Below are 72,089 nucleotides of genomic sequence, written 5' to 3' on the forward strand. Positions count from 1 at the left end.
TTGAAAACCTTAAAAGTTATCTAATTTAGCTTTCTAATTTTTTTATTTTAAATTATTTTCTAGGTTGGAATCTGACATCCTAGAATTCAAATTATTTACAGCCTTCAGGTTTCCAGTACTCAGTTAGTTGACTTTGACATTACCCATTACGCTGTAGCTGTTTGATATTCAAAAAAGTCTTTAAAGAGCCTCAGCAAAGAAATAAGAAAGTTAGAAGGATATTATATACAGGAAACACTTTTAAAATTTTTAAATTATAAAGATCCTGTATTTTGAAATATATTTATAGTGGAAAAGAAATATGTCATCCCTAAAATCATCAAGTTAATACAAAAACTTGCAGAAAAATTTTGCATTTCCAATTTCATATGGATTTGCTTTTAGGTATGCAGTTTTTATTTTTAACATAGTTGTTTACAGACATTTGTGAAATAATTCCTTTTAAACTAGATTTTACTATTGTATTCTTATAATGAGAAATATTAATATTTATAAATTTCAGTAATCTGAACTTTAATAATACCCGAGAACCTACTCTAATAATACCCGAGAACCTACTTAACACTTCCTCTATTATCAGGATTTTAATTTGCTGTTATGCATAAAGCTAAGACAAATACTTTTATGCATATATGTTTTCACAAATTTTGGAATATTTTCCCTCTACTTATTATGAACTGTAGGAATGCTGATAGAAAGCTGTGAATTGTTGATCTATACTATTATTTCCAAAGTACTTTCCAATATGTTACACCAATTGCTGTAAATAAATCTAGGGGTTTACTTATCAAGGAAGACCATTTCATTCATTTTATTTTCAAATGGAAAGTTCTTCAATAATAGGAATGGTGGGGCTGTTACATGATAGAAATGCATAAACTCTAACAATGCTGAGAAAATGAGAACTAAATACCTAAAATTCTGATACTTACAGACCAGAGCCATTATAGACATATTTAGTCTCGATTTTTTGTTTGTTTTGTAGAGACAGGGTCTCTCTATGTTGGCCTGACTGGTCTCAAACTCCTGGCCTCAAGCAATCCTCCTGCCTCAGACTCCCAAAGCACTGGGATTACAGGTGTGAACCACAACACCTGGCCTTACAGATGTATTTAGTATTTATGACTGCTACTTGTTCTCTAGTCTATCTTTTTCTTTTCTGTTTGGCCATTGCTTGAATTTTTAAGTAGTAAATTGTAAGTAACATTTTCTCATCTCAGAATAATAATTAGCGTTTTAATTTATCATTAACTACCCCTATAGATATGAATTAAACAAAACTGAAGAAAAATTTTCTTCCCACATTGAGTCTTTTGGTACTTTTATTTCATCGTAGCAGAAATTATAGAATACTTGTGCTGAGACAACTGTTTCAATATCTGATAATTTGATTAGCACTTTCTGAAGCACCATACCTATGGAAGCATATTAACAAGATTCTGTAGACTTTGAAATCAACTTGGGCTGCTGAATTCCTGGCAAATGAGGATGATGTCAATCATCATTCAAGAAAAAACCTAAATTGTCTCCCATCTTTATGCTTATGTCTCAGTCTCATAAATTATTATTGGGCTTGATCTACCAAGGCCCTCCTTCCTTTGTTTTAAGCAGATTGTTCTGTGCATTTGTACTTAATATAACAAGCTCATGTCATTGATTCTTCTTTTAATTTTATTTTTAAAAGAAAAGTGGTATTTTATTATAACCATAATTGAACTCCCATATGACTTCATTATTTGCAACCAAGGACAATACTAGCCTCTAGGGAATGCTTGGAAACATTAGGGGTGAGACGAGGAGTTAGAGGAAGACAATTTTGCTTGTCCCAGTATATAGCGGTACCATTGCCATTTTGCAGGAGGCATCCTGGTGTGCTAAATGTTTTTCAGTTAATGGGAGAGTCTAGCAGACAAAAAACTCTCCTGCCAAAATGTCGATAATGCCACAGCTGAGAAACTCTGCAGGTTAAGCATTTTTCTTATGCAAACATTCATTTCGTAGCCTCATAAACTTCCTAAGTGGACCAATGATACAATATTAATAGACATTCTATTTTTATTTATGTCATGGCCATTACAAATATTACTAGCTAAATTTAGGTATTCTATCCTATGCAAATTAGTAAAAATCTTAGACTTCTTTGCATTCAAATGTGTTTTGATCTTAATTTTGTTAGTCAGTTAATTTGTTTTTCTAGGGTAAGGATAGTTGTTTGTTTGAAATTTCAGAGAATTTCCTAACTTTCTCAATTCACTTTGCTGGTATACAAAATAATGTAAGAAAGAAAGTCTACATGCATGAGAGTAAGAATCATTTGAATATGTGGTTGAAAGTTTAAAACTAAAGCATGAATGCACTGTAAAGAATTAATGTACTATTAATCCACTGTATTCAGTGAAGTTATTGAATTCAGTGGATAAAATATAGTTCTGAAGTGAGGGCTTAAAACAAGCAATCAGTAGGAAATTTCCAAATTTTAACTTGGATGAAGATAATTATCAGTTGAATAATTTAATGAGGAGAGACAAACTAATTTATGCCAGTAACACAAAAGGTATGAAATTCAGAAATAAATCTTATATTGCTTGTGCAAGAAGAGAATAAAGTTTTAAATCCTGCTGAGGGACACAATTGAAGACTTGAACAAAAGGAAACACATAAGGCTCTCAGACAGTAAGTCTCAATATTAAAGTAGTCAGTTTTCCCTAAATGTATATATAAATTTAGCATGCTCTCAATTTGAAATACCAACAGACTATTTTTGTAGCTGTGCAAGATGATTATAAATATTGCAAAATTTATAAAGAACAGGAAAAAATTTTAAAACAAACGAGTAATAGGAATATATAAATAATTAAAATATACCAAATCTTAAAAAGATTATAAAGTCACAATAATTCAAATCATGTAGATCTTGAACGTGAATCCATGGCCAAATCAATGGGATGGTAGAAAAAGTCCAAAAATAGATTCAAAATATGTACCAGAATTTGGTTCACAATGAAGGGGGTATTTAAAAACAGTGGCACAACGTTATTTGGCAAATAATGTGGAATAACTTGTAATTACCTAAACAAGAGTCAATTATCTCCCTACTTTTAAGCATGCAACTAACTTAATTTCAGATGGTTGAAAGTTTACAACTAAAGCACGAATGCACTCTAAAGAAGCATCAGAGAAATTATTTCAAAAATTATTTAAAAAATTATTTATCATGCAATGTGAAGGCCTGTTAAAAATGACCAAAAAACACTTCATGAGTTACTTATCCATACATTAAACTATATAACTTAATTTTTTGCTTTAAGATAAACAAATTAAAAGACAATTAGCATACTCTGGATGGGAAGAGTACATTAACAACTTGGGTAGTAAAAGATTAATTTTTATAAAGATCAATTGTCAATGTTTGTTAAATTTGAAAATGCCTTTGTTACCCTTTAAGCCAATATTCCTACATCTGGCAATCTAGTCTTACAGAAATGCATTGATAGAATGACGTTGTTTATAATAGTAAACTATCAGAAAACATCTAAATGCCCATAAGGAGCGGATTAGTTAAATAAATTATTATAATTGATACAATGAGTTTCCCTGCTGCTATCAAACAGAGTAAGGAATCTCTATATGAACAATATAGGGCCATCTCCAGAATAACCACATCTCAGAATGAGTAAGGAGTTTTTTATTTATTTATTTATTTGTTTGAGACGGAGTCTCGCTCTGTCGCCCAGGCTGGAGTGCAGTGGCGCAATCTCGGCTCACTGCAAGCTCCGCCTCCCGGGTTCACGCCATTCTCCTACCTCAGCCTCTCCGAGTAGCTGGGACTACAGGCGCCCGCCACCACGCCCAGCTAATTTTTTGTATTTTTAGTAGAAACGGGGTTTCACCGTGGTCTCGATCTCCTGACCTCGTGATCCGCCCGCCTCGGCCTCCCAAAGTGCTGGGATTACAAGCGTGAGCCACCGCGCCCGGCCAGAATGAGTAAGGAGTTATGTAAGAAAAGTATGAGGAAGAGTCTGCATATTCTTCCACAATAAATTGGAACAAATATGTATAAAACCTAATAAATAGTTTTGTTCAATCTTACTTGCTATATATTTATATTTTCATGAAATAACTAATCTTAAAATAAATTGTGCATTAGATTAGCAATTATATAATTCATGGTCGGGTGCGGTGGCTCATGCCTGTAATCCTAGCAGTTTAGAAGGTCGAGGGGGCAAATTGCCTGAGCTCAGGAGTTCCAGACCATCTTGGGCAACATGGTGAAACCCCGTCTCTACTAAAATACAAAAGAAATTAGCCAAGCATGGTAGTGGGTGCCTGTAGCCTCAGCTACTCAGGAGGCTGAGACTCGACAATTGCTTGAACCCAACCCGGGAGGTGGAGGTTGCAGTGAGCCGAGATCGCGCCACTGCACTCCAGCCTGAGTGACAAAGCTAGACTCTGTCTCAAAAAAAAAAAAAAGAAAAAAAGGATAGCAATTATATAATTCAACCTGAAAGAAGATTTATTTTTAATATAGCCAAATAAAAGACCACCCAAAACAATATCACATGAAAGGTATAATTATTTCTTTTATTATTTTGGATCAGTTACAACATGATAAAATGATATATACTTGATATTTGTCACATCATGTTTATTCAACCAATCAGGCAGTATGAAAAGAAATAGCCTAATATTTAAAAACTATATATCAGGATAAAATGTATTTCTTTGTCACTAGAAAAATATGTTTTAAATAGAACATTACGTCTACTTGGAAAATAATTATAAAAGGCAGCCACAGAAATATATTTTGTCATGTACAGTAGATATTTAAATAAATATAAAAATAAAATTTCAATGGATTAGAATAGCTTCTGCACACTAATGAGGTGTTGTTATTTTACTTAAGAAGAAAAATGAAATAGATTTTTGTTTAGGATATTTTAAAGTTACTTTCTGTGTCTACCATTTAAAACCCAACTCTAAAATATGTTTTTTTCTCATAAGCACACAATGAAATAAAAAATTCTATAATATAACCATTAAATCAGCTAAAAGAGACAACATTTGGGCTTTATTAAGTCAGTAATACTATTAATTAAAAATAAAAATCGATGCCACGTTTAAAAAAATCATAGTAGCATGAAGATTTAATTTTTCTTTCCCAAAATTTATGAGGTCAATTACTGTTAATGTTTTAAGTCTGCTAAAATACGTATTCATTCATATGCAAAATGTACAAGCATCATTTACCATCTATAAAACACACACACACACACACACACACACACACACACACACACACAAAAGCTACAAACCTCTAAAATTTAGCCACTCAATTCAAAAAGGGAGCAGGGGGCAAAGAAGTTAATAGGAAAGAGAAAGGCTAACAAGACAGATGATAAAGTAATATAATAAGAATTCATTGGCTGGGCAAGGTGGCTCACGCCTGTAATCCCAGCACTTTGGGAGGCTGAGACGGGTGTATCACAAGGTCAGGAGATCGAGACCATCCTGGCTAACACAGTGAAAGCCCGTCTCTACTAAAAATAAAAATAAAAATAAAAAATAACTGGGCGTGGTGGTGGGCGCCTGTAGTCCCAGCTACTCGGGAAGTACCTCTAAAACATTTCTGGGTTCAGAGATGAGATTCCAACTAATCGAATGGAACAAACATATATCATAGAAGAGCTAGCACATTAAAAAGACTGTGGAAAGGATAAGATTTCAGAGCATTGCAGAAGAAGAAAAAGGAGAATTCCAAGTGAAAGGATGAACAAGGATGAATCTAGGTCCTGTTACAGAAATTAAGAATAGTCAGCTTTGGTTTGTTTCTTCTACCTGCACATAGCAATTTCATAGTTAACCTGTCAGGTTACTCAAGAACTTATACTTTAACGTTTCTATAGATAATAACATTACACTTTCTATCAAGTTCTATACTTATAATTGTAATTCTCACTTAATTTAATAACAAATAATTCAGTATCCAGACATGAGGGCATTGTATTTCAGTACTTCTATTTGTGTTAATATATTAACATATAACTGTAAACTAAGAGGTTCACCATGGTAGCTGATGAAGGATTAAAACTTAATGATTGTAATGATCAAAACTACAAATACATTTGTGTAACTAATGAGCAAATGGAAATTCTGAAATGAATTTAAAAAGCAATGGTACTGCTTTCTGAGACTTGCAAACATTATTTACTGTAAAACGTAGAAGAATTGAGCCTTAAATGCATTACTGTGCTTAACTGTATAAAAGCAGAAGTTAATTCAAAGTTTCTAAGATGAAATTATGTCTCCAGGCCTACTTCTTATCAGAACGTCTTTTGAATTCAGATAATTAATCAAATAGATAAGCATGTTCTTTCATTATTTTCTCACTAAAGAATAATTCAAAGAGATGACTTCCACTGTAGGAAAATGTCACAATTGGTTTATCATTTATGATGATCTTCTGAATTTGATCCCCATTAGTGAACAATGAATATGTCAGTGGCTTATATTGTTGAATAATTTTATGGACTCTTAGGCAGGTGAACTTTCCTTTCACAGATGACTATTCAATTTTATCTTTTTTAAAAAAATATAACTGATGTCAGAATTATTACTCTTTATCACTGTATTTTTCCATGGAATGGAAATTTCTATTTTTCTTACCAGCCAACTTGAAATAAGACCTGAAAATATCTATTTTGGTACAATAAATGATAGTATAAATGCTCACGAAACTGAAACAATCAGAAAATTCTAAATGTCTCCCCAAAGATGAGTTAAAAGACAGGAGAAGGCAGGAACAAACAAATATGTTAAGAAAATTTAAGGAACAATAGATTTTTTAAAAATGAGTTAACAATAAAGTTGCTTTAAAAAATTAAATACTTTTCAAATTTTGAAAGTAAAACAATAAGAAAACTGAGTTAAAACCTGCATTAAAGTATGCATAAGAATAAAAGAAATGAGAAAGATTGGGACCCTTAACCAATGTCCACATATTAAAACTAAGTAAAATAATATTTCTACTTACATGTGCACTGACACACAGGAAAGATATCAGCTAAATAAAAAATAAACTGCAGCAGTATTCAGTTAACAGTACAATAAAAAATAATTATTTCATTATGATTGCATCATGTGTTTATTGGCAGGAAGGAAGAAAAGGAAAAATAGAAGATGGGAGAAGGAGAGATGAAGGCAGGAAAAAAGAGGAAGTAAGGCAGACAGGAAGGCAAATAAGAAGAAAGTAAGCAAAGAAGGGAGAGAGAAGAAAGCACATTTCTAATTAAAACACAAGCATAGTAGGCCATAATAATGATTGTCAGTCAAGATAAGACCTTAATAATTATAGCAGATTCTATTTTATCCACAGAAGGGTTCCAAATTCCATCACTGCAACTTTTGTAGATAGGACATAAACAAATAACACTATGATTGATTTTCTCTGTAACCCACACTATACCTCACTCAGTGAATAAACATGGGTTTGGTCAGGAGATCTGAATTGCCAGATAGCAAACACCCATACATAGCTCTTAATAAATTTAGGCTTCTTTATAAAAATTGCTGCTCGTACACAGCACTTGGCCCTGCCTCATCTATACCCCTATACTTGTCTGATTCCCTGCCAGTATTTATACATGTCCCAACAGCAGACTGTTTCATAGGCCTCAACAGGTAGAAGGGTTCAGGAAGTGATATACATGATACGTTGTATTATCAAAGGATCAATTAAAAGAACCAAACTTTGAATTAATGCAGTTACAACACAGTAGCTCCCATATACTTTACAGATTTAAAAATTCCAATGATACAGTGTTGTAAAAATATATATTACAGCACATTTTAGTTCTACTTCTTCATGTTTGAATATTTGGACTGTCTAATATTGAGGATTGCTTTTAAAGTTTATGTAAATCATTTTCCACAGACGCTAAGGAAGATTATCATATGATTCCCATCAAATTATTTCTGTGTTCTACACTGACAAGCTATTTGTGCTGCATTCGTGATAAATAGTTCATTGCTTGAACTTGTAATAATTAAAGTCCCTTTGGAAATTTCACATCAGAAACAACACATTTCTCTAGTTTTTATTAACTTTTCAATACTATAATATGATTTACATTTTTTTCAGAGTGTTATATTTAAAATGAGGTTTCCTATTAAATTAAACAAACATTAAAACATGAAAGCAGGTCAGAAAGGAGCCATTGGAACTATGTTGACAACAGCACCACATCTCCTACGGTTGTTTCAGAGTCCTGACTGTGGTTAGAACTGATACCAGTGTCCGAGTCTGTGTCATTTGTGTAATTGCTAAATACTCTTTGAGTAAAGGGAAGAATCTCCCCATTGCTACTGGGAACCTCAGATTCCTTCGCTCTGTTTTCCTTTAACTGGCACCCATCTTTGTTGCTAATGTGAAGTGAATTGAATTCCTTGGCCAGGAGTTCATATTCTTTCGCTTTCATCTGAAGCAATGAGTCACTGTATTTAATCTCTTTCTGGATGCCACTCAAATGAGAGTGAATTTTCAAACCAGCTTTCATGCTTTTCTCCAAATCACACTTAACACTCTCTAAATTAGAGCTTTCCAGTTCACTTGCAGCTTCCCCTTCTGCATCTTCATTTATATCAATGCAAACACTTTTTACCTCCTTTTCTATTTCAGCAGAGAGCTTATCAATGAGTATTCGGTAATATTTTAGTCGTTCTTCCAGCTGTTCAATTCCATCACTTTCGCTCAGGTCCTCCAGGGTCTGGTTTTCCTCATACTGCAAGTCTAGATTTTGCTGAACTTCACTGAAACTGGGCATTAAATATGCATCCTGAACATAGTTTTCCCCATCATTTTCTACTCGATCAAGATGGAACTTAGCTTCACACTTTTCAATTTCCAGATCCAGCTCTTTCATTCTCTTGACTTGCTGATGAATAGTATGGTCCTGGGAAATGATCAGATGAACTAACGTCTCCATGTTATCTCGATCATGAGAAACTGTGTCCTGCTTAATTTTAGCCAGTTTCCGGAAAGTTTTTCTGACTATTCTTTTTTGTTTATCTGGTGGTAATGTCTTCATGTAGTTTGCTGGGCTGAGCTCCCACAGGTTTTCTGTGTTTTGCACTAATTTGGCTTCCGCTGTCCGCCACAAAGGAACTGGAAGAAAAGCATCTGCTTTAACCAAAACAAATTGCATATTGGGCTGCTCATCTCCCCACGCTTTCCAAAGCTTCAGGATTCTAGTTAGTGGAGGAAGAACCCGTTCGGAGCCTCTCCACTTCTCTACGATGCAGTAATCACTGGGCTTCCCCAGAAGAAATCGTTTCTCTCCAAACGTAGCCTCATGTTCCTCAAGCAAAGCCTGGATGACATCAGCAGAGGTGGTGCGTTTAGTCAGCCCACAGACAATCTTCTCTTCTTGGCAAACCCAAACCACAATTTCCTTCTCTTCTGAATCCATGTCTTTAGTTGGAGATCTGAAAGAAAAACAAAAGCACATTACATTTCTGTCATCGCCTGTGTAAACTCAGAAAGATGGTTTAACATTATTAATACGCTTTCTAAATTTTTACCCTTAATGAGAGAGGCATTTTTTTTTTTTTTTCTGTCTCCCAGGCTGGAGTGCAGTGGTGCGATCTCAGCTCACTGCAAGCTCTGCTTCCAGGGTTCACACCATTCTCCTGCCTCAGCCTCCAGAGTAGCTGGGACTACAGGCGCCCGCCACCACGCCCGGCTATTTTTTTTATTTTTTATTTTTAGTAGAGATGGGCTTTCACCATGTTAGCCAGGATGGTCTCGATTTCCTGACCTTGTGATCCACCCATCTTGGCCTCCCAAAGTGCTGGGATTACAGGCGTGAGCCACTGCGCCCAGCCGAGAGAAGCATTTTTAAGTCGAGAATAAGAGTCAGAAGATTGGCTGGGTGTGGTGGCTCACACTTGTAATCCCAGCACTTTCGCAGGCCGAGGCGGGTGGATCACCTGAGGTCAGGAGTTTGAGACCAGCCTGGCCATCATGGATAAACCCCGTCTCTACTAAAAATACAAAAATTATCCGGGTGTGGTGATGGACACCTGTAATTCCAGCTACTCAGGAGGCTGAGGCAGGAGAATTGCTTTAATTGAGGAGGCGGTGGTTGCAGGGAGTGGAGATTGTGCCACTGCACTCCAGCCTGGGCAACAATGTGAGACTCCATCTCAAAAAAAAAAAAAAAAGTCAGAAGATATAATGCAAGAAAAATATAAAAACCATGGAAAGAATCTTAATTATCTTTTTATTTCCTAGTGTGCTCTAGGAAGAGCAAACTTTCATTCAAGAAAACTGAGGCTATTTTAATTAAAGCATAGGTAGCAATAGTGAGGTCATAGAGTTAAAAATAATACAAAATGGAAAAATCGTCATTCTTTTTCATTAACAACTGTTTATTTCATGCCAACTATATGCCAGACACATCTGAAGATACTAAGGATATAGTAATGAACAAAGAAGACAAGAATGCTGACATGAATATGTAACAATGTAATATCAAATCACAGTAAATGCTATGAAGAGAATTAAACTGGGTGAAGGAATAGAAAACGACCTGGAAGAACGGCAGTCTATTTTACTTAAAGTGCTTAGGACGGTCTTCCCCAAGGAGGTGACATTTGAATAGGGATATCAATTATCAAAAAGAGGCAATCAGAGTTCTCAGGGAAGAATTCCAGGAACAATGAGCAGAAATATAAGGATCTAGGGACAGCAATAACGTGAATGTAGTTGAAAGCTGAGGATAGCAGAGGTGGAAATTGCTGCTAGTGGGAAGGAGAGATTAAATAATAGGCAACAGAGGGGATGGAGAAAAGCAACATCTCCTTTCTCCATCCCCTACTTTAGAGAAGGGGGAAGCTAAAGAAAGTGTTAGCTAACACTTTCCTAAGCTAAAGCAACTGGAAAGTTTTAAGCAGAGGTAAAACTAATTTATGCTTTACACATGTCTGTCTTCTGTTTGTGAAATGGACTGGAAAATAGAAAAAAATAGAAGCAAGAAACCTATTGCATCAGTCTAGAAAAGAGATGATTTCCTGGACTAGAGTTTTAACAATACAGATATCATAAAAGAATCAAAGTTGGGATATAGATGATTAGACAGATAGATCCCCCCTACCCAGCACAGAGAGGCACACACATGTATTTATGTAAATATACATGTATATATGGGCTTGATAGTACTTTCCTCTGTACTACAGAAGGTCAAGGGGGATAAAACACTTCAGTTCTCTGGAGAAAAAATGACACAGGTAGTAAAAGAAGCAAAAATTCCATGATGTCTAGATCATACCTATTGGAAAATTTTTAGGATCATACTTTCCATCATGACTATACATCAAGTTGACTGTGTCTTTCATAATGCCTCTTTAAAAGAATGCTAGGAAACAAATGACATGAAATTAATTATGCTACAGTGTGATTTATGATGGTATAACAGTTTTGAGTAGTAATTGGCTTCTTGTGAAAGTTAAGTCAAATCATTTGTCACTTTATTTATATAGTGCACTCAAAGGATATGACTCCAGGAAGCACTTACCAAAGAAAATTTCCCTGGCTCCTATAGTAATTTAACATTTAGAATTTATAGTGTTTATGTTTTGGTAGCAATAGTGATTAATTCTATGTTTTTATCTTTATTTTAAATTAAGTAACTCTTATACTTTGGTTATTGACTCACCTGAAGTAAAAAAGTTATTACTAAAAGTGAAAGATAAATCAGGGATGCCAAGTAACACTAAAGATTAGGTCCAACTCCTAACAAAAAATTTCCAGGAAAATATAAGTATTCACATGGAGGAAGTAAAACGTTATAGTTTATTACTCAAAAAATCACACCGAGTTGTGATAATTCTCTTATAAAATATTTTGCACTTAATGACTCAATATTGAGTATTATATTTTGAAGTAAGTATGATATTTGACAATGTTTATAATTTATCATTTAATAATTGCAAGCAGTAAAAGAGTAGGTTAGAAATTAGAATACCAAACTTACTTTCATATTTTGATTAGTAGAGAAATAAGACATAAATACTTTCTAAACAAAAACAAGTAAGTTCTTTAAGTAAGTGATACTAACTACCATCTGTATTATGGCTATATAGCACAAGTCAGCTCTAAATAAATCCTTACCTTAATATGTTTTAATTATGTACATGCAATATCCAAAATTAGTATAAACTTTTTTGTACCACGTAGAGTTAATTTACTTCAACTAGGATATTTGAAAAGCAGTAAACAATATTCTATGTACTTATTGCATGTTAAATTACAAAATTTACTGTAAACTTTTATAAATAATGGTAAAAATAAAATTAAATAATGGTCATAATTATCAACCTTATAATGCTAATAGTTATTACGTTAAAACTAAGGACAAATTTGTTTTATGTTATTTTTTGGTATTTAAGATTAAATTCTAAAAGAAATCCTGTTCAAAATAAATAGCATTAAAGATAGTAACTATCAATCATAAAGTATCTAAAATGTTCCAGGCACTGTTCAAATCTCTTGCTTGTACTAAGTAATTTAATTGTCACCATTCTGTAAGGAAGGTAAAAATATTATCCCTATTGTACAGATAAAGAAAGAGAGGCACAAGAGGTGTTGGTAGCTTGCCTGAGGTCACACAGTGAGCGGTGCAATGAAGGTTCAAACATAAGCAAGAAAACTGGCTCCAGAGTCCGCAGTTCTAAACACTACACTATAGAAACAAATTTATAAGTTTGATAATTTAGATACGTGGATTAATTTGGAAATAAAATGAACCACTTTTTTAGCAAGAACTTAAATTAGTCTTTGATACCGATAGAATGAACCACAGTGCCCCATTAGAGCACTCAATTGATCAAGGAAGAACTTTTCCACTAGGCAGCCATAAAGAAATGTGTGCAGAAATTGTTCTCTTCTGTGCCTTTTTAATTTTAGTCAAATCTTGTTTTATAGTTGATGCAGTAATAAAAGATTTCTGGCTGACCTGGGTATCTCCCTTAGCTGACAAAACTCTCATGTAACCAAAAACCTGTGTTGTTGTCTCCTTAGAATAGTCCCTATTTCCTGTAGCAGACCTATAAATTCTTTATCCCTACACTAGAGCTCTGAAGGAGACTCTAAAACTAAGCACATATTCATTTTTAATAGAATAATAATAATGATGATGATGATGATGATGAAGATGATGTATGTGACAATTCCCCAATACCCCCATGACCCCTATTCCAATTGGAATCCTTCCTGCTTTGGAAGGATCAAGTTCTTGTATATTGTGGCCTCCTCTAGAGATCTGCCAGTTTTCACCTCACGTGGAAAGAACACTAATGATCATCATGCACATTGGTTCTACGTTACATACTAAAAAAGTAATGCCTTATTAATAACCTCACAATCTGACTGGCACCAAAACTATCATTTTCTTTGTTTTTTTTTTTTTTTTGAGACGGAGTCTGGCTCTGTCACCCAGGCTGGAGTGCAGTGGCGCGATCTTGGCTCACTGCAAGCTCCGCCTCGCGGGTTCACGCCATTCTCCTGCCTCAGCCTCTCCGAGTAGCTGGGAGTACAGGCGCCCGCCACCACGCCCGGCTGATTTTTTTTGTATTTTTAGTAGAGACGGGGTTTCACCGTGGTTTCGATCTCCTGACCTCGTGATCTGCCCGCCTCGGCCTCCCAAAGTGCTGGGATTACAAGTGTGAGCCACCGCGCCCGGCCCTCTTTCTTTCTTTTTTAAATTTGCCCCAAATGTCCTATTTTCTGCAGTCAGCTATTTCTCAGTATTTCGGGGAAATTTTACAATCATGCAAACAGAACAATTTTTAAAACTTCTTCTGAGCACATTTAAAAGTAATAACCATCTATTACTGAATTCAGGCAATAAATCATTCATAACTATTATATGCTTCACCAGGCCTAGAGTCTACTTTATAGCAGACTTAGGATTTATTTAAAATAAACCATATTTATTTTATAATGTGGCTGCGGCTGAATTTCTATTCATTTATTCCACAAATGTTTGTTAAGCACCTCTTCTATGGCTGGCACTGTAATGGGAAATGTGTATGATACAAAGACATGTGTGATTTATAAGAAAATGTTTCTCTCCTATTGTGGGAAACAGTGCCAGGGTTGAGAATGGAACGTTTTGTTTGTTTATTGGTGGTTCTAGTGCTAAATTTCCTATTACATTAGTAGCACCCAGTTGCTAGACTGACATAGACTTATGACCCTCAGCATCATTTCATAAAGTTAAAAAAATTAAAAAATATAGAAAGGATATGGAATAAATATCCATCAAAATTAAACCAGTTTAGAAATCTTAAATAATCATTACTTTATAGACATAAATGTTTTCATTTGATCACAGCCCCATGAAAATCTAGTCATCTAATATAAATAAATATTTTAACAGCCGAGCTGGGTCTAAATAAAATGTTCCCATCTCAATCTTTGCAAATTTACTATTTAGTAGAAATAATGATATCTACAAACGCAAACACAGCTAAAGGTTAAACATACAAATTTAGACTAGATAGCTTTGTTTGTTATGTAATACCATGTAACAAACAGTTCTTACCTAATGGATTCAAATCTAGTAGTTGAGACACATAACCTCCAATTGTAATGCAACAGGGGATTGCGTAAAATATACACATATATTGCATGTGTAAAATTGTTATTTGTTCTGTTTTACTTTGCTTTTTGTGTGTGTGTTTGTTGGGGCTGAGCAGATAAACATTGCTTTATTGTGTTTTTAATTATAAAATCTCATATCCCAAGATTCATGTCCATTTTCTATTCTTATCTCAGTGTTTTAGTTTCATTGACGAACAATGCCACTGCCAATTTGATTGTTATTATTCCTTTTTTTTCCTTATCAGCTCACCATACTCTGCTCTTGCTCACTCAATACTTTTTAATACCTCAAATATTTTTTTTCCTGTTCATTGGAAATATGTTTATTGATATTTACTATTTTCAATCCAATGAAGATATTTCTATTTTAGGGGTTTCTCGACTTGCAACAGCCCTGAAGTTAAGAACCCATGTATAGGGCATTACTAATATTATCCCAATTTTATAGATGACAGAACTGAGGCAAGGAGAGGAAAAGTCACTTGCCTAAGGTCACAAAGCTAGGAAGTAGGAGTGTTCCTTCCAGCTCTGGCTTTATACTTTAACCTATAACTAATCCCTGAAAGTAGATTACAATAGCCATTAAGACTACCCACTTACAAATATTTTCCAATTTATATGAACTGATTACATGTCAATAGTTATTTTTAAATTAACACTTGGAACTCAATGCACTTTTCCTCATAAATTAATGTTTTACCTACTGTAGTTAAACTCCCGGGTTGAATGCTTTTAGGTAAGGTATAATTTTGCCTTCCTTTAATTCTATTATCTTCTTCTTGAACATTCAGTATAAAGGCAAGCATTGAGAGAATCCCCTGTATCTGACTCTGGAATACTAGAGGAATACGGACTGAGACTGGAGGCAGATGATAAAATTGATATTGATGTTGGTTCCAAGAGTGATCCTCACTAGATACTCTGGAAGGGAGTAACTAACAGGTGGATATCCTGATGGGCACCTCTACAGGAATACCATAATTGTTTGCAAGTGTAGGTTAGTTTAAATTAACTGGTTATAAAATAGAGATTTCCTGGATTATGGCATTCCAAATGTATTACTCCTGTGTTACATTATAGAGGAAAAGCATTTACTCAAAAAATTGTACATTTAACAGAATAAAGTAACTACCACACTCACAATTCATTGCCAGTTTCGGTTTCGAATTTTAGGTGAACTTGATAACTGTTATCTTCACAATTTGAAAGTGGATATAAAATTTCATAAGCCAGAATTAAATTGGGTCATGGCTTCAAAGTATAGTACTTAGCATCCTAATAGCTTATTATCTATGAACTTTCTTTAATAAATTATATGGTCAGAAAGATTTGAATCAGTTATCTACACCATTACTTATACCAAGGTAATTCACCTGATGTCCACTTTAAGCAGGAAAAACAATGAATAAATAAAAATTCAGAGTACCATCTTACTCGATGTTAATTAGGGTATGTCACATTTTGGTTCTGATTAAAATACACCACAATCAATAAAACTTAAGAAGTTGTACAATGAAATATATGTTCAAAATTGAATAAGATTATAGCTGTGTTTGGACTTGGCTTGAACTAGTTTGTTCCTAACAAAAGAGAAAAGGCTCTTTTAGTCATGTCTAAACTATGACTCCCACCATTTCATAACTACTTCACACAATTATCTTTTTAGTTATTGGAAATTGAATGAAAAGCAATTCAAAACATCATTCAAAAGATTTTGTTACACTATTATATGCATATATTATGCTACAACTATATGTAGTATACATTTATGAAATTTCTTATGCACATAACTATTCTTAGTTGTATATGTGTTTTTGATACCTTATTAAATTTGATAATATTAAATATATCCTAAGGTTTTCACAGAAATATTTTGTTTTGTTGCTTAGCATACTTCTGTTTATTTTAAAGATAGTTTATAATCACATAGTATGTTTGAAAATTATTAATATATACACAAGAGAAATTTTTTAATGTTCATAATGCTATAATGTACATTTTAATTTAATAGCCCCTGAAATATTGATGAGATTCATTTGTAAATATTCTGAAAAATATATAGCAGGAACGATTGGACTTGGAAATTTAAATTTATGATTTTATCTTAGTTTTTATCAGATTTTAAAAATTTAGCTAAATCTTTTTTTCTAATTCTATATATTCTTCACTATAATACTGCAATATAGATGTCTGGCATATTTCTGCAAATAAAAATAAGAGTAATAGAACTGGAAAATTGTGGAAAATATACTGTATAAATACAGGTTACTAGGAATGACAATAAAATTACCACTATTATTATTTAATACACAGAATGGTGTAGTGTTTTTAATATTCTTATTCAGTAACCTTATTGAACTTAGTATAGTAGTTAGCAATATTATTTTATAAATATTTTCTAACCTATGCACGATGTTTTTTCACCTGTTTCAGCTAGTCTTTTTTTTATTGGCATGAACTCTACCAAAATAAAATAACTCTTAACCAAATAAGAGGCATTTTAAAAATCATTAGTATACACTTTGGATCAAAGATTAGCCAAGAGTGTTTTTAATCTTCCCCAATTTATAGTTTTCTGATTTTGATTAAATTTGTGCTAATGAGGCACATTTCACTGAAAAGATAGATATATACTTGGTTATTTGTCTACACCAGTTTCATTATTCAGGTTTTGCCTTTTTAGAATATCTTCATCATAAATTCAAGAGGATTTATATACTACATGAAACTTTCAACAATATGTGTTAGCCTCAGTGGTATTTTTCCATATTCACTCTGAAATATTAGTGAAAAATTGAATATGAAACTTTTTACATTGACTCTGTTATGAAGCAAGAGCTTAAAATAGTTCTCCATTGATAATTAGCATTAACACAAAAATTACACTGAATTAAAATAAGTTGGCTTGTAATAAAAAGGCAAGATTCATACAATCAAATATTCTTTTAAAATACTTTAATTGACTAAGCACAAAGCATCAAGAAATAAATTAAGTTTAAATCTTGAAATTTTAAGATAAAATATTGTCTATGATATTGTAACATCAAATTGGAGATTCAACAAAACTTGTATTTACAGAAAAGGAATTTAGTGTGGAGGTAGAGAAAAATGAAGCTAAATGGATAAAATTTGGCAATCTTTATTCAGTGATCCAAAGATAAAAGGCACTAAAGTTGGGGTCTGGAAAGTCAATCAAAGAGCAAAATTTCTTCCTAGTGTATAGTAGACACTAAACTTTGGCTGAAATTTTATATATAAAACTTAGCAGGATGAATACCAAACGCTTTCAAAATAATAAGAATAAATAAAATATTAAATTATTAATCAGGAATAATTACATTATAAGATATGCTTCTAAAACCCATTATATGAACACTAGGATGCAATCTGTAAATATTTATGGAAAATATTTGGAACTCTGAATGTATTTTTCCATAGAACATATGAAACAACTCTTTATTTCCTAGGCCAGCCTGGAAAGTATAATACTAACACAATCTAGCTACTGTGTAAAGGAGTGATTCCAAGGGAAATGCTTTTATTGCTTGAGTCTCTGCAGAACAAGACTTCATGCTTGAAAATCAGAGTCTGGACTTTTTCAGTTTCAAGCTATTGGTGGCACCTATGCCTAGAGATTGTGATGGAAACTTCCATCAGATTGAAGGATAAGACCTGTGAAGCTTTGGGGGCATATCTGAGTCTTGGCCAGCTTCCCAAAGACTAGTCTTTGTTTCCTTCTTATTACCATTGTTTATTCTTTAAACTGAAATTTATCTCAGTGGTTCCCTACCAAGGGTGATTTGCCCCCAGGAGACATGTGACAACGTGTAGAGACATTTTTGGTTTTCACATCAGGTGGCACTGTTGACACACCCTGTTCCAGATTTAAAACAAAACAGTATGTATCCAGTGGGTAGAAGCCAGGAAGATAAATATCCTACAATGCACAAGACAGCCTCTCATATCAAATAATTATCTGGCCTGAAATGTTAATAGTGGCACTGCTGAGAAGCCCTGTTCCAGATTTAAAATAAAACATACTTTCATCATAGCTCCCCTTTTACCCCTTTTTCTTACCACTTCTAGGGAATCTAAGAGTAAAATTTATTAAATCAAAAATAACAAGCCAGGGAGACCCACCAATCTCAAGTAGTCTAAAACATATGATGAAAGGTGGCATTCTATTTAACGAAATATGAATAGGACTTTTTTTTGCTCCTTTTCATCCCATCATCAACTTTTATGCTTGCTATAATTAATTCTACCCAACTGGGCCTCCCTTTGTTAACTCCAGAGGTAGTTCTAAGGAATAAGATTAATTTTAGTTCATGGAAAGGCTTCCATTTAAAACCTTGTAAATTTTTCTTCTTGATTAAGAAATTGTATTGAATATATGGCCACTATATATGGGAAATGAGCTATGGGATAAAAAGAAGGTATGTGGATGACATGACATACTCGGAATGGTGGAGACCCATGCAGTGATGGTTGTGGTAGGGCTGTGAGTCAGCAAAACGGGTTATTGCAATTCTCTTATATGCCTTCCTTGAAGTTATTTCTTTCGTGGACAGAAGGGACAAAGAAAGATCAGAATTAGGAAGGAAGATTTCTAGGCACTCAAATGTTAAGGAAAGAGGTGGTCAAGAAATTATTTGCAGTCTTTACAAGGTGAAAGGGAAACCCCACCACACACAACTGTAGGAAATGAGAGAGAGAGAGAAAAAAACAAAAACCTCTGGTTTAGGGGAGTTGTAGGCAAAAAAAAAGATAGGTCTAAATAAGACAGGGACAGCCTTTAAAAAATAGCTTAGCAATAAAATTAAACTGAATATATTTTGCTTTTGTTGTCCAGAAGACATTCTGGAATCTAATATGGTCACAAAGTCATCATTATTCATGTGAATTGGTGGCATGCATTATTCTAAACAAAAATATGGTTATTTGTGCTTTCTGATTGCTGAATATAAAGCAATGGTTACTCCTTTGGATATATACCCAGTAATGGGATTGCTGAGTCTAATGGTATTTCTGAATTTAGGTCTTTGAGGAATTGCCACACTGCCTTCCACAATGACTGAACTAATTTACACTCCTACCAACAGTGTATAAGCATTCCTTTCTCTCCACAACCTTGCCAGCATCTGTTATTTTTGATTTTTGTTTTTAATAATAGCCATTCTGACTGGAGTGAGATGGTATCTTGTTGTTTCGATTTGCATTTCTCTAATGATCAGTGATGTCGACCTTCTTTTCATATGATGGTTGGTTGCATGTATGTCTTCATTTGAAAAGTACCTGTTCGTGTCATTGGCCCACTTTTTTATGGGATTGTTTGTTTTTTTCTTGTAAATTTGTTTAAGTTCCTTACAGAGGCTAGATATAAAAATGCATGTACACACACATATGTCCATTGCAGCACTATTCACAATAGCAAAGACATGGAATCAACCTAAATGCCCATCAATGGTAGACTGGATAAAGAAAATGTGGTTCATATACACCATGAAATACTATGCAGCTATAAAAGAATGAGAACATGTCCTTACAAGGATATGAATAGAAATGGAGTCCATTATCCTTGGCAAACTAACATAGAAACAGAAAACCAAGTACTCACATGTTCTCACTTATAAGTGGGAGCTAAATGATGAGAACACATGGACATACAGAGGGCAACAACACACACTGGAGCCTTTCAGAGGGTAGAGGGTAGGAGGAGGGAGAGGTTCAGGCAAAATAACTAATAGGTACTAGGCTTAATACCTGGGTGAGGGGATAATCTGTATAACAAACCTCCATGACACACGTTTAGCTATGTAACAAACCTGCACTGGTACCCCTGAACTTAAAAGTTAAAAAAACAAAAAAAGCAACGGTTACTAACATTCTACATTTTATCAGTATTTGGCTAAGCTAAGATAGTGTCATAGCCTGATTTTTTTCATGCTGTAGAAGGTAAATAAATGTTTTCAGCCAAAATTTTCTTTCCATAGAGAAATGGGGATTACCTTTCCAATATTTTCTTAAAACATAGTACACATAATTCCCTTCAAAATTTCAGTTAAATATCAGTACATTTATAATAATATAATCCTCAGTAGATAGAAGCTGATTTTACCTTAATATCATTACACAATTTAAAGTCATAGGCATGAAACAAAACCAGAATTAGTACAAAATATTATTCACCTATATGTGTTTGATATTCTGACATATGCAGTATGGAATAATAATACAGAGAAAAATATTGATTTCTCATCAGAGAATCTGACACAGAAGGAAGCACAGATTTTAATAACTTTCCATAAAAATTAAACTTTTTATGAAAAATATAAATGACTAAGCCAGTTATGAAAATCCTTTCTAGACAGAACATCTTATGCAAATAAGTTACTGAGTCTTATGGAGAATGAGGTCCAGCCTACTGAAAACCTCAGCATCTCACTGTATATGGCATTCATATTAAAAGCATGCCAGCAAACAAAACTTGGAGACAGAATAACTCAGAGATGCCAAGTTTGGAAATAGAGTTAGGAATGGGAGCTATAAAACAATAAGAAGACAAGATACTATATTTCAGTATATTTATCTCAGGCTCAAATGTATAGAATGTATAGAAATTCACACTACTTTGAATAAAAGCATATAATACATTAGATAATAAAGATGTGTTTATTTATAAAGAACAATTTACTAAATTAATCCCTGTTCCAGAAATTGTAAATTTGTATTTGAGTTTGCAAACCCAGCTCTGTACCAGTTATGAAGTTTAAAATGTTTTAAGATGCCATGAATAATCTATTTGGATGTTAAAGGGTCAAATACAATGTCACAGCCATTTTCAAACTAAAAGATCATACTTTTAAATTCAATACTATCTTTTCCCAAGAATCAGTTATTAGAGTACAACTACAATTGGTTTACCTAATAAATTAACTTAGGTTTATTATGACTATGTAAGAGAAAAATTTATCTTTTGTATAATATGGCTGGTTGTCTTTGTAATTAGAGAAAAGAAGTGATCCAAACCCAAGCAGAAATTTAGAGGCAAAATTGGGTAAGAATAAATGGTTAAATGTACAATTTTTAATAAAAATTTTTATATAAGCAAATTGCATTTATTCTAGGTTACCTCCAAACACATTGTTCATTTTAAATTATGGTATATAAATTATTATAATTTGTTTCAACATGTATTTGTTAATGGAACTTCAGTTTTAACAAATACGATTCAGTGTTAAGGGTATAAAAGAAATGGAAGATAAAATGATCTTTATATTCAGAATATTGTCATATAGCTGGAAAGAAAAAAATACATGTTTAGAGAAATAAATTTTTTAAATTCAAGACCACACTAAGCATTACTAGAAATCATAAGATATGCTTTGTACAAATGTACTATACAATTTCAGAGAAGAAAAACAACAATAAAGTTAAGTAGTCTTTAATAAATAATAAAAAAGACATAGAAGTTGTCCTCAATACCTTCAATTCATTCACAACTTCCATAACCCTTTGTAGAAACAGCTTCAAGAGATTTAATGTGGGATGAAGGTGGTAATTTAGATTTTGTCTGTAAAGGAGACCTATTCAAATTGTGCCTTAACATGATTAATGTGGGCATGGTAGCTGAGGAACAGCTACTTAAAAAATAGTAAGATAACTACAGAACAGCTGAGGATAGGCAAAAGATCCATTGGATAATAATAACTCATATATATTGTATGCTTAGTAAATGTCAGCAATTGTTGTAAATGCTTTATGCATATAAATTCACTTTTCATTACAACCATATCAAGTAGGTTGTATTATCAAACCCATGTTACAGATTAGAAAACTGAGGCACAAGAGATTAAGTGTTTGTTCAATGCTACCCTCAGCTAATAAGTGGAGTAAAATAAGTTTAGATAAATGAATTAGAATTGAGTCGGACCACTGATGAACTCTCTAGTGAATCTAATATAATAATCAATATATTTTAGTAAGTTTTTTTTCCGAAAACAAAATATAGTATCTGAGTTCGATTTGAACCTATTGAGAAAATATGCTTTTGTGGTATAAAAACATAAGACAATATATATTTATCAACTACATCAATGTATTATCAATATACAAGCTTATCTATCAATGCAATATTCGATAATTGATTTTCTTGCAATCCGGTGGCTCATCATACACAGTTTAAAGCAGTTTAAAACTGAATTTTTTAAAGCAGTTTAAAACGGAACTATAAAACTGGCCAGGCGCGGTGGCTCACGTCTGTAATCCCAGCACTTCTGCCGAGGCGGGCGGATCACGAGGTCAAGAAATCGAGACCATCCTGGCCAACATGGTGAACCCTCGTCTCTACTAAAAATACAAAAATTAGCCGGGCGTGGTGGCGGGTGCCTGTAGTCCCAGCTACTTTGGAGGCTGAGGCAGGAGAATGGCGTGAACCCGGGAGGCGGAGCTTACGGTGAGCTGAGATCACGCCACTGTACTCCAGCCTGGGCTAGAGAGCGAGACTCCGTGAAAAAAATAAAAAAGGGAACTATAAAATTATTTTGTAATTTCTGTGGTGAACACTAGAATAAAATATTGAATTGCCCGTTCAATTCAGATTTCTAAAAATATTTTTAAAAACTGGATTAAACAAAGTTTCTTCATGGTATTGTAAACCTCCAAAAAAATATAATGAGTAACTTGGAAGGAATCAAATGCATTTATGTTTGATTACTGGCTTTTTCACATACTAGGCAATTTTTACTGCTTTAAGCATTCTTTTTTTTTTTTCTTTCTTTTTTTACAGACAGGGTCTCACTATGTTGCTCGAGCTGGTCTTATACTTAAGTGATCCTCATGCCTCAGCCTCCCAAGGTCCTGGGATTACAGGCACGAGCCACAGTGCCTGGCCGCTTTAATCATTCTTGATTATACTACAATGTTTATCATAAAAATTAGCAAAATATAGATTTTAAATAAGAAAATTTAAAATGACCTATTCATTCCTGCACCTGGAGATAATTAGTATTTAATTATTTTCTAATAAAAATATCAATATTTAATGAACACTTACTATGTGCTATGCTCTAAGTGCTTTACATGTTCAAACCTATTTAATCCAAACCAATGAAGATGCACTAAAATTATGCCCATTTTATGGATGAGTGAATGAATAAGTACAGACAGATCATTATACACATCTAAGCTTCAATTTTCTCATCTACATAGCACACCCAAATCACAAGTTTGTGATAAATATTAAATTACACAATATATGTGAAGTTCCTAAGCCAATGACTGACAGATAGTTAGCATTTATAATGACTAGTTCCCTGTCTGCTTTAGAAAAACCAAAAGAAAGAAGACAACAATAATGTGGTTATATGAAGACCAGCAGAACGCCAAGTTCATATTTGTAAATAATTAGTACCTTGTCTAGATATTTAAACATACAAAGCTAAAATTTCTCTGCTAGTTTTGGAAATGGAAAATTGAAAAGGATAACTGGTTCAGTTATTTTTCTAGTTTTCTTTAGACTTGTTCATTATTCAATAAATAGGTGATAAGTCAGTGTTTTGATGTTCAAATAAGTTTGGAAATTATTTGGCTACCATGGTGTTGGCAAACTATAGCCCTTTGATCACATGCAGGCCACCACCAGTTTTGGTATGGTTCATGGGCTAAGAATGTGTTTTACATTTTTAAATGTTTTTAAAACTCAAAGGAAAATAACCAGCTTAGACATGAAAAATATGATTCAAATTTCAGTGTCCATAAAGTTTTATTGAAAACCAGCCATGCTCATTTGTTTAAATATTGTATATGGCTGTTTTCACGCTGCAATGACGAAGTTGAGCATCTGACAGAGAGTGATCTTATGGTTCACAAACCTTAAAATATTTACTTTTAGTCCTTTACTGAAAGTTTGCCAACCCCTGGAGAAACACAGTGAAATAGATTTCTTTACTTTAGGAATTCTGAGGGCATTTAATATGATGATGTTACATCATAAAGCCCCAAGAAAAGGAAAATGATTTCAGTATATAGAATTTTCTAAATGTATTTGACCTTGGCACAACATTTCACAATATTTAAGGTTTACATGAAACATCTATAATGCACAACTTCAACTATTTTTTTACCATATAAAATAAAAAATGTCATCTTTTTTCCTCAGAAGCCACCTGTATTTGCTAACAAGAAATTAAATAATATTTCCCTCATGTAAATAATGTATGACTGCATATAATTCTATTAAAATGCTGATGGGATCTCTTACATAAAACATTAAAAATTTTTTTCAGGAATACATATTGAATGTCAATCTAGGAGACCTTTGAATGTTTTCTTTAAGTTTTAGAGAATTGTTCAATTTATTTCTAGTAAGTTTCAAAGCATGGTATGTTCCCCCACTTGTTCAGTCTTTAAAAGCTACATTGAGGCCGGGCGCAGTAGCTCGTGCCTGTAATCCCAGCACTTTGGGAGGCCGAGGTGGGCAGATCATGAGGTCAAGAGATCCAGACCATCCTGGCCAACATGGTAAAATCCTGTCTCTACTAAAAATACAAAAATTAGTCAGGCATGGTGGCATGGGCCTGTAGTCCCAGCTACTCGGGAGGCTGAGACAGGAGAATCTCTTGAACCCGGGAGGTAGAGGTTGCAGTGAGCCAAGATCATGCCAATGCACTCTAGCCTGGCAACAAAAAATAAATAAATAAATAAATAAATAAATAAATAAATAAATAAATGCTACATTGACCAATAAATTCTAAGTTTGTTTGGCTATTTTCTACACTTAAAAAATAATCACCTCAGAAAAAATGAAGGCATTTTAGGTAAAGCAAATATGCTACACATGAAATAGGAAGCTCTGGCCCACAACTAACTGATTAATTTTACCCAGTATGTGGCAAATGTCTTCTGAAGTAACATTTGTTTTTGGATCGTAGAGCTGCAATCCTAGGGAGAGATAAACACAGAACTCATAAATAATACAGCTCTTTTCTTAGGTTGCTAAGGAAATTTGAATCACTGTTTTGATAGATAAAGCATGAAATATAGTGCTATGAAAATAGTTTCCTCCGAACACAAACCATTAACATTTTTAAAAAATAGTTTGAAAATTGGAGTCTTTCAGAAAATTAATGACTCTATGAAAACCTAGGACAGTCATCACTTGATAAAAACAAAAGAAAAAATTATCTTGAAAATTAAAATTTGATATATATGTTTGTGTATATACGAGTGTGTGTGTATGTTTATTTGTATTTATTAGTTCTGTGCTCTACTAATGCTACTTTAATTTTCTAAGAAGTAATATTATAAACCAGTCATGCGGGATAAGAAAAACCCTAGACATTCCATAATGGCCGGGTAGCTATAGAACGTAATTCCCATGAACAGGGAAAAGGGAAGAGAATGTGTAAAGAATGTGTATTGGAAACTACTTGGGGTTAAGTAAACTAAGCTCATAGTTCAGATTCCGGAAATTGATTATAATCCAAATGTAAATATTTAACATGTGGTATTTACCAGATGAAATGGTGAGAAAATATCGAGTCTTGTTGGAAATTCGAGTGTTCACTTCCCAGTATTACCTGCACCTGGGAGGTTGCTGAAGTGCCCTTACTGATTGGTATTCTGTAAAGAAATATTTCGCAACAGAAAAATAAGTGCTTATTAAAAGGAAAGTCACCTAGCCTTAATGTTTTGTTTACCGGTAACTATTGTAATTTCAGCTATTAGTAAGAGATTTTCTTTTGACAGCTGAATCCATATTGGCTTTGCCTTCTTAGTGGAATATATTTCTAATGATAATGATTTTGAGCTTATATTTACCTGCAACCACCTGCTCTTCCCCTCTAAATGTATTCTGAGATAAGCTGGTAAACTTGAAGGGCATAAGTCATATGCAGGAATTTCAGTTATCCAGTTGGATAGCTGAAAACATGAGGTGAGCCCCGTTATCCCTGACTTTCATTTTCTGAATATACCCTGTAATGAACTGCAATAAAATAACTTCCAATTGGAAGCTTCATCTGAATAATCAACTATTTACATTAATCACAAATAAATTTCTTAAAGAGAAAAAGAAAATTATTAACTTGTAGAAACGAGAGTACATCAGGGCCTGCCATTCTATTTTGTTAAGGAAAAGGAGATAGATTATTCTTGGGAACATTATTGATAAGAGAAAAATACTAATCGTCTATATCAAAAGTATTGTGACTTTATTTTTCTTCCCTAGGTTTTAAACTCTTTAATATGCTTTGAATTTTACTGTCGCCACCTCTTCTAGGACTTTGCTTTATAATTCACCCCTTCGTAAACTCTTTTTATCTTCTACCTTTTACTCTGGTTCTTTCTACTATCTTGTCACATTAAAAGAACCTTCGCTTGACCACATATTCCCCTCCACTATCTTTCCTTCTCACACCAAATAGCAATCCATCATTATTCTCTCTAGTACCTCACTTTCCAGAAACTCCTCAACCCACCGCAAAATGTCTACTGCCGGCCAGGTGTGGTGGCTCACGCTTGTAATCCCAGAACTTTGGGAGGCCGAGGCGGGCAGATCACGAGGTCAGGATATCCAGACCATCCTGGCTAACACGGTGAAACCCCGTCTCTACTAAAAATACAAAAAATTAGCAGGGCGTGGTGGTGGGCGCCTGTAGTCCCAGCTACTCTGGAGGCTGAGGCAGGACAATGGGGTGAACCCTGGAGGTTGAGCTTGCAATGAGCTGAGATCACGCCACTGCACTCCAGCCTGGGCGACAGAGCGAAACTCCGTTTCAAAAAAAAAAAAAAAGATGTACTGCCTCCACTCATCCTCAGTAGACACATTTCTTCTTAGGGTTATCAGAAATCTCTTAACTGCCACACCCAATAGCCACTTGCAGAACTGATCTGACATATCCTCTTTGTAACATAATGCATTGTGACCTCCTCCTCCCATTCTTGCAGCTCTCCTCTCCTTGACTGTTACGATGCCATTCTCACATGGCTCTTCCTTTACTTTTCCAGCTGCTTCTTCCCAGATCCCACATGGACCTTGCTTCTTCCACACAGTCAATAGGTGTGGATGTCATGCAAGTTAAGATTAGCATGGCCACAAACACTTGACAGTTCTTCCCATTAAGAGAATTTCTCTATTTCTTCACCCCTTGAATAGACCTTGGAACTTGCTATGACCAATGGAATGTGGCAAAAACCATGTTTGCGTGTTCTGGAGTTCAGGCTTCAAGAAGCCTTGTAGCTTCTGCTTACTTCTTTTTGGAATGCCGTCCTGAGACTGCTGTTTGATGAAAAAGCCTGAGTTCAAAGATTATATGGAGAGAAAAGAGGCAAACCATCTAAATCAAGTTGCTCTACCTGAACTGAGACCTCAGCCAATCAGCTGCTCATGAAAGAGCCCAGGTGAAGCCAGCAGAAGAACCAGTCTTGCTGACCCACAGAATTATGGAAAATAATAAATTGTTCTTTCAGCCACTGATTTGCGGAGTGTTTTATTGTGCAGTAAGTGATAACTGATACAATTGGCATCCCCTAGGTTTTCGACTGTGACTCATTTCTTGTCTCACTATACACATTTTTGTGGGTGACTGCAATAATAGTTGCAATCTGTAAATGAATTGCATGATGATGGTTCTCAAATCTAACTATTACGACCTTGAGCTCAACTTCTTTTTTTTTTTGCATCTTGATCTTTTCATTTTCATAACTTACAGGCACCTCAAATTTGACCCATGAAAACTAATTCATCATACTCTTCTCTAAAATATCAAACTATTCCATTGCCTGAGTTCCCATCCTACTGAATGCAATTATTAATAGTGTTCCCCACCTGTCTACCCAGCTTGAAAACTGAGTTTTCCTAAACACTTTCCTTTGCCTCTCTCCTCTTACTTTAACAACCAATCACTGTTTGTTTTATCCCTTCTCTTAAATATCCCAAATATCTGCCCTCATATTCATCACGCCTACCACAATTCAGACAACTCTGTTTTACTATATATTACTGCAGTAAGATATTGTAGGTTGTTATACAATCTTTCCCCTTCACATTTGTGCCCCATAATCTTACCGGACTGTCATTTTTAAACTGCAAATCTATTTTTTAAGTTTTTTTAATTGAAATCTTTGAACTATTTCTAAGTCCTGCATTTTAAACCTGTCTCTGTCTCTCTTTATCTCACTCTCTATCTCTTGTCTGCTCCTAGGATTCCTTCCATAATCTGACTCCTCTAACTCATAGCCAGGCATTAATTAATAACACATTGAGGTAGCCATTCCTTACTTCTTGCTGATCTCTGACAGATCTACTATGAGAACAACCTGCTGTTACACATATTACATTATTGATGGCTAGACTGGAATGGACTGCATCTGCTACGCTTTTATTTTGACTTCGAGCTTTTCCATAACCTGTTGTCTTGTCCGGAAACACTCTTTGATCCCTTCTCCATCTAACTCTTACTCTGCTTTAGGTGTTAAGTATTGCTTTCAGGAAAGTTCTCTGACCTTCTCTGAATAACCCCACTCCCACAAACCCAAATGGAAATGTGTGCTTATTTATTTATTTATTTATTTATTTATTTATTTATTTATTTGAGGAAGTCTCACTCTGTCGACCAGGCTGGAGTACAGTGGTGCGATCTCAGCTCACTGCAACCTCTACCTCCCAGGTTCAAGTGAGTCTCCTGCCTCAGCCTCCCTGGTAGCTAGGATTACAGGTGCATGCCACTATGCCTGGTTAATTTTTGTATTTTTAGTAGAGACAGGGCTTCACCATGTTGATACTTCTACAAAATCTAATGTACACTTAGTAGCAGCACTTTGTACTTTGGATAATGCGTCCTTTTTTGCTAGTTTGCCAGTTAAGTCCTGGGCTAAGTCTCACTTTTTAAGTCTAAATGCCTAATACAGTAGGTATTAAACTTGGGAGTGGGGTAGAGATGAGAAGGGGGAGTTGTAGGGAGATTAATTTCTCAGTCAATAATCTAGATCAAGTGTCTGAAAACTAAGGGACCTCATGGTTATAACTGCCCCACCACCTGTTTTTGTAAATAAAAGTTTTCTTGAAACACAGCCAAATCGATTTCATTATGTATTGTCTATAGCTGTTTTCATACTACAATGACAGAGTAGTTGAGATGGAGACACTATGACTGGGAAAATATAAAATATTTATTATGTTTTTTACACAAAAAGTTTGACAACTCGTGTCCTAGATAATTTGGCTGCCCCAAAAATCTACACTGTATTTATTTAAATAATAAAATGTTTACTGAACTTCAATATCTACACGAGTTTTCTCTGTACCATTCTCTAGGAGATAAAAAGGTAAAAATAATGTGATCTTTATACATACACACACACACACACACACACACACACACACACACACCCCCTTACAGTCTAGTGGAAATAATGGCTATATTTGAAAGCAATTTCAACCAAAGGTAATGATTAAAGGATCATTAAAAGGGTGACTGCCTTATGTGGCCTGATTGTGATTAATATAAGATTAGTCAGCCTGACAGCCCTGACTGGGAAACCAGTTTGTGTTTTGCCTTGAAAGCCCCACTACAGGTGCATTGTGCTATTCTGTATTAATCAGCCCCATATGGATGTCAGGAAGGACGAGAGTGGGTTGGATGAAAGGCTGCTTTCACAGTCCCATCTCAGGTGCAGTGTGTCCAAACACCAGGTGTTTACAGGTGGAATATTTAGAAACATTCAAATCACACCTTAATTTTTTTCACTCTTCACCCTGATGCGCTTCTCTCCCAAAACCTATCTCTGCCATATTTTCTGTTCTTTATGATGACACACAGAACCAAAATCTCCAGTCACTCAGAACCAAAATCTAGTCACCAATGGTTCTTTTTTTCCATCCTGATACTGGCCCCATGCATTGAATTTTGAATTCCTATAAATTCTGCCTCCATGGTGACTCTTGAATTATTCTTCTCTTTCTATTTAAGAAAGTCCTTTAACTCTCTCATACCTGGCTCACTCGTATTCTTTCTCTATTCCTTCATAGATATATATATATAGATATATATATATATACACACACATATATGTATATATATACACATATATGTGTATATATATATATACATGTATATATATATATATTTTTTTTTTTTTTTTTTTTTTTTTTTTTTTTTTTCTGAGACAGTGTCTCACTCTGTTGCCCAGGCTGGAGTGCAGTGGCATGATCTTGGCTCACTGCAATCTCCGCCTCCCAGGTTCACACCATTCTCCTGCCTCAGCCTTCCGAGTAGCTGGGACTACAGGCACCCGCCACTGCGCCCAGCTAATTTTTTGTATTTTTAGTAGAGACGGGGTTTCACCTTGTTAGCCAGGATGATCTCGATCTCCTGACCTCGTGATCTGCCTGCTTCAGCCTCCCAAAGTGCTGGGATTACAGGTGTGAGCCACCGCGCCCCGCCCATTCCTTCCAATATTTTTAAATATATTTCTTCAATTTAATATTTATGTGACATAATGATTATATCATTTTCTTGCTCATAGCCCTTCAGTGGTTCCCACCACAATATAAAGAAAAATTAAATTAAATTTAAAAAGTAAAACAATCTGTTTGGCCATTCACAAACTCACTGATACTATTAGGCCAAATATTTTACATTTCTTCCTGTTTCTCCTTTACCTACGATATTCTTTTTCCCAACTTTTTATATTCTAATCTTCTCTCTCATTTAGATTCCAATATAGATGCTGTTTTGTAAAACCCACAGAGGTCGCTTCTACTTGCCACCTAACATACCACTCTATCTATATCACAGTCTTGAGCTTCAGGCCCCAATATCTTACTGAATACCTCTACTTTATGTATTTACCTGGCATCTGAAACTTAGCAAGGCTGGAGAAGAATCATTTAATTTTCCACACATTCTTCCCAACATCTGCTCTTTGACAAATATCTTCAGAATCATCCCTGTTAAAACCCTCAGAATCATCCCTCATTTTTCATCTTCCCTCATTCAGTACAAATTTAAGTTCTCTTTCTAAACTGTATCAATTTTGTCACCTACATTCCTTCTCTACGATCATTACACTAGTCATCATATTTTGCCTATACTACTGTAATGTCACCGCAACTAGATTCCCTGCTTTCATTCTTTGTCCTACTACAATTACCTCTCTATATACTAGCCAAGTTGACCTTTTGAAAAATGTAAATAAGATTATATAATTCCCCTGGTTAACACCCTTCAATGGATTTCCCTTGCATTTAAAGTACAATCAACATCCCTTATGATCCACAAATATCTAAATAATCACACTCCATCTAGGTCTTCAGCTACATTCCCTACTTGTAAGCCGCTTACTAACTGGTCTTCCTTCATGTTTTCCACAGCTCCAAACCATATTCTGTCTCAGTGACTTTAAACCTTCTGTTCAACCTGGCTAAAACAGTCTTCTACCACAAGCCTGACATTCCTAATTTCTTTGGTTCATTACAGTCTTAACTAACAAGCCAACTCTTCCCAGACCACTCTCCACTCTCCACTACATGAATCTAGTTTTTCCTGATAACAGTAATTACTATCTCAAATGTCTAATTCACATATTGTTTTTGCATTTTCTGTCCATCTACCACTGCATTATACATTTGATCAGAGGAAAAACCTTGATTATCTTTCTCACTACTTTATCCTTAGCATCTAGAAAAATATGTGGCACATACTACAAGGTAAATAAATATTTATTATTCAACATATGGATTTTATTATGACACTTTAAAATGCTTGTTTTGTATTTCAGTTGTTTACATATGGCTTGTGTGTCTTGTTAATCAGCAAGCTCCTTAAAAACATAATCCATACCTGATTTATCATTAATATTTCACAATACAACTCGATATAAATATATATGTGTGTATGTGTGTGTGTATTTAAGTAGATCACAAGTCTGACAGAGTGAGATTTGTGATCTACTTAGAACATCATGTATATTTTTTTCTGAGATGATAAAATAGATTTTCTAGTATCTAATAGCACAACAGTGTGGTTGTAGGCAATAATAATTTAATTGTACATATTAAAATAACGAAAAGAGTGTAATCAGATTGTAACACAAGGATAAATATTTGAGGTGGTAGATAACCTCATTTACCCTGATGTGATTATTATGCATTGTATGCTTGCATCAAAATATCTCCTGTATCACATAAATATATATATACACTTACTATGTGCCCACAAAAATGAAAAATAAAATATTATGAGCATATTCTGTAAAACAACACATTCCACAGTCAACCATTTTACTTAATCTTCTAAATTGTGATTACAGCAAGTTCTCCTAATTAAAAGTAGAACCACAAAAATTGCTTAACATTGTTAAAACAATAACTTAGTCTATGTCTCATGGCTATTTAATTACAGTTCTAGGAAGAAATTCCTTGACTTTCACTGCTGGAAGAACAGGCAGTCAAGAAACAAAGTTGAATACTTTGTGGTCGACCTCTGTAATGTGTGCAGTTTCCTGCACTATTAACAAAGATGAAACCTCAAAATTCTACTATGGCCTTTCAAGTGTTTTTACTAATCATGTACAATTCTTCTCCACATGAGAAGGTAGTTATTACATGTCTACCCCATAAAAAGATCCATGGTTTATCAATAGCATCTCTCTTATCTTCCAGGAAAACACAAGGTCTTATGTGCAGAGCTGAAATAGGTATCCTTTTAGGCTTTACTGTGGAAGACTGCGTTTTCCCAAAACAAACGCTCTTCTACTGAATGCTAAATTACCACACTTAACCATAATTTCAGGGATTCCAGTGGGATTGAAAAAGATCAGAGTAAATAAGGAGCTTTAAGAGTAACTAAAGGTATATGAGGTGGCTACAAAATGTCCCAGCCATTGGTTGAGAACAACAAACATGCATCAGAGGGCATATTAATAGGCCTCTGACACAAAGCTTCTACCAATCATACACCATAATTAATGAGCCTGAAAATTTGCTGAAGTTGGACCACTAAATGCATCAATGGAAATAAAATGTAAAAGACTCATAAAATGGTAGAGTTACTCAATTTCAAGATCTGATACACTGACCAATTTAATGTGATTATTAGAATAAACAGAAGTCAACTGCCATTGACTTTCAGCCTGACAATGTTATATAAATACACAAAATTATTGTAAATACTTCTATTGTAATTGTAAAATATTGTTTTCCACCAACTCAACTAAGATTATGGGTTGCCAAACTGACCACATTACTGCCCGTTTCTTGGATTCTTCTCTTTTGATTATCATATGTGAGTCAGTCTTAGCCCTGTGTGATTCAGCCCCCTCCTACATATTTGTCTAAATCTTATTGCATTCCCTTCTCTTGTTCAAGCCTGTCGCCTGTGGGAGTTTAATAAATGCTAGCTAATTATGATGATGCTCATTTTATTTTCCTTTACCTCCATTTACTCCTCTCTTAAATATTTCTACATAGAATTAATCAACATTTATTGAGCACCTACTCTACAGAGGAATAGCCTTCATCAACTCCAAGAGATTGTACTCTAATTTTCTTAATTATATTGCAAAGGTTATGATTTTGTCTACCCTGTCAAAGATAGTTTTCCATGGAAGAGTGATTTTAAAAAAGTTCTTGCATGAACTATTTTACTATAATGCTGTTTTCTCAATTAGGAGTTTAATCTCTTAGGAATGGGGTTTTGTCTTTGCATGTCTGGTACAGTACTAAACACAGTTTACCCATCCTAAAGAAACAAAATTAAAAGATAGCCACTCAGAACATTCCTATAACTGTGTTGCTAAACTATCTCAAATGAGTAGGAGATATACTCCACATTCAACAGTGAGGTCTATGGAACCCATTCAGTCTCATCCACCCAACTTCACTCATATGCATACCTGGCTGTGTTCTAGGGGGATGAGGGGAGGTAAGAGCATCTATAGAGAAGAACAAATGACCATGATTCTTGATTTGTTTTCCTACCAAAAGTCTGGTAAAGTTGCATATAATCTATTTATTAGATATGGCCCTTTACCACTTGAAAGCCAGGAGCTGGGCCTAGGAGCAAGGAAAATGAGAGGTCAACCTTGCATTTATGGATTCACTCTTTAAGTTACTCATGTATCCACTTAACATAAATGCACTACTGATCAGCTGTATTTTAAGAGTATATGTTGAATTTCTTTATTCAATCAACAAATATTTTTTGAGCACTTACTCTCTGGCTATCTATCTGGGAAGGAAAAATACAAGTAAAGTCCCTGCTCTAATTGGACCTATACTCAATGATTTTTTTAACAGAATGCTTAAATCACTTTATTTATAGAAGCAGGGTGCATTCTAGTCTGAAGATATAAACCTCTGAGTATAATTTTCCTTGTTTGTCAGCAGATTTAATTTGCATTGCTCATTCTTATACTTGAAATATCTTGTTTATTACTGCCAGTGCTAAACATCTTCCGAAGGCTCTACTCCACTTGCATAAATACTTTATACCTGTATGATCATTTGTATTAGTAATTGCTTTCAATTTTATCCAACAAATACACAAACTTTCTCTAGAAGGTGTAGTACTACAACAGACTACATAAGAATGGAATCACAATCTATTAAAAATAGTAAAGAATTAGCACTTAAGAAATCAATGTTGTGTTTTGCCAATGTTGTGTTTGGATGTCAAGAAATTAATTAAGCAACCATACATTAAAGTCATTAGAATGCAGAAGTAAGCTGAACTTTTTCCTCTGACGTATACATGGTGCAGATATCATGAGGTTTCATTTTAGAAAGCTGATATGTAAGAGACAAAGAGATTCCTTGTCAAGGACTGGTATTCATATACACCTGCAAGAGGTAAACACATACCCCTACTTCAACCTTATTTCATTTTCAGAACTACTATCAAAAGAATAGAGCCACACATTTGCGAATTATTTAGAGTTATCATCAGATCTCCTGGAACTACATGCCAATAACATAGCATCAAAACTTCCTGAGTTATACAGCCAACAAACACATTATCTAAATTAAATTGTTAGACACCTTCAAACTTTTTAAAACTTTTCTCCAAAAAATTAATTTAAGTACTTCTTACCTTGACATGTGTCAGGCACTGATACTGTAGATAATAAATTTTATGTAGTACAAAGCTGGCTTAGATTTTCTTGAGAAACAATTCAGGTTTAACCTAGAGCTCAATTTCACCCTTGGCACAGCTCTCAGGATATTTTTGTTAGGGATAAAGCATTCCAGTCATTGTTCCTAATGAGCTATCCACTGCCAACTAATAACTACTTAAGTTACCAGGTATAATCAGGGGAAATCACTTTCAGGAACTCCTGAGAATTATGAAGATTTACATACTCAAATATCTGGCACTTCTCCATACAATTTTGGGTACATTTTAAATCTTGATTGGAAGGATAAAATAGTGCATAATAATTTCCCACTCTGCAGAATTCACAAATTACCATACTTCTAATTACAGAGAGAAGACATCCTTCTTGTCAGCAACTTTTACCCTAACCACAAAATTTAATTCTTTCTTCTGATGAAGCAATCATTGAGTGATTTACTTCTAGTGACAATATAATGTAGTTGGCCTTAAGAACTGTTGGCTAAATATGTTCTAATTGATTCAAAAGCAACCTGGAATGCAAATTTTATGTTATCAATTATAAAACAATAAAGCTATAATATGTTATGCTAATAAATTCAGGACAAGCAATTTTTTTGGAGTCTTTTAACTTTAAGTTGATATTACAAGTATGTCTGCTATAGCCTGTGGTGGATATTCATATATCAGTATGTTTTGTGAAAGCCAAAGGGAACCCTTGAGATGACTTAAGGGAAAATGAAGAAAAAACTAAATAGTACTTCAAAATAATTTTAAGTGCCCTTTAAACTGGATTCAATATTTTTATATTCCTTATTTTTTATCTTACAAATCACCTATGCAAACTATTCTAATTTACTATTTTGAAAAATATGTTGGATATTATTTCATTATGGCAATGTTATGCTTCTAGCAAGGTTTGGTGAAAGTACCAACCAATTCTCTGTCTCCAAATTTTATTAATTAAAACACTAAGAAATCATACCTTACAACCAAGTGTTCCAAAAAAGCTTTATAATAACATTTTAGTTATCTGAACTTTTACAAAATTTCTGATTGCTATTTAGACACATTAACATTGAAACAATCCTTACCTTGAAAACCTAATCTAATGTAAAGACAATCACATTCACCAATGGAATCTATGTGAATGGTAAATAGGTTCATAATCTAAATCGAATTGTTGAATGTCCACATGAATCTCAAATGGATTGGTGTTTCCTTATTTACTACTTTAGCTTTCATGTGAGGAGCACTGGTTCCCTAGAGACTTTTAGAAAACACTTTCAGAACTTGAACAGCTTACTGAAAAAATACCTAGACTCTCAAACATTTGTATTCTTCATGTTGAACAAAAAGTTGATGAAGAAGATATGTATCAAGAATCTTTGGAATTCAGTGATAGAATATTCTGTTTTTCTGGAATCAAAATAAATAATTCATCTCCTAAAAGCAAAAGATTCTCTTAAAACTGAAGTCTTCCAATTAAACATTACTACAATCAGAAAAATTTTAAAGATTAACTCTCATTGTAAACAGAAAGAATTTAGGTTGGGTCCAGGTCTTTATATGAAAGTTTGAAACGAAAAGCCTGATTATATTTGGGCATACAAACTTTTTAGGCTTTTTATTTAGGCATCTATTATTCTCAAATTTCCTGAATACTATTTCCTAAATTGTTGAACTAAATAAGAGTCTTTAAATTTAGAAAAAAAATTATCTAGTAGGATCAAATTAGCTTGGTTTCAAAATCCATATAATTATGTGTCCATCTCTTTAGGGTTTGAATTATATTAAATATCAACTAACCCTTTAAAAAGTATTCACTTTTGTATAATACCAGCTGGTGTCACATGATGAATAGAGAATAAAATAATTAGTATATTTATGGTTTGAGTACAAATTATAATTCAGTTTACAAAACTGAATAAACAATTGTATCATAGGTCTACCACATGGCAGCCACTGTCCTGGACATGAAAACACAATGGTGTCTAGACAGATATATGGCCCCACCTTCTCCAAGCTTTATGGTTTGTATTTTCTAAAATTTTGTGTTACCTCATACTTTGAAGTTTTAATTGCATCCTGTCCGTCTCTAAAACTCTCAACTATCCATTTATTATAAGAACATTTATAGTACTATCTCATGAGGTTCAATTTTGGGTGATTAAATATATCCAAGAGTGACCAAAAATGGAAAGAGAGGCAGAGAGTAGCACACAGAAAAATTCTGTAAGCAGACTTTCTCAAAATTTTGTGATCTTTAATCCCCAATGTTCCTTCTAACAGTTCATATATTTTCCTGCTGATAAAGATGCAATTATGCTCAAGTAATTTTCCATTATTGTTGCCTGTTATATATCATAAGGCATATAAATATATTTGTTATCCAAATTCTTACTTTACATTGTACAAGAAATTTTATGTCTGTATTTGAAGAATATAGTGACTCTTATCAGATAACTGTCTTATCATAAATCACATTTTCCATGAACGGATAAATCACTCATCATTTAGGAAAAGATATTTTGTTTCTGTGCTTTAGAATGTGGTTATTCAAATCATTATGGAAACTGTAAACAAATTGAGTAAACGTAATCTTGCAAGTAATTTTCACCTGTGGTCTCACCTTTGCTAAGGTGAAAAAACAAAACAAAAGACCCTGTATATAGCATTAGTAAATACCAAAACAAATATTAGTTCTATTTCAATACACTCTGTGATTTATTCACTGCTTAATTTGAAATACTCATATTTTTGTGTCCTAGACCACTGCTGTGGTTTAAATCTTCCTTAAGGATTGAAAAATACAAATCTGTAGAGGGAAATACTTTCATTAGAGAAGCTTACGCATATCCTTACTATTGCCACCTTTTCCAAAACACTTGCGTTTATAACAAAGCATCATCTTCAGGAGCCATTCCATTTTCTGAGAAACATGAAACACGATTAAACTCTCTATTTTTTATCTTTATTTTCACCTTTTAATAATTTTGCATCGAAAACTTTTAAAAAATGTTTGTATACTCACCTCCTCTAAAGAAAGCTAGTTTTCTAGGTAGAGTAGATAGTAGAGTGGCAGAACTGATGCAATGAAATTGAAGAATATGCTTCCCTGAGGGAAACTCAGGGGCGCATGCAAAGTTTTATTGCCCTGTATTTGGCATACCAATGACAGAAATCTCAAATTGCTAAAGCAAAACAAAAAAACCTCAAACAAACAAACAGAAAGCCCTGACTACAGGGATAGTATGCCAGAAACACAACTTGATTTATGAAACCATAAAGTTTTCCAGAGTATTTTTATATATTTTGATGACATTTAAACAAATGCCAAAATAATACTACAAAAATACCACTACAAAAATATCACTTAAAAACCAGAATATTTTTATTTTTGGCTTGGGGGAGGCTTTTCTGGAATATTCTAGAATATTTTAAAATGCATTGTCACCATCAAAACACAAATTTTAAATACTCAGACCACTTTATTTTAATATAGTTTCATTATCTGTAATTACCATAAATACCATATTTGTGAAATATTGTCAAATTATTAGAAAATAAAGCTTACTTAGAAACTTTTACAGTATTTATTAAGGCCATTTACTTTCTAAAGGAAATTTTGTCAACTAAATCATGAATACATTTGGAATGAGTTAAAAACAGGATTTTCAAAGTAGACGTGTGTACAAAATAAAGTATGGAGATTTACTTTAAAGTTGTATTACTCTATATTGTCATGTAGACACTTTAAAATAATTATATCATTTCCTACCATGTAATTGTATCCTTTTAAATCTGCACTGAGCAAATTATGACAAGTACAAACAGGCATGATTAAGAGAAAAGTGGTGGACAAGCCCCTATGCCAAAATAAATATATTTTAAAAAAAATATAGCCCATGTCTAAATTCATGCTCAAGTTTTGGGCATGAAAACGTAACATTTGATGTGTAAATAAAATATTTAATAAGACTAAGACAGACATACTGTCCCTAGAAAAATATGTGTGTGTATGTGTGTTTTAAGTAACTTATTTATACTATGGGCATTTCAAGCTTGAAATATCAAAGTAAAATGGTAATAATAAGGATTAGAGAGGATAGCTGCTTGAATCCTTCTTTAGTGCTTAAAACTACCTAAAATTCTCAAAGATTTTTTAAAGAATCAGTTCAAACAAAGTTTCTCTCCAGAGTGTTTCCACTTTGGGAACATTCCAGGTTTCAGGAATGCCTCACTCTCAGGGGAGCCAAAGCATTGTTTCTGAATTGTATCAGCAGTTTTATTTTTCATCTTACTTAGTGGCTATAAATTCTAGTTACATCTTTACCAAAGTTTTAATTATTTCTACAATATTCTAAAGTTCTGTTTGAAATAAAATGACACTTTTTATTCTACTACCCTCAAATGCCCAGGGCAACAAAAAGAGAAACTGTTTATGTTGCTAGTTGTGGAACCAGGACTGGTCAAAAGGGGAGAAAGGAGCCAAATATAATCACTTTATCCTCTGCCATCCTTGAGCTGGTCACTCCCATCATCAATACTGGGAGAATATCCTTACCATCTAGGTATTCACACTAGCCTAACTCCTTAGGCTAGGACTTTGTCCCCACAAAGCCTTTTTTATCAGAATCTAACAACCACAAAACATACTTTCACAGGTAAGGTCCACACTACACACACCAGACACACACACACACACACACACACACACACACACACAGAGACACACACACACACTCACACGCTTGACTTTACCTGTTTTTATGCCGAGTCTTTAGCAAGTTTCTTCCAAAGGGAGCCATGGTCTGTCGGGCAAACGAATAAAGAAATTATCTTAAAGCTATCTGAGGGTGGGGGTGGGGGTGTCTGGATTTCCAGGGTGAAGGGAGGAGGGCTGGAAGCTTTCTCTTCTCCTCGGATGTTCCTGGCTTTCAGCTCATTAGTAGCCAGCTGAGAAAGTTGCTGGAAGTTGTGCAACTGCTGCTTAACTTTGAACTGCGGGATTGTTGTGGCTGCTGCACCTTTGGAGACCTGCCCAGCTTCAGCCTCGAAGAAGGCGTTTGGAAGCAGGAAAAGAAAAAAAAAGAAAGAGAGAGAGAGGAAGGGAGGAGGACTCTATTGTGTTCTGTAGTTATTTACAGACTTAAAGAACTGCCAACCCCACAGGCATGGTAATACCGATGCAATGGGAAATTCACCGGATCTGGAAACCCCCCCCCGCCCCACCCCGCTTTCCACACCCAACCACACAAGGTGTACTGAATGCACATAAAAGGATTAAAAGTAAATATCCCCCAACTCCTGCTCAGCTCCAATCTGTGAAAAGTTATCTGATCATGGCAAGCATGAGAAAGAGCCGAGAACTCTCTTTGCCAACTCATTCGACCCCCAGATCCCCTGTCAGGGTGTCAGGACTTTAAAATATATTAGGGAGAGCGAAGCTGGAAACCGGATCAAGGTGGACTCACAGACCACTTAGGATTTTAAGTCCCTGTGTTCACGGTCTTAAGAGCTTCTTCCAGGCCCCTCCTCCACACTCTCAAGTTCATCTTGCGAAAGTCGAAGGACCTGAAGGACCACAGGGCTCCAGGGCTGATGCGTCACAGTTTGGTCTAGGAACCAGCTGGAGTTTAGTGTTTGACTCCCAAGGCGTTTATGTTGACCCCTACCCCATCTTTGACATTCATTGGGCTTTTAGAGCCCTGGGAATTTCAGAGGAAAAGCAAACTGCTCCTGCCCCTCAACGAGTAAAGAAGACACACCTAGGGGATCTGCTGGAACTCGAAATGTGAAGTGGAAGTCTAAGGGAGGGAGGGCTTCATCTGGTCCCAGGAGAGCTCAAACCCAGAAGCAGGGCAGGCGAATGGAGCTGAGAGAGTTCAGGTGCCTGTGGGAGGCCCTGCGCAGCTCCCACCAGGTACCTGGCACTCATGGGAAAGCACTGTTTCGGGGCAAGGGCCAGGAGAGCTTTCTCATGGACGTGTTTTACTGGGATTTTGCCCCTCCTAAAACCACCCCACCACCCTCCACCCCGCCAGGCTTCTAATCATGGGCTTCCCAGGCAGTCGATGAGGGAGGGAGGGAAAAGAAAGCCAACAAACTTGTGAGTTCCTTCTGAGCCTTGGCAAAGAATATGAATGGCTCATACTTACTTTGGGAGTTTATCCTCTACCCCCAACAACACCAAACAAAAAAATCATCTCAAGGGCTTCCATGATTCTGATACACACTGATTTATGCAGTGCTCAGATAAATCATGTTTTTCATTATTTATTATCATAATCTTTCTCTATTCATCTATATTTCATGTTTCTGTATGTGCATATACACGTGTCTCATATACTATTTTATTATTTATAATATTTTCTTTATAATTTTATATAATAAATCATATATTATATCCGTATATTCACCCAAATCATTATGAAGTGAAAAACATTACAAAAGCCAATGTTAAAGTTTAGTTACCTTTTTATATCCCTGGGAGTTTGGATAATTAAAAAATACATACCCATCTTAATTTGATATGGTCAGTGATTCCAGAGAAAATCAAGACACCAAAAATAGTAATGACACATTCTGTGTATATATATGTATGTGTGTACACATATATACATGTATAAACATCTGTATAAACATCTTCATCTTTGTAAACATAAGTATGTATATGTGTGTTTATATATATGTATGTATTACATTCTGTGTATATATGCACTTCACATGCAACATAAGTTACATAATCTTGGGTGTATTTCTGTTTCCATTCTTGATTTTGTTTTACTAGCACCTCACAAGAAATGATTTAAACTATTATGGAAGTTTACCTAGTTATTCTAGGTTGTTCAAAATGTAATCCCTTAAAGCTATACTGCTTACTTATTAATATAATTGTTGCAGCCAATTGCAAATAATTTCACATTTACAAATATCCCTATGTTTCCTTTAGTTTCGGTTCTCCACGCTTATTAACATTATTTATATACATATGTGTATTATATTTTTCAATAAAAGAGTTTTAATGGGGAATGAGGAAACAATACTATGTCTTTACTAGCATAATCTTACGCTGAGTTTCAGGTTATCACAAATGAGTTTCATTTAGGTGTCATTAATTCTTGCACAAAATGCCCTATTAATATTTTTCATGACAAGCTCTTTGATGTATAAGAATTACACATAAAAGCGTTTGTACACATTAAATATATACCATTTTTATTTGACAATTATACCTTAATAAAGCTGAAAGAAAAAGCACAAAGGGTTAATGCCTCTCAGATAGTAGAAGCGGAAAGGAATAAAACAAACATGAATATTAATGCCTTAATAGAAAAATAAGCAAAAGCAATCTTAAAAGAAAGTAACAAAACCATTGTTTTTTTTAGTTTTTATTTTTTATATTTTTTTGAGTTAGGATCTTCCTGTGTGGCACAGGATAGAGTGCAGTGGCTATTCACATGCACAATTGTTACACACTACAGCCTCAAACTCCTGAACTCAGGAAATGTTTGAAACACAAATAATGAATGCTTGAAGAACTGAAAACTTCGTGTACCCTGAGGTGATTATTACACACTGTATGCTTGTATCAAAATATCTCATGTACCCCATAAATATATACACCGTATATGTACTAATACTTTTTTTAAGTAACCTTCACTAGTAACTAGGTATTGTATAGTTAAATTGAAACAAGACTTTGTTTTACATCTATCAAATTGACTACTTTTTAAAATGATGATGCTCAATAGTGTTAATCAGATGATCATACTATACTACTCTGCATAAATATTAAAAATTGGCGTATCTTTTTTGAGAAATGAATTTGGCTATGTAGAGCAATAACCTTCAAAATATTCAAACTCATTCAAAGTTTTCTCATAAAAACTTTTTGGGAGAAAATAATAAGTTTCAGAAAAAGTCTTATGCTAATTGATATTAATTCTGAGAACTAAATGAAATAATGCATACCAATTGCTGACATATAGTGTTAACCTAAGTACTATTTTTATTATAGGGTAGAGATGGTTAGGATAAATTATCTCACACTTGAAAATAAAACAAATGGATGACTGCATGTTATTTCAAAGATATAATGGACTATTGTCTAATAGACCCTTTCAAAGATTCTCTGGAAGAATGCATTTTTTTAGCTTATTATTTTTATTAGGCTGAGAGTCCATGAGATTAGATGTTAAATTGTTTTTTTTAAAAAAGAGTAAATTTTGTTGTTCAGAAGCAATCCAAATTATTTTATCTAGTAGAAAACATAACACAAAAGTTGTAGTTTTATTGCCTTGTAGAACATCAACCAACTTTACATTTATTTAATTTTCTTTCAGCATTCTGTTTTTAATTCACTGTCTATCCATAACAGTCTTTCTTACTCTCTTTTGGACCAGCTTTATAATTCTGCTGGATCCTTCACTAACGAGTTAAGTCAATTTTTGTCACTTGCTCGCTACATATTTGTATGAAATTCATGTTTTGGCTTCCTGAAAATTACATCCTGAAAAACTATGAGAATACATTAATCCTTTTTCTGAACAAATAAGAAATCTTTATAGAAGAAAGATGGCTACTTATCTATATAATTTCTACTTTTCTTAAAACATAAAATGTGCAAAAAGGGTTTGATAGTAGAAAATAGAATGTCCTTTCATTCATTTATGATATGAAGCTCAGCCAAAATAGAGAGAAAAAACGTATTCCCTTACAAATAGATTAACATATGAAAAATCAACATCGAAGATGATACATTATACCTGAAAAAGAATAAATGTATATTCTCTGCAATTAAATGGAAATTATTAAATCTTTGGTTGACTTGATATCAAAAGCTAAATATTGTTAAAACATGTAGTCTGATAGAGAACCGGCCTGTTACCATATGAAGTCTTATTTGTTTGTTTGTTTGTTTTGAGACAGTGTCACTCTGTCACCCAAGCTGGAGTGCAGTGACACCAATCTTAGTTCACTGTAGCGTCGACCTAAAGGACTCAGGTGATTCTTCCACCTCAGCCTCCTGAATAGCTGGGACTATAGACACGCACCACCACACACAGGTGTTTTCTGTATTTTTTTTGTAGAGATAGGGTTTTGACATGTTGTCCAAGCTGGTCTCGAACTCCTGGGATCAAGCGATCCACCTGCCTCAGCCTCCCAATATGCTGAGATTACAGATATGAACCACTGCACTTGACCCATATGAAGAGGTATTAATTTCCTTTCTGACAATTAAATTTCACAATTATTTGGGCTCATCTAACGCATACAAAGAATGGAGAGCAAAGTCTTGGTACAGCTCCCTGACCGTTTACATCAATGTCTTGATTTTCTTCCTCCTGCAATACGTTGTAAACCTAAAGTTTTAAAAATGTCACTCGCATTTTCATCTTAAATACTTTAAAGACTCTTAGAATTCAGCACAAACTCCGTAGGTTATCATTCAAGGCTCTTTATTACACGAGTTTTCTGACTTTTAGCTTTAGTATACACGACTTCGCTAAAGGGGCAGCAGATATGGCGTGAGAGTTAAGAGTGTTTGGGAGCTGCACAGACAAGGATCCATGTCACGGCTCTGTCACTTCCTACTAGAGACCTTGGGTAAATTATTTAACCTTCCGAGCCTCAGTTTTCTGATCTGATAAATGGAGAAAATAATAATAACGCAACCTCATTTTCTTATTAAATATAAGTCTAAGAGAATTTTTCTTCTAAAAAACTCTTGTAAAGATGAGCTCTCTTCTTATTGCTAGAAATTTACTTTTCACATTTTAATTATTAAATTGGCTTACTGATATAATTACAATAGGCATCTGTGATAAGAGCCAGTTGTTCCCAGGGCCTTCATAAAAAGAACAGCAGAGCTGAAATTCTTCTGACTACACAGATACTTGACTGTGAGCCAATTTGTCTCCACTTACACGGTAATCTGTGAGGAAATAACATACTAGATAGCTTGTTACAATCAATCAGTTTATCTGATTTACTCAAAACCCCATTCTCAATCAAGCAAATAATAATAAGATAGAACTTCTTTTGTATGGAAAAGAGAGAGAAGAACTCAGAAATAATTAGAGCTGGCCAGACGGTAGGACCATAATTTGAGTGAGAATCTTCGGACAACAGGTCGTGGCAAAAGGGCACTGTGCAAAACAGAGCCATTTACAACAAAAAGTAGAAAAGCCCCCAAAAGTCGGTAAAAATAAATTCTTAAATTGAATACCAGAGCTACTACAATTATTATTATTATCTACAAGTACCTATCTTCAGCAGTTCTTTCCTGTCTTAAATTTGCTCATGGTAATAGGAAACTGTCTCTAAAAATTGGAATGGATGAGGCTTCTCTCACAAAACCTTTTAAATATGGATAGTAGGTGTCATGGGTTGTAAATTAACTTCTCCAAGAGGTTTTAAGCATAGAAGAAATAACTATCTTGAATGGATTAGGTATATCTCAGAAGGAGGGATTCCATTTCAACTCCAGGTTTCTATGGTGTCAATACTCTTCTGATTCTCTATAAAAGTTCAGAATGGCACTACTAAGCTTTGTAGTAATTATGTATAGTCAGCTGGTATAATTAATCATCCAGCTTCAATAGGCGATTCTGTTAAAAATAGATTTTAATAAATTAAACTTAATATTTGAGTAGTTGACTGGCTGTGTTGGCCAGATACCTGTGTCCTAAATAAAAGGCCAAATTTCTTCACTTAGGAGCTATGACTGTTATTAATGAGTATGTATCTAATGTATCTAATGTGTTAATGAGTATGTATCTAATGTATCTAATGAGATAAATCCATATAAGGCTGGCTACTGGTGGAAATTGCTCTATTTCAAAGAAAGTTTTGAAGGCTATAAAACACAAAATATGTACATAACGTAAAATATGTGCGTGTAAGTATATAAACACCACCAAATATACATTCACCTTCTATGGTAAATGATATAATATTATGTTGTAGTGCTTTACATAAGACATTTTTATATTTGGTGTCTTATTTGATCACAGCATGCTGAGCAGGAAAGAAAATAGAATCTCAAATTTATAGCTAAGAAAAGTGAGGTTGAGAGCTATGTGATGATTGAATAATTAATCAAAACCAAATCAAGGCCAACCTATTGTTGTTAACAAAAATAATTTATAATTATAATATAATCACTTAATTGCCTTTGGAAATTTTCCTTAAGTGATACTTTACTTTTATTAAGTAGATTTGGGCCTCTTTCCTTTTTAAGACTTATTAAAGATTTTGTGAATGTAGTGTGAATTCACCACTGTACAAATTTTATTTCCTTATGATATGGAGAACATCATAGGCTCATATGTATCAGAGTACTAATACTAATTGTTACTGATTGAATTGTGCCCTCCACAAAATTCTTATGTTGAAGCCCTAAACCCAAAGTGACTGTATTCGAAGAGAGAGCCTTTATGGCAATAATTAAAGTTAAATGAGGGCATACGGGTGGGTCTCTAAACTGACAGGGTTGGTGTTCTTACAAGAAGAGGTAGAGACAACAGAGTTCTCTCTCTCATTACTCATAAACAGATAAAAAGTCATGTGAGGATGCAGCCAGAGAAGGTGGCCATCTACAAGCCAGGAAGAGAACCCTCACCAGAAACTATTTTCGGACACTTTGATTATGGACTTTCAGCCTCTAGAACTGTGAGAATATGAATTTATGTTGTTGAAGCCACCCAGTCTGTGTCATTTGCTCATGACAGCAGACCAATACACCAATAATATGAAGCAGATGAACTTGAACTGACTTTCCTTGGAGAAGATACCACTGTTCACAGAGGTTTCTGGCCAGAAAAGCGACACCCCAAGTATCCTGTGACACAAGAAATTTCTCAGGTTACAGCTTTCTCACTAGAGTTCAACAGAAAAACCTGCAGGCTTATGAGCAAGGACATTTTCTGGAAACCACTCAAAATACCACCACTATGGATCTTCAAATTCTAGCTAAGTGTGCGAGTTTCTGAGAGTACATCAGGAAGTAATGTTTGACTACATGACTTTAAGGTTACTTCTTCTGCACTTGCAGGGGTCTGAGCTTGTTAGGGCAGTGGTCGCAGATCTGACTTTGTTCACCTAGTTTTTGAGATTGAAACCTTTGAGAGCAATAGAAAGCAGGGCAGCTAAAATGCTAGAACTGCAGGTAAGCTGTTCACATTTGTCCATCTCGGCTCACTGAAACCTCCACTTCCCAGGATCAAGCAATTCTCCTGCCTCAGCTTCCCGAGTAGCTGGGATTACAGGTGTGCACCACTACCACCCGGCTAATTTTTGTATTTTTAGTAGAGACAGGGTTTCAGCCATGTTGGCCAGACTGGTCTTGAATCCTGATCTCAAATGACCCAACCTTGTCAGCCTCCTAAAGTGCTGGGATTACACGTGTGAGCCACCGTGCCCGGCCAAGTGTAGAAGGTCTTATTAAAATACTTGCAATGAATAAAAGTGGGTTAGCTTCTAACAAATATTGGCAGAAGTGATGGTGTATCATTTTCAGTATTAGGTTTTAAAAGACTGGCTTCTGTCTTCCTCTGGGGGAAGCCATTCTGTGACCAGCGCTATGGAGAGGTGCACGTGGTGAGGAACTGAAGCCCCCTGACAATGGCCATAGGAGTCAATTTAGATACTCCAGTCCCTTCGGAGATTGCAGCCCTGGTCTACAGTTTACCTGCAATCTCGTGAGACACCTTGAGGCCTTAGCATCTAGCAAAGCTGCTCCCAGATTCTTGACTCTTACAAACTGCTTTCATTAATAAATATTCCAAGATGCTAAGTTTTGGAGTAAATTGTTACACAGAGTTAAATAACTGTCACAATTAGACTTAGTAGGTAACAGAGAAAGGCAGCATAAAACAACAAAAGCAAGCCACTTTTCAAACATTAGATTGGCCAAATTTTAAAAGAATAATCCTCCCCACTATCTACCAGGCACATACTATTGATGTGTATTTAACTGAAACTCCCTGCTTGGGGAATAATTTTCCAAAATTACATCTGTAAAACTTTAAAGTGCACATTTCTTTCTTTTTTACTTAATGGTTCTAATTCTAAAAATCTAATCTAAAGGAGTTCAACATTGTAAATGCCCCAAAAGGTATATTTTGGCATCATTGCATGCAGTAGTAAAAAATGAATTGTCTAAGAACTATCTATTATATGTCAGGCACTTGCCTTAATGCTTACAAAAGCCTATGAGATAGGCTCATGTTCAAATCCGTTTTATGATAAGGGAAACTCAGAAGAGAGATGTGAAATAACTTGCTTGGGGTTACAAAGCTACTAAGAGGCAGAGAAGAGATATAAAGCTGTGCTTTTAGCAATTACAGTAGGCTGCCTCTTGTATAAAGAAATATATTGAATATACTTTAATAAGTGAATGTTTAAATACAAAAACACACTCCAATTATGTATGGACCTTTTGATACAAATGTTTAAAAGAGTAAGGTAGATTTATAGACAATTTTACAAAGTGATGTCAGTGAATATTTTTCTTTCAAGTGAAACTACATATCAATGGCCTCTAACTAAATTTCCGAAGGGTGATAAACAGCTTATGCTAATGAATATAGTGACCCAGATAGTTCTAGCAGATTGCACCTATGTGGAACATGGGTCCATTATTTCTGCGGTTGCTGATTTTTTTTCTAGAGAAACCCTAAAAATCTGACTTTATAAAAGTGAAATCTTGTCATATTAAATGAATGGTAATAAGTTACATTCTTAAAAATCTAAAATCAAATATGACATTTCTGAATGCAGACGCCATCCACTGTGTTCCAGATTGAAATCTCCCTGTACATTAACAATAATAAATTAAGAACAGTTATTCGAAGCCAACTGACAAAACTTCACTGAAACGTGATTGACTCCATTATCACATCTAAATAAATAATGCCTTAGTTAAAATGACATTGGCCACACACTGGAAGCAGAGAAAAGAAGAGAGACAGAAGTGCTGCATCCAAGCAATCGCAATACAAGTATTGCCATCCCAAGAATCTATATATCAGGTACTTACATATTGTGGACCCTGCATATGTTTATAGCAGAACGGTTGAGAACGTGGACTCTTGAGCTAGACTACATGTGTTTGAAGCACAGTTCCACCACAAACTGCTTATTCAAACTCTGGGCCTCCGTGTCTCTATTTGTAAATCAGGATATAATTGAATCCCATAGAGATGCTGTAAGAAAACAATGACTCCATAAATACCAACTATTATTAATGTGGAGATAAAGTATTGTATTACCACAACCAGGTGCCAGAAAACATTCTTATTATTTACCAGCCTTTCTGCTGACTTCATTCTCACAAAAGAATTCCTGATTATAATCACTTGTGTGCAATGAAAGAATGTCTTGGCCTGAAGGTGTGAAAGCAAACACTGTAGTAAAGATCTTAGTATATTTTTAAAAATTGCTACAATTTACTTTTATTTTTTAAATCAACATAAAATTGTATGTTCCTACTATTTACAAAATATTTTTTGGAGTATACATACATTGTGGAATGACTAACTTGGTTAATTAATATATGTATCACCTTACATAGTTATTTTTGTCATAAGGACCCTTTACATACATTCAGTATTTCAAGAATACAATATATTGTTAACTATAGCCAATATGTTGTACAATAGATCTCTTGAACATATGTCTCCTGTCTAACTGAAACTTTGTGTCCTGTTATCAACATTTCCAAACACCCACCCCCAAAACCATTCCAGTCCCTGGTAACCATCGTTCTACTTTCTACTTATCTGAGTTCAACTCTTTCAGATTATGCAGTATTTTTCCTTTTGTGCCTGGCTTACTTCACTTAATGTAACATCCTTCAGGTTTATTCATGCTGTCAAAAACCATGTAATTCCCTTATTTTTATAGCTAAATACTATTTTATTGTGTATATTTATCACATTTTCTTTATTCATTCATCCATTGGTAGACATTTTGGTAGATTCCCCATTTTAGCTATTGTGAATAATATTGCAATAAACATAGAGGTGCAGATATCTCTTTGAAATACAGATTTCTTTTCCTTTGGATATATGCCCAGTAGTTAAATCGATGGATCAGATGGCAGTTTTTTTTTTTTATTTTTTGAGAGACTTCCATACAGTTTTCCATAATTACATTCCCACTAACTGTGCGAGGACTCCTTTTTCCCCACATCCTAGTCAACACTTGTTATCTTTTTTGTTTTTATAACAGTCATTCCAACAGGTGTGAGGCAACATCTCATTGTGTTTCTAATTTGCATTTCCCTGACACTTATGATGTAGAGCATTAGATACACACACACACACACACACACACACTCTTACACTTGTTGGGCATTTTGTCTTATTGGGAGAAATAACTATTCAAGTCCTTTGCCTATTTTTAGGTGGGGGGGACAGAGTTTTTCTCTTGTTGCCCAGGCAGGGGTGCAATGATGTGATCTCGGTTCACTGCAACCTCCACCTCCTGGGTGCAAGCAATTCTCATCCCTCAGCCTCCCTGGTAGCTGGGACTACAGGTATGCACCACCATGCCTGGCTAATTTTTTTATTTTTTTTTTTTAGTAGAGACAGGGTTTTTCCTTGTTGGTCAGGCTGGTCTCAAACTCCCGAATTCACGTGATCCACCCACCTCGGCCTCTGAAAATCCTGGGATTACAGGTGTGAGCCACTGCGCCTGGCCCTTTAGCCTATTTTTTAATTGGCTTATTTATTTACTTGGTATTGAGTTGAGTTACTTACATATTTTGGATATTAGCACCTTTACAGATGCATAGTTTGTAGATATTGTCTCCTATTCTATCAATTGCATATTCACTATTGACATGGTCTGGCTCTGTGTCCACCCCAAAATCCTATCTTAAATTGTAATCCCAATTGTAACCCTCACATGTTGGGAGAGGGACCCCGTGGAGAGGTGATTAGATCATGGGGATGTTTCCCCATGCTGTTCTCATGATAGCGAGTGAGTTCTCATGGTTTTATAAGGGTCTCTGCACTTTCCTCACTTTGCTCTGCAATTCTGCTTCCTGCCGCCATGTGAAGAAGGACATGTTTACTTTCCCCTTTGTCATGATTGTATGTTTCCTGAGACCTCTCCAGCCCTGCAGAACTCTGAGTCAATTACGACTCTTTCCTTTATAAATTACCCTCTCAGGCAGCTCTTTATAGTAGTGTCAGAATGGACTAATACAACTATATTGATTGTTTCCTTTGCTGTGAAGCATCTTTTTAGTTTGATATAATCTCATTTGTCTATTTTTACTTTTGTTGTCTTTTTTTTTTTGGCATCCTATTAAAGAAATCATTGCCCAGACCAATATGATGAAGTTTTTCCCTTATGTTTTCTTCTAGCAGTTTTACAGTTTGAAGTGTTATATTTAAGATTTTTGTTCATTTTGAGCTTTTTTTATATAGTGTGATATAAGAATGTAATTTCATTCTTCTGCATGTGCATATCAGTTTTTCCATTACCATTTATTGAAAAACCTGCGTTTTTCCTATCGTTATACTTGTCATCTTGGTTGAAAATCAATTGACTGTAATACATTTGTGGATTTAATTTTGAGCCCGCAATGCACTTATTTTTAATTTCAACATTTATTTTAGATTCAGAGGATATATGTGCATCTTTGTTATGTGGAAATATTGCATGAAGTTGAGGGTTAGGGCACATTTGATCCCATCACCCAGGTTGTAAGCATAGTATACAATAAATAGCTTTTCAACTCTTGCCCATCTCTCTCCCCTCAGGCCCCAGTAGTTCCCAGTGTCTATTGTTGTCATCTTTATGTCTGTGTGTACCCAATGTTTAGCTTTTTCTTATAAGTGAGAACCAGGCATACTGCAATTGATGTCCACTCTAGGGACCAGGGAACACAGTGGAACCCAGAAGTCTTGGGATGCCAGGAACTGCAGAGCCCCAAAGAGGGTGTTACAGCTCTGACTTGGGGAGCTTCTAGGTCTGGATTCCCCGAAGGGCCTCTAATATTGTTGGGCTCTGTGTTCCCACCCAAATCTCATCTTGTAGCTCCTATAATTTTCATGTGTTGTGAGAGGGACCTGGTGGGAGATGATTGAATCATGGGGGCAGGTTATTTCTGTGCTGTTCTTGTGATAATGAATAAGTCTCACGTGTTGTGATGGTTTTAAAAATGGGAGTTTCCCTGCATGAGCTCTCTTTCTTTGCACACTTCCACCCATGTAAGATGTGACTAGCTCCTCCTTATCTTCCACTATGATAGTGAGGCCTCCCCAGCCATGTGGAACTGTAAGTCCATTAAACCTCTTTTTCTTCCCAGTCTCAGGTTTGTCATTATCAGCAGCGTGAAAATAAACTAATACACCTGCAGCTTTTCTCTCCTTCTCTCCTTCTTGTCACCCACAAAGCTGTGAGCAGGGGGGTGTTTCAGTCCTGTCTGTGTTAAAACTCTTTCAGTTCTGCCATTCGATGGGTCCTGAGTACTTGTCCTGCATCCAGGAAGAATGAGGTATGTGGACAACTGGAGGGTGAGCAAGGTGAAGAGGAGCTTCATTGAGCAAAGGAACAGCTCTCAGGAGACCAAAAGAGCAAAGGTGCCACTGGCCACAGAGATTTCGAGCTGGAAAAGTAACACCCTGAGGATCTTGTGACCGCATTACAGGTGTGAGACACTGTACCCAGCCATGGCTACTCATATTTTTCTTTGGAAAGTGTTTGTTCAGATTATTGCCCATTATTTAACTGGGCTATCTTTTTATTGTTGAGTTATGAGGTTTCTCTTTTCAGATATATGCACAGCAAATATTTTCTCCCAGTTTGCAGCTTGTCTATCTTCATGAGAATGTCTTTCAAAGAGCGAGTGTTTAAGTCTGATGGAATCAATTGACCATTTTTATTCTTTCTGATTAGTGCTCCTAATAGCCTACAAAATAGCTCCTTTCCACAGGTAGGGCATCCTGACAAGTGTCCAGCTCTCAGCGGAGAGGAGACCCATAGTGGGTAGCTCCTTTCCACAGGTAGGTAGTCCTGATGAGTGCAGCCCTCAATGGAGATAAGACCTGGAGTGGGTAGCTCCTTTGTGCAGGTGGTAGTCCCAATGTCTGGCTGAGTCTGGGATTTTTATGGGGTCAGAAGGGAGGAAGTGTGTGCTAATTGGTTCATGGGCAGCCATGGGTGGGCCCAGAGAAAACACCATAAGTTCTCACTCCGGGGAATAAACTCTACTCAGAACTGGCAGCCCAGGCCCTAGGATTCAGGCTATCCCTGGATTGAAAGTGGAGTTTCACTGGGGACCTGCCACTTTCCACCCAGGAATCTGCCTGTCTCCTGCTATCAACATGCTGTCTATGGCTGGGTGGCTGTAGCTGCACCCTGGAGCACAGGGCTTCAGCCCACCCAACTCGGTAGGGAGCAGTGCTCCCACCTATTCTCAGCTCCTGCCAGCTCCAGAGTATGCAGCTCTGACTGCACTTCCTTTGCTGCAGCTGGTGTTCCTGCAGCGGCTGCTCCAGATGGGCCACCACCATCAATCTCAGCACTTTGGGAGGCTGAGGCAGGTGGATTGCTTGAATCGAGGAGTTTGAGACCAGCCTGGACAACATGGTGAAACCCCATCTTTACAAAAAATACAAAAATTAGCCATGTGTGATGGCACAACCCGTAGTCCCTGCCACTCTGGAGGCTGAGGCAGGAGCATGCTTGAGCCCCGGCGTTCAAGGCTGCAATGAGCCACGATCACATCACGGCACTCCAGCCTGGGTTATGGAGTGAGACCCTGTCTCAACAACAACAACAACAACAACAACAACAACAACAACAACAACAGCAAAGAATAGCCACTATGCATGAGACAAGGAGTTCAACATTGTCATAAAAAATGAAATTGAAAACCAAGAGAAAACACATTACAACAACTACAATGGCTAAAATGTAAAGGAATGGTAACACCAAATGTTAGCAAGGACTTTAAAATGGTACACCCACCATAATGAACTGTTGGGTAGTTTCTTACTAACTTAAGCATACACCTACTCTAAAACTCAGCACTTTCATTCTAGGTATTTATACAGGAACAATAAAAATATATGTCCAGGAAAATACTTATATGTGAGGCAAGTTTCATAAGAGCTTTTTTCGTAATAGCTCCCAACCAGAAACAACACAAATGTTCACTGCACAGGAGAACAAATAAAGTTATAGTATATTCATACAATGGAATAATACTCAGCAATAAAGTGGTATGCACTACTGATATGTGCAGTACCATAAAGCAATCTTGAAAGCATTATATTGAACATCAGTAGACACTCACTTAAAAAGTATACAAAAATTGATTCAATTTATATGAACATTAAAAATAGGCAAATTTAAGTGTTTACCTGTGATGTCAGAGGATTCTCTGGGAATGTGCATGAGAAAATATTCAGGTGTGAATATTTTCCCAATTTTGGGGGGGGTTTTGAATTACACAAATGTATACAATTGTCAAAATTCATCAACATTTATACTTAGGACTTATGCCTTCCACTGGATGCAAATATTACCTCAGTTAAAAAATAACCCAAAGAGGGACAAATGCTACATATGAAACTGACACTAAAAGACATCAATATTGGAAAGCAAAGAGATAAAAGAATGCTCAACTTTGGAGAGAAGGAAGAGAAATAAGGTTCATATAGAATCTCTGAGATGGAATCTGATTTAAGATTTTGTGAACATATCCTGGAATGATTTAAAGAGATTAAAGTATGTAAATGTAAAGTAGACGAGGAAAAATAAGTAAATGAGAGGGGCGAGTTTAGTTTACTGTTGGATGTGTAAGCTAACTTTTATTGAATGCCTGCTACATAACACATTTTGTAATATATGCATACTATATAAGAATAAATATGATCCATATTACTTTATTTTAGAGAACTATTATTATTTTTATTTTACAGGTGATGAGAGAGGTCCAGAGAATTAAAATCTAAAGCCAGAGGTGGAAATTTACAGAAATAGAATTTAAATGAGAAACTAGCAAAATGGTGAACCTTGAGGCCGAACTCAGTAGCTACACATCACTTTTTTTTTTTTTTGAGACAGAGTCTCATTCTGTCCCCCAGGCCGAAGTGCTGTGGCTCACTGCAACCTCCACCTCCCGGGTTCCAGTGATTCTCCTGCCTCAGTCTTTCTGAGTAGCTGGGACTACAGGCACCCGCCACCATGCCCAGTTATTTATTTATTTTCTTTTTTTTTCTAGTAGGGATGGGGTTTCACCATATTGGCTAGGCTGGTCTCAAACTCCTGACTTTGTGAGGGAGGGAACTTAGAGGATGGGTTGATAGGTACAGCAAGTCATCGTGGCACACATACCTATATAACACATAGGTTATGTTACATACCTATGTTACATACCTGTGTTATATACCTATGTAACACATACCTATGTGTGCCACGATGATTGGCTGCACACATACCTATGTAACAAACCTGCACGTTCTGCACATATATCCTGTTTTTTAAGAAGAAATAAAGAAAAACAAAATTTTTGTTTTGTTTTGTTTTGTTTTTTTGAGACAATCTCACTCTGTCTCCCAGGCTGTAGTGCAGTGGCATAATCTCAGCTCACTACAACCACTGCCTCCTGGGTTCGAGGGATTCTCCTGCCTCAGCCTCCCAAGCAGCTGGGACTACAGGTGCATGCCATCACCCCTGGCTAATTATTTTTATTTTTATTTTTGTTTTTAGTAGAAATGGGTTTTTATGGTGTTAGCCAGGATAGTCTTCGCTGAGGAATGTTTTACTTCCAATTATGTGGTCTATTTTAGAATAAAGGCCATGGTGGACTGAGAAGAATGTATGTTCTTTTGATTTGAACTGGAGAGTTCTGTAAATGTCTATTAGGTCCACTTGATCCAGAGCTGAGTTCAAGTCCTAGATATCCTTGATAATTTTCTGTCTTGTTGATCTAATATTGAAAGTTCGGTATTAAAGTCTCCTACTATTAATGTGTGGGAGTCTAAGTCTCTTTGTAGGTCTCTAAAACCTTGTTTTATGAATCTGGATGCTCTAGTATTGGGTGCATATGTATTTAGAATAGTTAGCTCTCCTCATTGAATTGTTCCCTCTACCTTTATGTAATCCCCTTCTTTGTCTTTTTTTGATCTTTATTGGTTTAAAGTCTGTTTTGTCAGAGACTAGGATTGCAAACTTGCAACCACTGCTTTTTTTTTTTTTTTCCATTTGCTTGATGAATTTTCTTCCATCCCTTTATTTTGAGCCTTTGTGTGTCTTTGTGCATGAGATGGGTCTCCTGAATACAGCACACCAATGGGTTTTGACCCTTTATCCAACTTGCCAGTCTGTGTCTTTTAATTGGGGCATTTAGCCCATTTACATTTAAGGTTAGTATTGTTATGTGTGAATTTCAACCTGTCATCATGATGCTATTTGGTTATTTTGCACACTAGTTGGTGCAGTTTCTCCACAGTACCATTGGACTTTATATTTTGGTGTGTTTTTGCTGTGGCTGGTACTGGTTTTTCCTTTCCACATTTAGTGCTTCTCTCAGGAGCTCTTGCGAAGCAGGCCAGGTGGTAGTGAAATCTCTCAGCATTTGCTTGTCTGAAAAGGATTTTATTTCTCGTTTGCTTAGGAAGCTTAGTTTGCCTGGATATGAAATTTTGGTTGAAAATTCTTTCTTTGAGAATGTTGAATATCGGCCCCCAATCTCTTCTGGCTTGTAGAGTTTCTACCAAGACATCCACTGTTGGTCTGATAGGCTTCCCTTTGTAGGTGACCTGGTCATTCTCTCTAGCTACCCTTAACATTTTTTCCTTCATATCAACCTTGGAGAATCTGATGATTAGGTGTCTTAGGGTTGATCTTCTCATGAAGTATCTTAGTGGTGTTCTCTGTATTTCTTGAATTTGCATGTTGGTCTGTTTTGGTAGACTGGGGACATTCTCCTGCATATTATCCTCAAGTGTGTTTTCATGCTTGTTTCCATTCTCCCTGCCTCCTTTGGGTACTCCAATCAATCATAGGTTCAGTCTTTTTATGAAATCCCATATTTCTTGGAGGCTTTGTTCATTCCTTTTCATTCTTCTTTCTCTAGTCTTGTCTGCATGCCTTATTTCAGCAAGGTGGATTACAAACTCTGATATCCTTTCTTCTGCTGGGTCCATTTGGCTATTGATACTTGTGTATGCTTCAGGAAGTTCTCGTGCTGTGTTTTTCAGCTCCATCAGGTCATTTATGTTCCTTTCTAAACTAGTTATTCTAGTTAGCAGTTCCTCTAACCTTTTATCAAGGTTCTTAGCTTCTTTGCCTTGGGTTAGAACATGCTCCTTTAGCTTAGTGTAGTTTTTTATTACCCATCTTATGAAGCCTACTTTGGTCAATTTGTCCATCTCATCTTTTGTCCAGTTTTGCACCCTTGCTGGTGAGACATGGCGATCATTTGAAAGAGAAGAGGCACTCTGGCTTTTTGGGTTTTCAGCATTTTTTAGTTGATTCTTTCTCATCTTTATGAGTTTGTCTAGTTTCAATCTTTGAGGCTGCTGACACTTGGATGGGGTTTTTGTGCGGGCTTTTTTGTTGTAGTTGATGCTGTTGTGCTTGCTTTCTGTTTGCTTTTCTTTCAGTGGTCAGGTCCCTCTTCTGTAGGGCGGCTGCAGTTTGCTGGGGGTTTACTTCAGGACCTACTCATTTGATTCATCCCCATGCCAGAGATGTCACTGAAGGAACTGGGAGAACAGCAAAGATGGGTGCCTGCTCCTTCTTCTGGGATATCTGAACTTGAGGGGCATCAAGTTGATGCCAGTAGGGTTGGTCTTGTACGGGGTGTCTGACAACCCCTGTTGTAGGGTCTCACCCAGTTTGGGGGCATGGGGAACAAGACCAATTTAGCAAACCACTTTGTCCCTTGGTGGAGAGGGTGTGCGTTGCTGGGGGAAAACCCACTTGTTTGGGCTGCTCAGATTCCTCAGAACTACCAGAAGGAAAGGCTAAGTCTGCTGGTCCACAGAGACTGCAGCCACCCCTCCCGCTAGGGGCTCAGGCCCAGGGAAATCCAGGTTGTGTCCCTGAGCTTTTGGCTGGAGTTATTGGAGTTCCTGCAGGGAAGCCCCACCCAATGAGAAAGGATGAGTCCGGGTCAGGCCTGAAAAGGCAGTCTGGCTGCCATCTGCCACAGTCGGAGTGTTGGGCTGTGGGAGACACATCTTGGGACCAAGTGGTCCAGACTCCTGGGCTCCAGCAGGGGGAAAATGCAGTCTGGAGCTATAGAGATGAATGCTGCCCTTCCCCCACCCAGGGAGCTTAGCATGTTAGGCAGTTGTGAGTCCCAGTGCTGGCTGCTGCCATTTCCCCAAGGAGCTCAAATGGCTTAGACAGCAGTCAGCTGCAGCTGTGGTGCTGGCAGCTTGGTAGACTTAAGCAGATTCCAGCTGAGATGCTGTTGAGAATCTGCGCAGCTCCGGAGTTGGGATGCTAGGCCCCAGTGGTGTGGCTTCACGAGTGGGATCTTCCAATCCGTGGATTGCACAGTACCGTGGAAAAAGCACAGTTTCCCCAGCTGGGTAGCACGCTCACCCACTGCCTCCCTTGGCTGGGGGTAGGGGGTCCCCTGCCCCATGTGGCTCTCAGGCGGGCTACTGCACCACACTGTTCTTCCTCTCCGTGGATCACGCCAGCCTCCTAGTCAGTTCTGATGAGAGAACCTGGATACCTTGGTTGCCGGTAAAGGAGTCTCACACTTATTATGGTTCTTTTAGATGAGAGTCTCCCAACGACACTGTTTCTAGTGGGCCACCTTGGCCTCAGCCCCACCCCTCCACCCCAGTTTGTACTTTCATGTGGAGAAAAATCATCTGAAGCTCAGTAGCACAGAGATGATCCCCCTAAATAGAACCTAAATAGGATATGTTCCCTGCCTGGTCCTTGTAGGTATTTGAGTATGGTTATCTGACATATGACCATGTCCATTCAACTTCAGGGCCAGAGAGACTTAGAAAAAAGGTGATGATGTTACACAGTAAAACTAAAGTTTATCCAAGTAGAGATTCCATGATCTAGGAGCTAAAGGATTTGTGTTTACTGAATGATGGCAACAGAATTGATTGTGCCAAAAGCAAGATATTCTGCTGAATAAAGACAAAAAATAGGCTCTCCAAAAAGAAAGCCAATTTCATGGTGACTAATCCCTTTGATGTGTTCCAACTTGTGGGGATGCTATACAGAAACTCACAGAGAAGAAATTATTTCTCAAAGTAGCTTGACAGATGTTGGAGAATCAATCCTTCCCCTGAGAAAAGAAGTGAGGAGCAGTTAGGGCCTATGTGATTAAGATTTGGAAGATGAAGGAAATTTGTCACCCATCTAGAATATCTGGACTTCTGTTTCTTTCTCAGAAAAATGAAAGTATTAGACTAGCTCCACACAGCTCTTTTCAGTTTTAACGTTTTCTGGGTCAATGAATTATGATGACAAAATATGGTCTAGTACTGTGAGTTCTTGCCTGATATTTCCATTCTATACATACTAGTGCCTCCACCTAGAGTACAAAGTGGGAAATATTCTCCTTCCCAGGCACCAAGCTTTGACTCGCCTCCGGCTAAAACCTCACTTTTTCTCTGATTCTTCTATGCATACTTTCTATCTTCTACCCAGTCACAACAATTCATTGCATTCACAGCCCATTTAGGTTCTTCATGATCTCTGTGTTTAGAAGAAGGATTCTGAGATCAAAGGTCTGTGTTTTTGTTTAATATGTGTAATACACCTAAGTCTGAAAAGGTAGAAAAACATGGTTAAACTGATGAATTAGAACAAAAATCACACCTAATTTTTTCACTAAATGTACTTTTAAGTTAAAAGTATTAGCCTGTACTTTGTTTGGCATAATATTTTATACAGCATGTTAATACAAGATTTTCTTTGACTTATTACTTGGGTCTGGTATTAATGTTACAAAGATTAGCTGTTGCTTTGGAATGAAAGCATTGCAGTCCTACCCATACTCTACTTAGTAAGTCCCATTGTCCTTAAACTCTTTGTATCTCTTATTTTTTTTAACCTGCACAATAGAAATAATATCCTGTGAACTCTGCTTCACGTTATGCTATGTTACATGAAATAAAATTAACCTGGCGTATAGTAGGTTTTCAATAATGAATTTCAAAAGTATTCTTTAGATTACTCCTGGATCTGTAGTAGTGGTTACAGTGGCTGTTTCTTCTAGACTCAGAATGCTCTAATGTTGACTATAGTCTTCCATGTCTGACAGCTTGCGGGTACTTATCCTTTCTGCACAAATCAGCTCACCAAATTTGGGGCCTTCTGTAACACCATACACCCAGTTTTCCTCAAGGACAACTTACAAAATTCCAACTGGAATTAAATCAATATTCAAGAATCTTTGAAAGGAAGCATTTTTTCATACTATTTCATTTTGCTAGGAATTTCTCCAAAAGAGGTTTCCTGGATTTTATTATTCACAGATTGGAGAACAAAAATGTCCTTGTGAGAGGTGAGGGAGCGGTAGCTTATTCTAAAGCCATCAGGGAGGGATTCTTGGAATTCAATTAATTCATTAATGCATATTGTCAGTATTTACTGAATGATTACTATGAGGAGAATTATTTATGTTCTGATAGTTTAGAGAAACAAGACAAGAATATCCATGCTTTTATTAACAAAAGACAAAAATAAATGAACAAATAAAGACTTGTAGAGATTGAATGGGGATAGTGGTGAAATAGGTTTTAAAATAAATGGTTGTATCAGTCAGCTATTGCCACAAAAATGCTGTATAACAAGTGACTCCAAAAGTCAATTACTTTAAAGCAAATTATTTAACTCTGTTCACGTGTCTCTGAATCAGCTAGGGTAACCCTGCTTTAAGCTCAGGAATCTCTCCCTTACACTGCAGGTGTGCAAGTCAGCTGGGGCAACTTTGCTCCATATGTCCCTCCTCATTTTGGGATCATCTGAGAAAAGAAAAGAGTTTCTCATGGCAATGACAGAAGAGAAAAAGGGAAAGTCCTATGTTTCAAACACAAATCAAGTCTGTCTTTTTCTTATGTCTACTAACATCCCACTGGCCAAAGCAAGTCTCATTTCCTAAGTTAAAGTCAAAGAGTGAAGAAGTATATTTCATCCACTCTGGGAGGAGAAAGGGAATGAATATTTGATGAACAGTAATCACAGTGTTCATTGCAGATCTTTAACAAAAAAGCTTAGCATGTTGCAGAAAAGCCAGAAGACCAATGTGCTTGAAACATAGGAACAGAAGGGGAGAATGGTAGAATACGATGCTAGAGAGGAAGAAAAAACCCACCCAGGTAGCATAGGCCATCATCAGGCATTACAAGAGGAAACTTTTAGAGTGTTTTAAGCAGAGAATGACAGGAGTAGATTTACATTTTTAAAAACTTTTCTGGAGTTTTTGAAAGCTGAAAGGGATCAAGGTTGTAGGGAGACTACTCAAATGGTTATTATGGCAGCTCAGGAGAAAGGTGGTGGTGGCTTGGACTTAGGTGGCAATAATGACATAAGGAAAAGTAGTTAGATTTGAAATATATTTTGGAACAGGCCTGCACCCCAGGGGGTTTTTCGAGCTTGGAAGTGGAGGGGAGAGAGAAACAATGTAAATGGATTCTAGTTTTTAGATCTGTGCAACTCAGTAAATCATGGTTCTAATAATTGAAATGAAAAACTCTAGAGGGGCAGAAGATTTTTAGAAAGATGTTTGGAGGAATCAAAAGTTTTACTTTAGACAATAAGTCTGCCTAATGAAACTCCAAGTAGAGCTGCTAATGAGGTGATTGCATATACAATTCGAGTGGTCAGAGATACAAACTTGGAGGTTATTAGGAAATAGGTAGGATTCAAAACCATAAGACTTATCAGATTCACTGGGAAAGCACTGTAAATTTTAAAAGAATCATAAACCCAAGGAATATGAATAATATAAAACAATTACATTCCAAATTTAACATGTAGTATATTTCTTGAGAAAAAGAAAAGTGTTTCACTGAATTTGCTCCTGATAGACGGTAGCTCAAGTACATCTGCTCTGTTTCAGGTATTGCAGGTGCTATGGAAATTTTCTTAGACTTTGTAATATTAAAAAAGAAGAGAGAAAATTTTCTTATAATAAGAATTTATCTCATTTATTACATTAGATAATTACACTAATTTATAAAACTAAGAAACATGAAAGAAGAAATTTGTCAGGAACTTTTTTTCTGTAATACTTTTATTTTGGTCTTATTCAAAAGGAAGACCTATAAGGAAAACTACCTGAGCATTACACATAATGGGTGGTGATTTTGTGAGTATTTACATTTTTTCCTAGACATGAGAAGCAAGATTATAGGTGAAGTCAGCAATGGCTGCAATGTGGAGCGTGGTTAGTTAAATACAGTAACTCATTAACATGTAAGTCCCAAGCAAACCGTGCTTTGTAATTACGGTTTAAGTTGCAAAATATGCTTTGACTACAGAAGTCAGTCATCAATTTTTCCAGGTTAATTACCTATAAGGATGCAATAACAGAGATAGGAAGAGCCGAAAGGAAATGAGCTAGGAATTTGTAAGGATTATGGGCAAAGCAAGGTTACATACAGATTGGGAAATTGAACGTTTGTTTACATTTACCTAAATCTCCAAGGTTGGGTTATACACATCCTATGTGGGTGTATGCATGCACACATCCATCTGTATTTCTAGAAAATAGACTTTAATTGAACAGAAAAATCAATTGAGTTCACAGACTTCGACATCATTATTTGGTCAGATGAATCAGAGTTGCAGCTTCAAACGATAGACTCATTTATAGAAATGGAGCAAACTCACAATTTATCTAAACATTCAGCTGATGATTGTACATGATCCAAGGGCAATCTTCTTGAATGATTTTTTTAAAGTTAACATTGCCAGTCAGAGAGGAAAAGGATGACGAGGGAAAAGCCTGAAAAAACTGACTATAAAAGCTCACATAAAATATGAAGATTAATGATAACAAAAGAATGTTAAAAGGTGTGGCTGAAAGAAACATTTAAAATTAAAACATGGAAAGAGCATGTAAGAAATTTAACATAATCAGTATTTTCATTCAACTTAGTAAGTATTATTAATCACTTATGGATTATAAACCTTAGAAGTCAGAATGTTTTCCTTCTAGCAGTTTACAGTTTACCATACACTGTATAAACAAACTACGGAGCATTTAACAGAAAACTAGGAAAAATAGAAGTAGACAAGACTACTTTCAGGACTCAAACTTGGAAATGTTTTTGTTGATTAGGCCATAAAATACAGGATGATCAAAGGAAGGTGAAGGGGAGATTCCAGGTTGTAGAAACACATCAGGCCAAGTTTTAGGTATTTAGGTTACCAAAAGATTGGAAAGTCCAGGAAGCTGTTAATGAGGTATTAAAGTCACCAGAGCTATAGGAAAAAACCATAAGGAACTGAAGAACCAACCCTTCATCAGTTGATTCCTGAGCTTGCCCTTCTCCAAATGAGATAAGCTTACAGACCACTCTTTCTAACTGCCAATTCTTCAGATGTCTCTGTTGATTATTTTCAGCCATTGCCTAGTAAAGGTCTGACATAAGTAACAGTACAAGCTTAGAAATCTACTTACTTCAGAGATGTTGTAATCAATAGGTACCTAACAGGTAACACCCACTTAAGAAGGCCAACACAGGAATATTATTAAGGGACAATGTTTAAAATCTTTATCAGATATTTTAAGAACTAGGTAACCCTTAGAAGGATCTAAGGTAGGCCGGGCGTGGTGGCTCACGCCTGTAATCCCAGCACTTTGGGAGGCCGAGGTGGGCAGATCATGACGTCAAGAGATCGAGACCATCCTGGCCAACATGGTGAAACCCCATCTCTACTAAAAATACAAGAATTAGCTGGGCCTGGTGGTGTGCCTGTAGTCCCAGCTACTCAGGGGGCTGAGGCAGGAGAGTTGCTTGAACTCAGGAGGAGGAGATTGCAGTGAGCCGAGATCACGCCACTGCATTCCATCCTGACAACAGAGAGAGTCTCCATCTCAAAAAAAAAAAAAAAAAAAGAAAAAGGATCTGGGATAAAAAGCCTTTAAAATAAAAACAGTTCACCCATCTCCATAGCAAGGTGTCTACAATCCTGCATTAAAGGCATCATTTAGGAAGTTCGTAGGGTAATTTTTAAGTGGAAAAATACATACTTAACCTTTATCCCTACAACAAATTGTTTTATTGGTTTATCTGTAGCTTGAAGGCATTAGATTAGAGCTAGAAACAAAAAGTGTAACACATTAAAGAAAATACCAATTAGAGGTCAAAGTTTATCTACATCATAATTTTACCAAAGTTATACATCTTTTTTCCCCAAAAGGAAAATAGCATATAGCATCTATTTGAGTTTGAATTATTTGACATAACTTATTGTTTCCCCTATTCTGGAATATTTATCATATATCTCAATTTTCACATTAACAACTAATATCCATGTTATATATCTAAAATGAATTTCCATTAAGCCTTCTCCCCCTCTCCCCCTTTTTTCTAATTAATTAGGAATCAATTTTGTCAACATATTGAAGAAATCATCTGAGGAAAATAAGAATCACTTTTCCTTTTTACTGTTAGACTGCTATCACACATTTTAAAAGATCATTTTTGTATTTGCAATTCAAAAGCAGAGAAAACAACTAATTATCATGCAAAGTATACATAATTTTCCTGATTTGTTAGTCAAAGTGGCTTTAAGAGGATTCTGTCACAAAGATGCTCTGATAGTAACAGGAAAGAAAGCACAAATCCTCACTGAGACTCTGTTAAGTGAAAATAGTGTTTCAAGCTTCCATTGCTCCCCCTAATGGTAGGAAAGCAGAAAACATCTAGATGTATGTATTTCACATTTGTCAACTAAATACAGAAACCTTCCTCCACGTGAGTATGTTCAATATTGTGTTTTATGTAAGTTCAGAAAACTAACTAAAAGTAATAAATATATCAGTTATTATTAAATTTCTGGTATTATATGAAAGACTCCTTGCTATTCTAAGTAATTATTAAATGTTTGGAATTAATCTCTTCAGTTAAGTTTAGGGTAAAGGTGAAAAAGTTAAACTCATAGATTGTATAATATAAATCAATTATCTATAGGAATCAATCCTATTTTTTCTCAACTGTTACTATATGATTGATTTATTTAAAAATTAAACAAGGCTCAGACAACTTTACATTCAAATATTCACATCTCTAACAGCACTGACTTGTCAAATTACCCCATGTATCTTAAAATGCTTACTACAAGAAGAAAGTTTTACTCTAAAAGGCATTTTGAACAATTTTCTTTTGAGAACTCAGACAAAGAGTGGGTATCAGTGTAACTCATGAAATACATGAAGACTATCATAGAAAAGTGACTTTGGTGAATGGTGGTTATTTAGGATTGTCTCCTTTCCAAAAGTACAATCTCATTTTTATGATGAAAAGAGTATTATAACAGGGAAAGAAAGCTGATGCAATAGTAAAAACTGTTGAGAAGGGAATTATACAAAGAATGAGACATGGCTTCAAGAATGAATTCAAAAAGAGCAGAAAAATACAGGCACAAAAAGAGATAATGTACAGAAGAAAGTCAGTGATACAACAATACAAATTTTTACCTGCTGGCGTGTAAGTAATTTAGAGCAGGATTTTATAAACATGAAATTGTTTTTCTAATACATTCAACCAAAAGTCAGCACACATAGTTCAGTCATCTCTCATTACTTACAATAAAATATTTTCTATTTGTTAGGAAATAATATCTTATTCCCTGGATCTATTATTTCTTTTTATTGATTTTCTTTCTATCCTCTAAACTTATTTACTTAATTTTTATAACTGATTCTCTGTCTATATTCCATCTTATTCTAGCATGGATTATTTAAAACCTGTATTAGTTTTGGAACCACTAAATATTTGCTCAGAAGTTTGCATTACCAGAGAAGCCCCCTAACTCTTCGAGAACTTCCAAGCTTAAGGAATCACTGATTTCATGCATTCATCCTGGAGATTTTGCTTAAAAATTAGAAATAACAGATCTCATGTTTCACAAAATCAAAATGACAGCTTTTGGAGTGGGGGAATGAGAAGTGGGAAAAGGATGATACTGGGGGTTCTTTGTCAGTATGCTCTATATAGCAGTGCAGTTGAATGACTCCTTCTGTGCGTCAGAAATCCAAAGCAGCAGCAGCAGCGATTAGGGAAGATCGTCACTTTCATTCAAGGTTCAGAAATTGGGGAGGAGAGCAGGGGGAACAAAGGGAAAGGGGAGGAGAAAGCAGGGCGAAGAGGGGAGGGATGGAGGTGAAGATAGGGCACATCCCGCAAAGATAATGCCTGTACAATCAATGACATCATCCTCCTGCTTATATATATAGGGGAATGGGCAGAGCACCTCTCATAGTTCACTCACTTTCGAAGCCAGCTGAAGGCAAGAGGAAGTGCTAGAGAGAGCCCCCTTCAGTGTGCTTCTGACTTTTATGGACTTGGCTTGTTAGAAGGCTGAAAGATGATGGCAGGAATGAAAATGCAGCTTGTATGCGTGCTACTCCTGGCTTTCAGCTCCTGGAGTCTGGGCTCAGGTAAGCAAAACAGAATTTCACAACTCCCTGAAGTGATTTCTTTTTTCTCTTTTGCAGTGTGTTGCTACTTATGTTAAGGTATCTAGGGAGAAGAGTTGCTCCCTTTTATTCAGGATTTACCTTCTAGTGACAGAAACTGAGTATCTTTTTCTCTGCCTTTATGATAACTGAGAGATGTATTTTCCCTTTTAAAATCTGCAAAGCAATAAAAAGGATTTCAATGAAACACTGCACGACCCCCTTTGGAGTTCAACCACTAGAGGGAAAAAAAAAACCTACAAAACTTTCAATTAGGCTGATCATTATCTAATGAGAAATACAGAGGCAGTGGCTGTCAACCTGCAAACCCATCATTAAATCCCATTCCATTCAAAACGTTTTACTCTCATCCTCATTCAATCTCTTAGGAAGCGGTGGCCTTCACGCCCTTGTAATAGTCCCCATATTATTTTCTTAATTGTTTGTGTCAAGATAACAAATAAAGTGAAAATTGATGCTTAGTGAAAAATGAATGAAGCATTATTTGTAGAAAATTATTTCTAGAAAAATACAAAAATATTCCAGATCCTTTTTGAGAATAGAGTTTGCATAGTCTAATAATGTAACTGTTTGTGCTATTAATATAACTGTTTGACATTTTTTCCATGCCATTTAAGTTAATACAAAATACAATTGGAAAATTGGTATTCTTATATTGATGGAAATGATTTGACTTTAGAGTGTTTTGCATGTGGTTTGAAAGAAGTTGTATCGTCCTAAATATCTATGAATAACTCACTTTGAAAATAAGACTTAAATTGAAAGATATAACATGAAATATTACAACCATTGCAGAAGGCTATACTTAATATTTAAGAAATATTTGAATGACCACTTCAAAGGGAAAAGAACCCCTTAGGAAGTAAATGAAGCAAAAATAATTTAACCTGTTCTGTGCTTTTATGTATCATAAATATGACATTGAAATGTTTAACTCAAACTCATGCTATCATTTGATTTAAATTATGAAATTAAAATCTAAGAAGATATAAATGTGATTTATACAAAATTTTAAATTTATTTTAATCATCAGAACATAACTTTCAGCTTCTACTTTTTAAACCTTATGAGAAAAAACAAACTTTTCTACAATTATGATTTTATCTGGAAGTTTTATGAAATTAAAGATTCACATACTTCTGGAAGAAAAACTGGGTTACTGATTAAGCACTGTGTTTATTAACTTGAAACTACTTGTTGTAATAATGCAAAAGTTATGAGGATTTTGGTATACATTGTTCATAAATTCCTAAAACAGATTATGTCTCTAACAAATAGGGAGAAAAAATCTCTTGTATAATTTAGGTTCTAGGTTAAATTAAGCCAATGGTTTCTCCGATTGTGACATTTCTTTTTACTGAGTGCATAGTACAAGGAGGATAGAGTCATTTTTAACTTTATTTTTATTATTGTATAGTATTTTCTAAATTTTCCTTCTCTGTAAAATATTCATTAACAGAAACTTGGATAGAGTTTTTTAAAAATCCAGAGATCCATTTTCAATGCTGTTGTACATGTGTTATTGAACAGCTCCACTTTTGCTTTAAACAATTTCCTTAAATGCCTATGAAAAAATTAAGGATACATAATGCTGAATTCTTAAAGTACAAATACAATACTTTCAACGTGCGTTTTGTAAAAACCATCTCAAGTTAAGTAAACCTCCGTATCTTTATTATTCTAAAATTATCAGTAATCAATTCCCTTTGATTTTGCCTTGAAAAAGTCTCCTGTATAATCTTCATTATGTTGTGTTTTTAAATGTTAATATGCATATTTTCTATATATGTAAACTATGGCTGGTAAGAAATAAACTACTGTTAACATATTTGGTTAAAATATGTGTTATACAATGTAATCACATTTTTAAGGTCTGAAATTCAAAGATTAAACAACTCCAAGTGATCAATTGCTGTCTGAAAAATAATCATATGCTTATTTACTTAGAAGTGCTTCTACTATTTTAGCTTCCTATTATGCTAAAGTATAACTATAATTTGTTTTTTAGGATTACTATTTTTAAGAAAATACATAAGAAAGACACTAACCTCTAAGATTTTTTTTTAGATTAACCTAAAATCTGTAGATTATGATATACTTTTATGATATGTGATTATAGTAAACCTGATTTTGATTTTACTCAGATTCAGAAGAGGAAATGAAAGCATTAGAAGCAGATTTCTTGACCAATATGCATACATCAAAGGTAACTTTTTCTTTTCTTTAACCCTGGGTTGAAGAACATATGAACTCTCATTGTAAACATGGTATTCTTTTCCCATAGTAATAACTTCTCATCAAGATTGAAAATTTCCTTGAGATGAATTTCCTTTTTGAAAAAAAAAAATTCTTTTAGTTAAAAGAAGTTAAAGGTGTTGATATGACAGGCAAAGAAATTATAATTCTATCAATCAGCATGTTGCAATTTTAATTAATTGCCACACATATTTGTGTGCCTGTAAATGTTTTTGAAGGAACTTGTTTCCATGCCTTTTACATTGGGTATGATGAAAGGTATGTTGGTCTCAAGGTAAATGAAAACAAAGTGAGCTCTTTGCCTTTTTTATTATATTAAGGGAAATAAAAAGGTGTTCCTAAATTAGAAATAAAAGTTCATGACAACCTGCGAAAGAAATGTAATATAGAGGGGACAGCAGTGGACTGGCAAGCAGGAACATTGAGATCTAATCCTGAAACAGTGACTTATTAAATATTTTATCTTTAGCAAGTGGGTTAGTTCACCTTGCTTACCTGTGTTTCCTTGTTTATAAATGCAGGGATTGCAGTTCATAATCTTCTAGACATTTACCATTCTATAATGTATTTAGGAATTACTAAACTGTACTCTTCATTGTATGTCTGGATTTAAATTCTCCCTATAACAGACATGTTATTTTTACATGTTCTTCTTCTTTTTTTTTTTTTTAATTGAGCCAAATACAACTTTGTATCCCGGGCCCTATTACTCCTCTGTTGGGGTCTTGAAAGCAAGTTTTAAAAATTCCATCTGTACCTAGGAATACATTCTGGGGTACATGTGCAGGATGTGCAGGTTTGTTATATAGGTAAACGTATGCCGTAATGGTTTTCTGCACCTATCAACCCGTCACCTAGGTATTAAGTCTAGCATGCATTAGCTATTTTTCTTAATGCCCTTCCTCCCTCCACCCCACCCTCTGACAGGGCCCAGTGTGGGTTGTTCCCCTCCCTGTGCCCATGTGTTCTCATTGTTAGTACTCAATCAGAATACCAATGGCAACAACCTCTTCAGTTCAAAAATAGACAACTGAAGTTAATAGACTGTGTTAGAAAATGGGATAAGTTAGGTGTCTTGGTGGTGTCTTGGTATAGATTTATCTAATTCCCAGGTGCACGTTTATACATGAAGGTTCTATATAATCTGTGATGTTACCCATAACAATTATTAATGTGTGGAATGCATTACTAGCTTCATACTTTGTAATTGTCCACATTTAATAATACCATCTTTGAGTGACAAAGATGGAGCAGTGGCTCCATTACATGTTAAGCTGAAATGTAATAGAGATAGAATAATTTTTTTATTTTTCATTTTTCATCTGTGATATATATGTCATTTATATATTTCTGCCATCATTTTAATTTCCTTGCTTTCTTACTTTGCTCTGTGTGTACACACATAAGTGCATGTGTATGTGAATATAACTATTGCATTTTATTAAATAGAAGTTATGAGATATTGGCAGTATATAACTTTGTGAACACGATGTTACTAAATAAATAACACTATATTTATTAGACTGGAGTAGCAATTAGACCCTAAATGTGATGGTTTAGCACACTGGGAATTCATTTCTTGCTCATGTAACACAAGTTTTAATTGCAGGGTTTTTTTTAATATATTTCAGATTAGTAAAGCACATGTTCCCTCTTGGAAGATGACTCTGCTAAATGTTTGCAGTCTTGTAAATAATTTGAACAGCCTAGCTGAGGAAACAGGAGAAGTTCATGAAGAGGAGCTTGTTGCAAGAAGGAAACTTCCCACTGCTTTAGATGGCTTTAGCTTGGAAGCAATGTTGACAATATACCAGCTCCACAAAATCTGTCACAGCAGGGCTTTTCAACACTGGGAGGTATAGCAATAACAAAATATTAATATGATTATAGTTACACTAGTTAGCTCTCATTTGTATTAATTTCTTAAATTCCCAATCATAATCATAACAAGAAGAGTTACAAGTATTGAAGAAGAACAAGCCATGTGTTGAAGTCAACATTGCTTCAAATCTTCAAAGTGTCCTTCAAATATTTGAAACTCAGCAAAATATGTTTTTCTTCAATATTAAAAGGAGGATATATCTTAAGGCAGATTTGATCCACATGTTTTTATTATGCTTAAGTGGATGGCATGCTTAGACAATTTTTGTTGTTGTAGGTGGTGGCATATCTTACAAAATTTAAGCAACTCAAAATGTTGTCTTAGAAACACAAAGTCATATGTAGTGATCTATAAACAAACACAGAATATGAAGATTCCAAGTAAAACTGGAATAAAACATAAATATTTGTATTTAAATATATTAGGCAAATAAAAATATATATTTTATATACATAAATATATATTTTTATATAAAAATATAGGATAAAGATATATTAGGTTAGTGCAAAA

At 35.3% G+C, this 72,089-nt stretch overlaps 2 protein-coding genes across 2 annotated transcripts in view; one reads left to right on the plus strand and one right to left on the minus strand.

Annotated features, from left to right (window-relative positions):
• Positions 1–8,219: 8,219 nt before the first annotated feature.
• On the minus strand, positions 8,220–40,594 carry RASSF9 (Ras association domain family member 9). Its single transcript, XM_032171673.2, has 2 exons — positions 40,537–40,594; positions 8,220–9,480 (listed from the first exon to the last, which is right to left on the minus strand). The coding sequence occupies exons 1-2, from the start codon at positions 40,581–40,583 to the stop codon at positions 8,220–8,222; spliced, it is 1,308 nt and encodes a 435-aa protein (XP_032027564.1). The 5' UTR covers positions 40,584–40,594.
• A 12,831-nt stretch (positions 40,595–53,425) lies between these two features.
• The window catches only part of NTS (neurotensin), a 21,705-nt gene continuing 3,041 nt past the window's right edge, over positions 53,426–72,089 (plus strand). The window contains exons 1-4 of the mRNA XM_032170861.2: positions 53,426–53,443; positions 67,199–67,402; positions 69,586–69,647; positions 71,329–71,553. Coding sequence (XP_032026752.1) covers positions 67,330–67,402; positions 69,586–69,647; positions 71,329–71,553 — 360 coding nt within the window. The 5' untranslated portion in view covers positions 53,426–53,443; positions 67,199–67,329. The remainder of the gene's footprint in view (positions 53,444–67,198; positions 67,403–69,585; positions 69,648–71,328; positions 71,554–72,089) is intronic.

Source organism: Hylobates moloch, unplaced genomic scaffold, assembly GCF_009828535.3.
Source record: "Hylobates moloch isolate HMO894 unplaced genomic scaffold, HMol_V3 SCAFFOLD_12, whole genome shotgun sequence".
NCBI lineage: Eukaryota > Metazoa > Chordata > Mammalia > Primates > Hylobatidae > Hylobates > Hylobates moloch.

Excerpts from the sequence above, each read along its gene's own strand:
- RASSF9 (XM_032171673.2), bottom strand. The coding sequence starts at position 40,583 with ATGGCTCCCTTTGGAAGAAACTTGCTAAAGACTCGGCATAAAAACAG. Across the intron at positions 9,481-40,536 it reads AAGACTCGGCATAAAAACAG|ATCTCCAACTAAAGACATGG; the intron begins GTAAAGTCAAGC and ends TTTTTCTTTCAG.